Consider the following 72089-nt stretch of genomic DNA (forward strand, 5'->3'; position numbering starts at 1 on the left):
TAGAACATGTCACAACTGGGACCTCCAATCTTAAGATCTATCTTTTATGTTCTATATCCTCACTTCTCTCCCTTCTAATGCTCAATTACAATAATTTATACGATCCAAGGGGATCCGATCGACCCAAAAAGGGATCAAATGTCGAAGAACAAGACCTAACATGTAAAACAACAAGGTCGACCTCCACCAAAGAAATTCCTCCAAAAAATCCAAAGGATGAAGTGTAGATCAAAGGAAAGGTTGTCCATATGTCAAGGAACATCGAAAACAATTCTCAGGGCTCTGCAAGCTACAAAAGGGATCTGGTAGGTTCCGGTAGATTACAAATGCAAATAGATCCAGGCAACCGATACCAAAAAACTAACTCAGAAACTGGTAGCAATAACTTGCCGAAAAATGATCCAAATGCTCCGCGGTTTGGGAATAAGGTAGATGATCAAGTCCTCAAGAAAAATCCAACTCCTTGAGATCCGATGAGCCAATTCCAGAAAATGCATAATGAAATATTGAAACTACAAAACAGAAAGGAAATATTTTTGGTTGATGCAAGATTGCCAAGAACTGGGGATGCTCTTGCATCAATTAGGCTCTCTCCAAACTCTAGATCTACATGCTTAGGTAGTGCATTGACACTTTGTAAATAATCCTCTTGTATTAGTTGGTCTTTCCTCTCTCCTCTATGAGAACTAGAGGCTTGCTTCTCTGGGCATTTGAAGGTCTGATGTCCCACTTGGTTGCAGTTTTAGCATCTGCCTCTAAAGGTGCTTGAACCTCTTCCCGATCCACCAAACCTTCCTCTTCCATTTGGTCTCCTTCCTCTAAAACTTCCTCTACTACTTAAGTCTCCACTTTGTTCATTATGACTAGATTCCTCTTGTTGTCTTTGGGACTGATTTATTCCCCCAAAGGATCCTCTTCCTCTAAATTTTTTGCCTCTTCCTCTACTTTGTTGATTACTCTTCCTCTTCAACTTCTCTTATGCCCTCAATGCTACTTGGAAATACTCATCCATGGTCTTGGGGACTAGGAGGCTGATTTCATATTGCATATTGAACCTTAATCCATTAAGGTATATAGTCACCTTCTCCCTTTCATTCTCAACATGTCCAAACCTCAAGTTGAGTTTGTGAAACTCCTCAGTGTAGGCAGCCACATCCATATCTTTTTGTTTTAGGTTTTGCATTCTTTTGAATACTTGAACCTCATAATCAACAGGTAGGAATTTTCCTTTCAGTTTGTTCACCATCCTATCCCATGTTTTTTCTTCGCCCTTTCTCCTTGGGTGTAATTCCACCAAACTAAGGCAGAGCCCTTCAACTTTGTTTTGGCAAACTTCACCTTCTTGTCTTCAGGTACCTCCTTATACTCAAAGTAATTGTTTAAAGCATCAATCCACTCTATAAATTCCTCAACATCTATCTTGCCTCCATACATAGGAAGCTCCATTTTCAAATCAGTAGCATCCCATTTTACTGATTTCAAAGCATTGATGAGCCTTCTTTCTTCAGGAGGGATCTCCTCTTCCTGAGGTCTTGCAAGAGGGGTCTCACCTTCACCTTATCCTTCTTCTTCTTCTTTAGTGTCACTATCACTCTCTTCGCCCCTATCTATCCTTCTTTCCCTAGCTTTCAATGCTTCAATTTCATCTTCTAGGGCCTTCATACTCCTGGCCATCACTGACCCAACTTTAGGAGGAATCTCTACCACATATCAACTCCTTCACAAGATTCTCCTTCACACTTATTAGACCTTTTGGCTCTGACACCACTTTTATGCAAAGGGGAAAGCAACACATAAAACTTTTTAACATTCAATAGAGGCCAAATAGACCCAAGAGACTCCATGGGCATTCACAAAAATTCACTTACAAAAGGATGGACTTGACACCTTTCACTTGGACCAAACAAAGATATAATAAAGCATTGTACTAAAGGGGGTGTAGACACATTCAAGGCACTGTATGCAACATGAAGATCTCCAGGCAACACAAAAACACCATTAATGCATTAGTTATGGTTACACCAACTAGGCCTAGTAGCCTATTCTGGACTCACAAGGAAATGAATCCTCCACCACGGACCCTAGGCATTGATCAAGGTAATTTTGAGGCTTCTCCACATAGCCAAACAACATGTCATAGGGTTAGTTACCTCTCCTCTAGACCAAAACATCCAACTGACTGGCTGACTTGCCCCTTTAGGCTTTCATTAGGTTTCTTTTACTAGGAAAGTGCCCTTGAGATGGACCATACAAACAAACTGCCACTTGGAGCAAATACCAACCTACTTAAAACTAAAGATTCCAACCTTAATCAGTGCCTAAACCTCTTAAATTTTCCACTATGACAATATTTTGCACTTCAAACCCTCATTCTTGGTATGTCACATGAGTATGCTAGATCCCAAATCACCCATATCTTCTTGTCATCAATTTGGCCTGCTCTGCCACCACCAAAATCTGAAAGTAGACCCTAAAACCTAGCATTCCCCAAAGTTGCATATTTTTCCAATGTTGGAATACTAAGTTATAGGCATTTTTGTCTGCAAACCCTTGACAGTGAGGTTTTTAGACCTATTTGCAAACAAACTCCTCTAACTTTGTCTAGAGTTAATGGATTGAGCCCAGACCAGTTGGAAATGAAATCTAACTCTCTTCCATTTCTAATGATGCCACATTTAGCTCATGGGAGCACTATATGCGTTCACACAAATAGACTGTTACAGGAAAAATCGTGAAAATTTGCAAGAAACAGAGCAAGCTCATTGATTTCTTCATCAAGGAAACATCAACAACCCCCCTTTGATTAGACGAAGGCATATTTTTATCCCTTACATTCATCCCAATCAGTTCTAACCATATTTTGAATTAGTTAGCCGTTGGGAATATTAGTTGACACAATTAACACTTAAAAGTGCAAAAGTTGCATTAGCAACTTTTGACAAGTTGAGAACTTTTGTTCCATTACACAAAACAACTCTAAATCCCTCTAATGAAATTTTTGCATGCCACAAATGGCTTCAAAATATGAATTACATCAACTCCACTCCATTTTGACATGCTAGGAGGATTGGACCATCCTTGACCAATATAGGGCCTAATGGCTTACAAGACACAAGCATGGCACCAAGGCCTTACAAGTTGATTTGGAACAAATAGAAATGGTCTTCAAGACCTTATTACCCCTACAAGAAACACTAAAGCATAAATTCATCTTGAAACAATGGAACACCATCATTAGGCCTATTAGACCCATAGGTGCTCCTGCACCACCCACACTCTGAAAGCGATAACTTGTTGGAAAAAGATCCAAATGACCAATAGACCTAGGATAAGGTAGATGAACATGTCCATGAACAAAATCTAGCTCCGCAAGATCCGGTGAGAAAAAACGGCAAAAAACAGAAAGAAATGTTGAAACTGCAAAACCAAACTGAACAGGAAACAAATTGAAATGAAAATGTTTTTGGTTGATGCAAGATTTCCAAGAACTAGGGATGCTCCTACATCAATCATAGCTCATGCATTGTTTTGTATATCTCGTGCATGCGCTACTCATGCATAATAAGATAGTCCTATCCCTCAATCTTAGCGATGTGCTAGATATCTAGGATCTCACAATTGGAGGAACTATCTTCTTTGTCTATCTTTCGTTCACAAATCGCAATAAAGTTTCACTTGCACCATTAATCTGCATCACTTCACCTTTGCTTCGTAATAAAGAGATTGAATTCATAGATGTATTACATTTTAGACAAGCATGCAGATTTGGACTTTAACAAAATCGTGACATGATGAGACTAGGATTGAGAAGACATAACAACACATTATCGACATATCTAAAATCGACACGATAACTAGACAAGGATCATTTTGGCATAACACATAACATTTGTTTGTTTGATTATGTCTTTTGATTGTTTCTGATTTTATCTTTGGTGACATGTCTTTTAGCTTTTTCGATATGTATCTGACTAGAGATTTGGTCTCCAGGATGTCTTTGACTAGAAAGGCGAGGATGGGGCATGTTCACCTTATTTTTGCTTGTGGATTGTTCCTTAGTAATATGATGACTCGTCTTAGGACATGATTGTATAAGATCATCGAGGGTGTATGGATATCATGTGAACTATGGCATTCCTTGACTTTTTGATGTGTTTTCCTACACGCAATTGGTATGTTAATACATTTGGGTTTGATTCCATATCTAGATGAGTTTTATGTTTTTTCCATAATAAGCTCGATGATGATACAAGCACTTATAAAGCACAAGAATTCTCATCATCCATCCTCTTGCATCTTCTTTTTGCTTCCATCTCCTTTCATTGCATGTGGCATTAATCATTTCTCTCTATCATTTTCTTTCATCATCTTCTTCATTTTTCTCTCCATCTTCCTTGTTTGAAAAGGATTAGTTAATCGCTTTACCCAATTGATACATGTCTCTTAATCTATTTATCAATTGCTTTATCAAATCAATCGACTTGCTTTTTTAAATATCATCACCCCTGGATCAATCAATGAATCAATCATTGGATCACCTTATCTTGTGCTAGAATCAATCCCTATCAACTTAATTAGCTTATCAACCCGGCTATACTGATCATTTCCATCAATTGTTTAGTTACACCTTATCAGTTATGCATTTTGATCAAATGTGCATCTCAACTTAATCACATGTGCAATATCAATCATCCAATCATTTTCTCGTAATTTATCGAGAGATCAATCTTCCAATCCATTCGATCAATATCTCAAGGGGGCATATCATATCAATCATCATCCTTTCCAGGATATCTTTGGGGCATATATCAATTGATCAATTTTTCTTTGAAACAACGCGACATGCTGCATTGTCTCCAAGAGGGGCAAAATGTAGACACATGAAATTTTCCATTAAATTGTCCTCTTAATGAATCTTAATTATTCCTATAGTCACATAAATCTGTCCAGTTTAATTAAATGAATATTTGCTATTTATTTGATTAAAAATCCACTAGCCATCAGTTAATTAAATTAATATTTAATTAATTCATCTTCAAAATATTCTCCTATTAATTAAATAAATTATTCAATTTATTTTAATTAATTTATTAAACCAAATTCACAAATCAATTAAATGAATAAATCATATTTATTCAATTTAATCCTTTTTCCTCTTTTAAATAAATTAAATTAAACATTTATTTAAATCATTTATCCCCCCCACTTGCATTTTCCTACAAATGCAACTTGCACACATTTATTGAAATAAATTAATTTATTTTAAATAAAAATCCTATTTTCCCTCACCCACCAAATCCACTTGCATTCCTAAACCCCCTTCTAGATTCTTCTAACCCCCTCCTAATTAACCTAATCCATTCCCTAATTATTGTCACATTCCTAAGCAACTTGGAGTCACTTCTCAAAGACTTCAAAGTCTTTGAAAAGCATTTAATGCTTTGTGTGTTCAACAATTTAACCTCCAAAGTCTTCCAAAACCACTAATGGCTCTTACATGACCATTTATGGCTCTTACATAACCATTTATGGTTATTTCAACTTGTACTCATGTGTCTCCTCAAGCATTTATTGCTTTGACCATGGTTATCCTTTTTGCCTTTGCACAAGAGTTTATCCTTTGGATAAAAACTTTATTCTTGAAATAAAGATTTTATTCATTCAACCTAACCTTGACCTTAACTCCTAAGTTAACTCTCAGCTCATGTCAAGCATTTAATGCTTATTCCCTCTCCTCTCAACCTATCTCACATTGACACTTGTCATCCTGGGATTGGGTTGAAAGCCTTCACATGGATTGATTATCATTCAATCTTGACCCTTGTTGAGATTAATCAATCTCAACCATCCATTGCTCCATTTTTCCTATAAATAGAGCCCATTTCTTCATAATCCAAATCCTGAAAAACCTGTATGCATCTAAGTTATAGAGAATTTTAGAGAGCATTTAGCATAAATCACTAATATCTTGTCACTTTGGTTTAAAATAAATCGTTTTAGCATCATAGCATCTAGTATTAGCTTTTTATTCACATTTAGAGCAAATACTTCAATATCAAACCTCCATAAGCATCCATAGTTGTTGAGAGCTACACTAGTTTGGAACTTGGAGAGGAGAGGAACAAAGGAGAAGGAGATAAGAGCATGTTAGGAGGCATTTGGAGATGCCTCATCATATTTACTTTCCTAGTTAAATATTCTCTCATGCTTTTAGTATCTCTTTTGATATGCCTGTTTAGAATAATCTTTTGTTGCTAACACTAACCTTTTTGCTCTTGTGTGTGTGTTGTCATCAACAAATCTTCTAACTCTTTTTGCAGAGCATCAATTCCTACATCATCAGGTGGATCTTTATCATATAATATTCTTATTATCCATAATACCGTATCATTATTCCATTGTGTCCATTATCCATTATTCATTTTATTCACTATATTATAATATATTCATTTTCAATTCTCCATTATATTATTAATATTCATATATTTCATTATTATCATTTATCTACTTCTCTTCATTCCATTTATTTAAAATAAACAAGTTTAATAAACACTCTTTACCACTTACCATTTCCTATTACCACCTATCTTCTCTCTTTACCACTCATTCCTCCTATACCACTAATCTCCCATTATCTCATATTGATCTTGATGCATGATTTCTCCTTGAGGACAATTATAAATACCTAGCCTTCTTTCATATTTGAACATACATTATCTGTCATTTGCATCCATTGCTTTCTCTTCCTTTCACTTTGTTGTTTTCATATCTTCTTATGCATTCATCTTTCAAATCTTCATTCATCATGGCTCTTTGTGCAAGTTCTTTATGAGAGCATTCAAATTCTTAAGCATGAAGTCTTGGTGATAGGAGCACAATAGAGTTAAATTTCTTGATGATTTGCACATTGGCTTAGTTTGTTTCGACTTTGTATATTTGTGTGTTTGCAGGTACTCTATTGAGAATGTTGGATTAAATCTGGATTATATTTTTTTGGTCGGTAATAGGTTATGATTTTATTAAGACTAACCAGGGAAAATCTTGGCCCTGCCCAAGGGTGGTAACAACTAGGGATACCACCATCCCAAAGAGAGAAGAAAACATAGAGATCCATTAACATATCACATATAACAAAAATAGACCCTAAACCTACAAGCATAACAGATATTAAATTTTGATATTAACACCCCCTTTGAATGGGAACAAAGGACCATATCAAAGGGGTTATTCTTCACCTTTCTCTATTTCTTCCTTTTCACAGTGTGTCATCCATCTTCAATCCTGGCAGCCTCAACCTGTCAATCCAAAGAATTATCCTTGGAAAAAATAGCTTGAACCATTGTAGAGGAAATCTCATGCTGGAGCTTACCATATGTTGTCAACGAAGCCTCCTCCATATCCTGGGACCCTGGGGGGGGCCTACATTTTCCCCTTCCCTTTGGGGTAAAAGCTCCCTTTCCCAACAACATCTCCCCATCACACCCACCTAAACTAGTTTCAACACTATCTTTTATTGCTTGCTCATCTGCCGAGGATCTATAGATTTATGAATCAATTCCTCGGAAACAACCTAAGAAATTTTTTTTTGCAACCCATCCTTCTTTCCATCCTTCTTCTCCACGGTATAAAGTTGTTGAGTAACATCTTTCCACCAAGTGGCCGACTTAGGCATCCTATCTTTGGCACACTGTGCAACCATATGCCCTGTTTGGAAGCATCTGCTACACCTGAACGGGACCCCTTCATAGTCCAAAGGTTGTGTACCCAACAACCTTTTGAAGTTTTAGTTGAAATTTCTAGAGGAAGCCCATTAGAGACATCCATTTCCACCATAATACATGCAAATGTAGAGTGAAAGAGATTAGAAGATCCTTCATCTACCATGAAGAAAATTCCCAATGAGTTTCCTACCGCTTCAAAATAGGAATCAAACCATAAATGTAAGGGGAGATTAGGAAGCCTCACCCATATTAGGATCTTGTCAAAAACCTCATTATTTGGACAAAAAGTTGGATGCTAGGACTTCAATATCAGGGGGAACTTGTCCTCCCAACTCCAAAAATGCTCACACAAAACCTTGTTCCTGTCTTGAGTCTTTTCAAAAACCATAGTAAAAAAACCCTTTGTTGTAGGGTAAATCTGTACACACCCGTCTAAAATAGGCTCCATGTTATCAAAGATCCAAGCATGCAAGTCATGCAAGCTTAGCCACAAGCCCTTGAAGCGTCTGATCAACCCCAACTTAGAGAAAACTAAAACATTATGAGCAACTTCCTCCTCAGCCTCCACATCTAGAGATATTGAAATAGCCTTGGATGATAGCTTTAAAGAAGCCCCCGACACACCATTATGTTGTTGAGGGGTCTATTTAACCGTATGCGGGGGGAATTTTAAGCCACGTCTTTGAATAGCTGAAGCAGCCTTACATGCACGACCATCCCTGGGAGCGACATCCCTGGCACGACTGCTCCCACCATATTGCGATTCTTTTACATAGCGGGAAGACTCTCCATCGTCAAAACTAGAGAAATTCCTTTGTTGCATCCGCAACACCAGACAATCACCGCTCGAGGAGGTAAGGCCAACAACGTATTTTGAGGCACATTCGGAACCCTGGTTCCATGCCGGGCCAGAGCAGTTTTGGCGAGAGGGGAGGTTAATTTTTTTGGCCTTGCAACTCAGCAAGGAGAACGAAACCCTAGCCCTAGACCGTGGAGGTTTCAAACAGCTCCCAAGCGCCATAAAAAAATATTTTGATTAAATTTGGATTTTAATTCAATATGATCTCAGACATTTTCCTCGTTCATAGTATGGATCAGTGAAATTCATATATAAAAGCCAAATTGTTTTGGCATATCAAATAACCATAAAATATTTAAACTCATTGCAATAGTACTAGTCTAACCGCAATTACTAATAGTATAATATGATAATAATATTGTAAAAGAAAATCTAAACATACTAAATATTAGCTGACCTAAAAAATTGCTTATTAATTTGCATTTAAATAGTGTATCTATTAAGTGCTGCAATAAGATGTAAATTTTTTGAGCCAATTAGATTCTAGAAAAATAATTTCTATAATTTCTAAACCTTAAAATTTATGCACCTTAACTTTTAGAAAATGGAAAAAAATATCAAAAAGATAAAAATTCAGAATTTTTATTGGTGGAGAAACAATTGAATAATAACTAGTTAAGAAATTGCACTAGTACTACAGTGCAATAGAACCTAACTTAAATTTTCACGCACATGAATGCTTAGCTAATGAAACCTGGTTTAAATATATGCTTATTCAAATGATTAAATAGTTATGAATGCTGACATATTTCCATAAAAAGTGTTTGAAACTCCTGAGGTGTGCGTACAGGTATGCGTACTTTGCTCAATAACACATTCTGCGGTGTTGTAGGCCAAATTGGTGAGTAAAACCGAATTCCAATGGCCATCGCCCTACTTGCTGTTCTGAACACGCTTACAGTGCAACAATGGCAGTGGATCATTTTAGCAATGGCAATGGCAATTATTGCACTTTTCATTTCTCACTTTACCTTTGCATTCTCTTTGCATGGGAATAATGGCGAACCACCAGGAAGCAGGGGATGCCCTTTCTTAGGAGAGACATTTGCCTTCATTGCTGCCAACAAAAGCTCCAAAGGAGTTTATGAATTCGTCCATCAACGCCACCTCAGGTCTAATTTCAATTTCTTTCCACCTGAATTCTGTTCTCAGAGATGTTCTGGATCATATTCTTCTGAGGCAGAGGCTAAAAAATTATTTACAGACTTTTAAGTAACAAGAATTCATATTGCTGGCAGGTTTGGCAGAGCATTCAAGACGAGAATCTTTGGTAAAACCCATGTGTTTATGCCCGGACCAGAAGTGGCAAAGCTTGTTTTGAGTGGAGAATTCTCAGAGTTTACCAAGAGTTATATTAAATCTATGCATGATGCTGTAGGACAGCATAGTTTGCTGTGTGTCAAACAGCAAACTCATGTCAAGTTGAGAAGGCTGCTGGGTGAACTGTTTACTGTAGAGGCTTTGGCCAAATCCCTGCAGCACATTGATAACCTCATTACTCATTCTCTCACCCAGTGGAAAGATTTGTCCTCCATCCGAGTGATTGGTTATACTCTGGATGTCTGTACTCTTTCTTTTCTGAGTTTTATATCTGATGTTTTTTCATTTGTGGGCAATTGCTCAAGGCTGTGGGTGATGATGTGCAGATTACTTTCAAGATAATGTGTGGCATGCTCTTGAGCGTGGAAGGAGATGAAGAGATTAATAAAATTAGAAAAGATGTGGATGATGTATCAGATGCAATGCTGTCCCTTCCCATCAAACTTCCAGGCACTCGTTACTACAGAGGCATCAAGGTAGATCTTTTCGTGTATTGTTGGGTACAATACAGAGGTTATCTAAGCCCTTGCTTTTTTATCACAATGAAATCCAAAAAATGACCCCAATAGATATCTCATGTTAGTAAAGCTTAAACAGACAGTAAATTATTTGTTTTTGATCAAGGGTAAATAAGTTTTAAGGATCTTAAAATCCATTTACAACAAAGTATTTGTAGAACAGAAACTGACCTTCACTCACATATTCAAATAATACAAACTTACACTATATCAATTAAAACAGAGTACAGATCATCAATAAATTATAAATTTATAGGTGCAGAAGATTTAAGAGTCTTTCTACAAAATAGTTAATTCATTTGACAGCAAACTGTAATAATTGACAGCTAATTAAGAGTTAATTAAGAGTTATTGACAGCTAACTGATGATTATTAATCAGAACTGAAACTAATGCGTATTATGTTGGAGGTTATATTTCAACAATATCTGATCTTTTCGTTGCAATTCACATCTTTTAATCTGAAAATAGAATTATAAAATAGATTTAAGAAGACCTCTGTTCCTTCTTTAAACAATCGTCTAAAACACACCATTATCTAGTTCCTTTGAGTGTGATGAAAGGAGAGGATCCTTCACCAATGCCTCAACCAAAGACACCTCATATGATGGGGAGGAAGGTCCAACTAAAGAAGTTGCATGCATCGTAGAATTCACAAACTACTTAAGAGTGAGTCTCCCCACATAGCCCTCTGCAAGGGCCATGGGAAAGGCAAATTGTTTGTTATTCGGATCATCCAAAATCTTAAATAACAATTTTGCTTCAATGTTAATGTTATAGACTGATTCTTTCTGATTTATCATAGATCATTGAATTTGATTCAAAACAATAAATGCACAATAAATCTAAAATCAATTTTAACTAATGGAAAACTCGTCTCAATTATATGAATTGATTGTTCACAATAAATCCAAAAGCGAATCTTAACTATGAAAACTATGAACTGGTTGTGTTTTACAGGCAAGGAGGAGATTTATGAAGTTTCTGGATGTGTTAATAGAAAGGAGGAGAAATAGAGAGGAACACCATGATGACTTTTTGCAGTCTATGCTCTCAAGAGATGAAAGGCTTACTGATGTTGAGCTCAAGGATAATATTCTCACTCTCATTCTCGCTGGACAAACCACTACTGCCGCTGCCATGATGTGGGCAGTCAAATATATTGATCAAAACCCACAAGTTCAATTCAAACTTAGAGTAAGTTGTGCTTGAAAGTTTTCAAATTAGTTTCATGCAAGACACTGTAAAAGCTTGAATTGGCAGCTTGTGGCAACAGGCGGAACAGGAGATAGTGAGGCAGAGATACAGCGATCATCTGAAATTGGAAGATGTGAATGGAATGATATACACTTCAAAGGTATTGTTAATAAAGAGCTTAATCTAATCAAAAGTTCTGTACTCTCTGCATGCATTACCTGATTCTTTTCAAGCAGGTTGTTAAGGAAGTGTTAAGGATGGCATCAATTGTTTCATGGATGCCTCGACTTGCCCTCAACGATTGCAATGTTCTGGGTAATGTTTTCAGTTTTAAATAATATTTCAGCTGACCCATTGTTCGTTATTCCATGTTTCAGAGGCTTATAAGTAACAAACAAAATTTGTCCCCTGTTTAAGATTTGTCTTCAATTTTCTTAAATGAAAGGAAAAAATTAAAATGATCATCAAGAAAAAGAGTAAATTTGATCCAGTTTCAATCAGAAAATATGATCCGAAAATTTTGCAAGCTATTGATCTGTTGAATTAATTAGGCTTCCAGATAAAGAAGGGGTGGGTTTTGAACATCGATGCTCGCTATACGCATTTTGATCCCTCCATTTTTAAGGATCCCTTGGAATTCAATCCCTCCAGGTTCGATGTAAGTTCTACAGGAGAATAATGTAATGTAGATGAGTTTTTAGATTAAATTGAAGAGATTTTGAAAAGTGTCAATTTGTAGGAAACTCCAAAACCCTATACCTTCCTAGCATTTGGCGGAGGTGTGAGGACGTGTGTGGGAATCAATCTTGCTAAGCTTATAATAACAGTTTTCCTCCATCGCCTTGTCACTAGTTACAGGTAAATTCACAAAAATTGCAGTACACAGCATGAAATCTAATCATTTACGTTATCTAAGACAGGGCTTTACATATGTTTTCTGTATGCAGGTGGAAAGTAGAGGATGAGGATATGAGTTTAGAACCATGGGCACATTTTCCTAGGCTTCGAAATGGGTGTCCCATTACAGTTGAACCAGTTAAGTAAAAACACAATCTAAGGAAGTTGGATGGTCTTTAGTGAGTCTATCAGAGATCAAGTCTTGTTGAGTGCAAGGTTTTAACATTATAAGAAATGTCATTCCGATCATGTTCAGGTGAATTTGGGAGAATAGATACTCCTCAGTCCTTGACTTTTAGCTAAAAAGTTTTCAATCTACATACTTGAGCTCCCTATGGAATAGCTAAAACAACTTTATAGATTAAAAAAAACAAAAATTACAAAATGATGATCTATATTTTAAATGATGATACTCATACTGATTTGTTTTTCTCGTTCAGTCTTTCTAGGATTTTTAAATAAGTAAATTTAAAAGTTCGTTCAAATGATTTTTTGAGAAGGAATATGGAGAATAGTTGTACTTTATTAAGTAATTTATATTTAGGGAGTTCAAATAGGAGTTGCTTACATATAGATTCTTTATGGTTGCATGTCATTAAAGGGAATTATTTTTACTTTAGGCGGCTTACAAATGATAGGATGTTAATTTTCTTTTGGGGGAAGATGTCTTCTATTAAAGAGAAGCATAAATAGGAATTAGAGGTAAGGGAGGACCATGAGGAAAAAGGGAGGTAGTCTTTATGGCTTTGAAGACAAGTTAGAGGTTTGAAGAAATGGAGTTTGGTTCAGTTTGTTGAAGTGGGGAATGATGTATATAATGGTTTTTAGTAGTTCTTGGATCTATTTAAGTTTCTTTTTGCATTGGACTATATGTGATGTTTTATCTAGAGAAATTATATTTCTATCAAGCAATACATTTGTATTGTTGATAGTTCAAAAATTGTGTATTGTGTGATCAAATTTTTTGAGTTGTTTTGTTCCTAGGAAATGAGATATTGATGTTTTTCCTTTTGGCATATAAAATGAGTAGTTCTTTTTCACAACTAGATCCTATATTTCTTAATATAGGCTTATGACTTTATAAATGAAATGCACTAAATAGAGGATTCATAGAGCTATTTTATGTAGGATAGAGTTTTTGCACCTTTGGTAATTATTTTGCAAGTTCAAACAAGAGGAAATTAAGTTGTTAGAGGATTGGTTTCTAAAGTTTATCTTGCATGATCAAGGTAGGACTATGTTACTTTGGTATTGAAGCATGTTAAGATGTTGGGAATGCAAACTTTGTGAGAAGAGTTTTGATAGTTTACTGGTAGTTGTGGTTATGGTTGTGCATGCAAATATGGAATTATATCATGATATGAAAGAGGGTACTTAAGATTGAAGAAAAATATAGAAGCAAACAAAAGACTAACAAAAAAGGAGCTACAAAAACTAGAGTATGAGTTGGAGTTATGGTGAATGTTGGAGGAGTATTAGGGACGTAAAATAAGAAGACAAAGATTAAAAAATCTACAAAAAAGGCTTTTGATGCACGAGCATCCCCAGTTCTTGGCAATCTTGCATCAACCAAAAATATTTATTTTCTATTTGTTTTCTGTTTTGCAGTTTCAACATTTTTTTCTGCATTTTTTTCTTGCCTTGGCTCACCGGATCTTGCGGAGCTGGATTTTGCTTGAGGACTTGATCTTCTTCCTTGTTCTTAAACCGTGGAGCATTTGGATCTTTTCCGACAAGTTATCGATTCTGGATTCCAAGACAGTTTTCTGGCACCGAAACCGCTTGGACCTATTTGCATTGGTGAATCTACCAACTCCCTTCCGTAGCTTGTGGACCCCATTCATTGATCCCGATGTTCCTTTGCATGTGGCCAACCTTTCCTTTGATCTGCACTTCATCCTTTAGATTTTCCAAAGGAATCTCTTTAGCGGAGGCCGACCTGTTTGTTTTACACATTTGATCTTGTTCTTCGACATCTGATCCCTCTTGGGCCGACCAGATGACTCTAGATCATATAAATCATTGTAATTAAGCATTAGAATTCATTCCAGAGAAGTTAGAAGATAGATCTTAAGATTTAGAGGTCCAGAGTTGACCGATTCTGTAATTGAGCATGTATGTAGTAGGCCAGTGAGCTTAAACTTATAACCCGGATGTTACTGGTTATCTGTAATCAGTTTTCATGATCTAATTCATTCAATTCTGCATTGCCTCCATCATATCCTCTTGTTTCCATTGCGTTGCTCTTGTTGCCAGTCCAGATTGATCTCTTTGAGGTCCCTCCTATTTGGTGACTGCACCAAGCGGTATCAGAGCGAGATTTTGTTTCGAAGATTGCGTTGTCCTATGAATTTTGTTGTGGGGTGGTGGACTGTGGATCTAACCTACAACTGCAGAGGACTAACGTAAAGATGGCACAAAGAGGAAATAGGAATGGTGGAGCACGCGGTAATGCTGACCCTGTTGTGATGGAAATATTGAGAGGAATTGCAGCACGGTTGGAAGACATTGAGAAAGCCCAGAGAAGAGGCCGACCTATTGAAGATGTGAGCGAAGATGAAGAAGAAGCATCGACAGAACAAGTAGCAAATCCATTGGCGATCGATCTAGATGAAGAGAGGTTCTTGAGGGTTTTGAGTAGGGCGAACACTAAACCATATTTTACCCCACCAAAGTATGATGGTAAGTTGGATTTGGATGAATTGATGGATTGGATCTCGGAGATGGAGAAGTATTTTGATTTTGAGAACACCGCGGAGGAAAGAAAGGTGAAATATACCTGTACCCGGTTGAAAGGTCATGCATCTCTTTGCTGGGAGCATTTGCAGGTTGATAGACAAAGAAGAGGTAAAGAGAAGATCAAATCATGGGAGCGGATAGTTGCTAAGTTAAAATCGAAGTTTATGCTAGTTGATTATCAAGTAAATATGTTCCGGAAGTTGCAGAACTTGAAGCATAAGGAATCTAGTGTGAAGGAGTATACCAAAGCATTCTACAAGTTGAATATCAAATCCAGACATGTCGATGATGAGGTTGAACAAGTTGCGAGATATTTGAATGGATTGTGAATGTCTATACAAGATGAACTCAGTTTGATCAAGTTGTAGAGTGTCGAAGAAGCATACCAATATGCCTTGAAAGCAGAAGAGAAGTTGAACAAAAGACATGAGCAGAGACAAAGAGGTAGAGGTGAAAGGTTTTCCGAAGGAAAATTTCAAGGCGGAAGAGGATATTCCGAAGGAAGAGGAACCGGTACAGATCAGAACAAGGACAAGGAAGTAAGCAAAGATGGCAGTTCATACCAGAAGGATGACAAGAATTTCTACCGGAGGAGAGGACCCGATGGCTACTTGAATGAAGGTTTTGGAAAAGATGACAAAATACAAGACAAGAGAGTGTTTAAAGGAACTTGCTTTAAATGTGGGGGAGAAGGACATCATGCTTTTGAATGTAAGAAGGAAGAGAACACTGGGAGAACGACATTGGTGGAAGAAAGCCCCATCAAATCAGCTAACAAATCAGAAGATTGAGAACTATTGATGATGAGGAGAGCTTTGTGTCATACCGGAGAGGATGAAGAGTCTTTGCAGAGGCGAAATTTGTTCAAGACCAGATGTAAGGTATCTGGTAAGTGTTGTAAAGTAATTATTGATAGTGGTAGTTCAGATAATATTGTTTCAGAAGAAATGGTGAATAAACTGAAGTTGGAAAGATTGAAACACCCTAAGCCTTATTAGATAGCACGGATTCAAGATGATCATAATTTGTTAGTAAGTGAGCAATGTTTGGTGAAATTGAAAATTGGGAATTATCATGATGTGTGATATTATGCCTATAGATGTTTGTCACCTTTTGTTGGGTAGACCTTGTCAATTTGATAGACAGGCAATACATGATGGAAGAAAGAACATATACACTATTGTGGCAAATGGGATGAAATAGACCTTGTTACCTTTGGAGGAGCCTTTGAAGAGTGAAGTCTGTACGAATGCTAGAATCTGTTTGGTGGATGGAATGAGACATGAAAATGTGTGTTTTTCTTTAGTTCCTAAGAAGACTAGGAACCTAGAACATGAAGAAGAACAACCAGAGGAGATAAAAGAATTGTTGACAAAGTATGAAGACATTATTTCATATAATGTGCCTGATGGATTACCACCTGTGAGGAGTATCAGTCATTCCATGGATCTGATTCTTGGAGCTAGTTTGCCTAACAAAGATGCACGTCGAATGACACCGACAGAGAATGAAGAATTGAATAGACAAGTGCAGGAGTTGTTGAAGAAAGGTTTGATCAGAGAAATTTTGAGTCCCTCTGCAATACCAATAGTGTTAGCACCTAAGAAGAATGGAGAATGGAGGATGTGTACCGATTCCAGATCGATAAACAAGATCACAGTAAAGTACTAGTTTTCTTTACCTAGGATGGATGACATAATGGATTGTTTGAGTGGAGCCAAATACTACACAAAGATAGACCTAAAGAGTGGATGTCATCATATCATAATCAAAGAAGGAGATGAGTGGAAGACTAAATCCAAGACAAACAAAGGACTATATGAATGGTTGGTGATGCCTTTTGGGTTGAATAATGCACCAAGTACTTTCATGAGGCTGATGAATGAGGTATTAAAGAAATTATTGGGTAAGTTTGTTATTGTATATTTGGATGATATTCTGATTTTTAGTAAGACAAAAGAGGATCAATTTTTGCATTTAAGACAAGTTTTGCAGAGGTTGAGAGAAGAAAAGTTGTTGATAAACCTTAAGAAGTGTACTTTCATGAAGGAAGAGTTAGTCTATTTGGGATTTGTGATATCTACGGATGGATTGAAGATGGATCCTGAGAAGGTAAAAGCAATTGTTGAAAGGCCTACACCAGAAAGCATTGGAGAGGTTAGATCATTTCATGGATTAGCTAGTTTCTACCAGAAGTTTATCAGAAATTTCAGTTCAATTTGTAGTCCTATGACTGAGATAGTGAGAGGACATAGGAAAGAATTCAAGTGGACCACCGAATCAAATAAGAGTTTTGAATTGCTAAAGCAAAATCTCACTAAGCAGCGTGTGTTAGCTTTACTTGATTTCAACAAAGTATTTCAAGTGGACTGTGATGCAAGCGAGAATGCAATTGGAGCAATATTGAGTCAAGAAGGGAGAGCAGTAGCTTATTTTAGTGAGAAGTTGAATGATGCTAGGAGAAGATATTTAGTGTATGACCAGGAATTTTATGCCATTGTTCAAGATTTGAAGAAATAGAGACATTATCTGCTGCCTAAGGAATTTGTGTTGTATACTTACCATCAAGCCTTGCAGAATTTGAACAGTCAGAGTAAGTTGAATCAGAGACATATGAGGCAGGTGGAATTTTTGCAGAGCTACACCTTTGTGTTGAAGTATAGGAGTGGGAAGTCAAACAAAGTCGTTGATGCATTGAGTAGAAGGCGGAATCTGCTGACATAGATGATAGTGACAGTATTAGGATTTGAAGAGTTGAAAACCTTGTATGTTGATGACCCAGATTTTGCATAACCTTGGAAAGCATGTAGAGAACTAGTTATGGTGGATAGAAGTCAGTGTTGGGTTATTTCATTCAGGATGAGATTTTATTCAGAGGAGTTCAGTTGTGTATACCTAAGAGTTCTATGAGGGAGAATTTGATAAAGGAGAAGCATAATGGAGGGTTAGTTGGACACTTTGGTGTTGATAAAACAATAGCATTGGTGAGTGAGAATTACTTTTGGCCTCAGATTCACAAGAATGTCAGGAAATTCGTGCAGAGTTGTAGAGTTTGTCAAAATGCAAAAGGTAGTAGTCAGAATGTGGGATTGTATAAGCCTTTGATAGTACCAGAGAGACCTTGGGAAGACATAAGCATGGATTTCATACTTGGATTACCTAAGATACAGAGAGGAAAAGATTCTATATTTTTGGTGGTGGATATATTCTTGAAGATGGTTCATTTCATACCTTGTAAGAAGACATCAGACGTAGTGCATATAGTTGACCTATTTTTTAAGGAGGTAGTGAGATTACATGAATTACCTAAGAGCATAGTTTCAGAAAGAGACACTAAGTTTGTTGGTTATTTTTGGAGAACACTTTGGAAGAAGATGAAGATAGATTTGAAGTTCAGTTCTACTTTTCACCCATAGACTGATGGATAGACAAAGATAGTAAACCGGAGTTTGAGAAATTTTTTAAGATGCTTAGTTGGAGAAAAAACTGGAAGTTGGGATTTGATTCTTGTGCAAGGAGAGTTTGCGTACAATAATTAAGTGAACAAGAGTAACAGAAGAACACCTTTTGAGATTGTTACCAGAGAACACCCTAGATGTATATCAAAATTGAGAGATATCAATAATGAAGACATGAGGAGTGCAGAAGTAGAAGAGTTTGCAAATCACATGGCGGACTTACATATTCAGGTTAAGAAAAATTTGGAGGATATGAATAGTAAGTATAAGGAGAAGGTAGATGAGAAGAGGAGACACGAGGAATTCAAAGTTGGCAATGAAGTGATGGTATATCTGAGAAAAGAAAGATTTCCAATTCGAACCTATAACAAGTTGCAGATGAGCAGGGGATTGCCCAATATGAAGATTGCAGATCTACATCAGTATCATGAATCAGAATTTAGTGAAGACAGTATTGCAGACTTGGAGAAATAGTTTCCCCAAAAGGAACCAGATCAGATTGAAGATATTTTGGACACTAGGATTGGGCGTAGTACCTAGTGCAATTGGTACAAGGAGTATCTTGTGAAGTGGAAGGACAAACTGGTTGAAGATTCATCTTGGATTTCTTAGGAAGAGGTGGACCGCCTTGGGTTTTCCTCTGACCCCAACAAAGTGAGAGACTCTTTTTAAACAACCCCGAATGTCTAATGCAGGAGCATCCCCAGTTTTTGGCAATCTTGCATCAACCAAAAACATTTCTTTTCTATTTTGCAGTTTCAACATTTCTTTCTGCATTTTTTTCTTGTCTTGGCTCACTAGATCTTATGGAGCTGGATTTTACCTGAGGACATGATCATCTTCCTTATTCCTAAACCGTGGAGCATTTGGATCATTTTCTAGCAAGTTATCGATTGCGGATTCCAAGATAGTTTTATGGCACCAGAACCGCTTGGACCTATTTGCATTGGTAAATCTACACGATCCCTTTCATATCTTGTGGAGCCCCGTTCGTTGATCTTGATGTTCCTTTGCGTGTGGCCAACCTTTCCTTTGATCTGCGCTTCATCCTTTGGATTTTCCGGAGGGATCTCTTTGGTGGAGGTCGACCTGTTTGTTTTACACGTTTGATCTTGTTCTTCGACATTTGATCCCTCTTGGGCTGACCGGATCACTCTATATCATATAAATCATTGTAATTAAGCATTAGGATTCATTCCAGAGAAGTTAGAAGATAGATATTAAGATTTAGAGGTCCGGAGTTGACTGATTCTGTAACATGTATGTAGCAAGCTAGTGAGCCGAATCTTGTAACTCGGATGTTACCGATTATCTGTAATCAGTTTTCATGATCTAATATATTAAGTTCTACATTGCCTCCATCATATCCTCTTGTTTTCATTGTGTTACTCTTGTTGTCGGTCTGGATTGATCTCTTTGAGGTCCCTCCTAACTGGTGATTGCACCAAGTGGTATCAAAGCAAGATTTTGTTCCGGAGATTGTGTTGTCCTAAGAATTTTGTTGTGGGGTGGCAGACTTTGGATCTAACCTGCAGCTATAGAGGACTGGCGTAAAGATGGCGTGAAGAGGAAATAGGAATGGTGGAGCGCGTGGGAATGCAAACCCTATTGTGATGGAAATTTTGAGAGGAATCGCAACACGATTGGAAACCATTGAGAAAGCCCAGAGAAGAGGCCAACCTATTGAAGATGTGAGTGAAGATGAAGAAGAAGAAGCACCGACAAAACAATTAGCAAAAAAAATTTGCCTGTACTGTACCTCCATTTGTACGGCTAGCCAAGGAGGAATAATTTTTTCTCCAAAGCAAACGGTGGTCGATATGAGCGAATGAATAGGTGATATTGGGGTATTTGGATGTTTGGAGTCCAATGATGATGTTGGTTTGAGCCCAAAGTGCTTCGATTGTTGGAAATTGCCAATATCTCCTCAAAAGATGAACTTTCTCTTCAAATTTGGAGCTCTGATACCATGTTAGAATTCATGGTTGATGAATTCCCACAAGCCCACATAATCATCTACAAAAATACCTATTACATACAAAGGAGAAATTGCACAACAAACGAGAATATTGAAGACAATAATACAAATTGAATGCTTGATTGATTATTGCTTGATTTACAATGAAGGATATGTCATCCTTACAAACAAATCTAATTCTAAAGATAGAAACCCTAAAAAGAAATTAATAGTTAATGATGAATTAATTATTAATATACCTAAAGGATGCATGCATATTAAATGTCTACAAATAAAAGCTCCTAAATTTAGCTTAAGTGAAAAAAGAAAAAGGTGACTTAATTAATTAATCAATATGATTAAATTAATTAAGTAAATAAAACCTTTTACTCTAACAATGTCGCCACCTACTTAAGCAGAACATAATCATAAACACCCATTAGGGTATAATATCGTAAAGTGCAAAATTAAACATCCATATGTGCATATATAAAAAACATTGCAATTGAATATCCAATAATTTGATAGCATTTAGTCACTGCATAAATATTACTTATTTCTATGAATCAGAACACTACGATGCACCAAACACACAAGCATCACCCATGATTGACATGTCAAGGAATCCACCTCTCAAAACGTGTGGGTGGTCCAATCACACCAAGAATAGCAAGAACATAAGCCATAATGAAAGAGGTGAAGAAAAATTGCTAACAAGAACACAACAAAAAGCACAAGCACAAAGATGATAATGCATCCCTTGACACGTAGTTAGAGATGATATTGAGATCCAACACCTCAAGGTTGAAAATGGGAGCAACACTACATCCTATCCCACTAATATGTCTTACTCTTAAAATCTTGCACAAAGAAAGGATAGGGTATTAATAGTACACGATCTCTTCAAATGCAATAGACCTTACTAGATCCACCCTCTAGATTCTCACAAAGTTTAGGCTTCAAACACACCACACATACATCTCTAGAAGTGTACGATCTAGGTGAGAACCAACCTCTAGGTGTGCAACTACCTTAGATATCACCGCTCTACCATCGTCAGCTACTAGTACAAATGATGACATGAACCAACTGCAAGGTCCAACAACCAAGAAGTAAACAAATCCTTATTCCAAAACTACCACCATTGCTAGGAAATTTCATTTAGCTTCTCACATGACTAAGAAAAAGGCACACAAGCCTATAAAGTTTACCTCACCATGAGGCTACACTTCCTATGGTCTCTCCAAAGATCAATCCCTTGAAGTGTAAATCTGCAACCCAAGAGCTAGGTAAAAACCATCTCATATATCTAGGGGAAATACTAACTCATCCCCATTCTCACCAAGAGAATACCTCAATTAAAATTGTGGCACACTCTAAGAGGTTCGATCCATCAACAACTACTTTGGAAAAAAAATGATTTCCTTAACTCACCAACCTCAAAACTTGAGACTAGGTACAACTTAGGGGTTATTAGAGGAAAAAATATGTGAAAATACCCTAGAAAATCATAAGAACTCTCATTTAATGAGGCTTAACAACCTCAAAATTTCAAGGATATATCTAAGGAGGCAACCTAACCAACAAGGAAAGGAGGAAAAACTTGAATTTACATTGCAAAATGCTCAACTGTGACCAACCTAGGAGTTAAACAACCCGACAAGATCATGAAGTCGTGATAAAAAAGGAAATTAAAGAACCACAACAAGGATCAAATACTAAGGACTCCCAAAGATAAATACACAAGATATCCAATTCATCATTCTAGAATAGTATCCTCTTCCAACATTAATCTAGTAAGACCACCAAACTTGCAAGGAGAAACTCCTAAAACCATTGAGATAACCTTAATTGGAAACTTTGTTGGAAACATGGTTGTCGTTGCACCCAAAGATCAACCTGTTAATGCCTGATACAATTGTGTGACACATATAATCCACGAAAGGTGGTTAAGCCATGTCACAAACCCATCGCTTGTGCGGCACAACACAAGGATACCAAGGGCGCACACCTTGAAGCAACCCCCCTAGCACAGGCGGGGGGTTTGAACCCGTGACCAAGCTCTATTACCACTTGTTGGAAACACGATTGTCGTTGCACCAAAAGATCGACTTGTTAATTCTTGATACAACCGCATGACACATATAATCCATGGGAGGCAGTTAAGCCATGTTGCAAACCTGTCTCTTGTGTTTCCCAACACAAGGAGACCAAGGGTGCACACCTTGCAACAAACTTAACTTTAGGATATATATTAATATAAAATAATAATTACAATAAATATGTGTTGAAGCAAGGACTAACACACCACCACAACCCTACACTAAGTCCAATCATAAGTGCGATCATATGAATCACATTGTCAATGACATGATGTACGCCTTAATGCTATTAAGCAACATGGATTTTGACACATACAACACTTTAGAAAACACTTATCTAGTGTTGAAGGATTATGAAACATGGCTGAAATACCATGAAAAATAAGAGCAAGACAAGTGGGAACAAGCATGGTTGGTGGACTAAATCAATAACCAACCATCTACTAGTAAATAGAGCTAGGAATGGTGCAAACATGAATTTCCACACAACTCAATCTCAAGATTAGAAGATATAAAACCACAACCACTCACATAGAGTTAAATACACTTTACATAATGCTAATTAACATTTATCCCATCTTTAGTTTGGGTTTGGGCTTATTACCAACACCCTCCACCCCCTGCTTAAGTCACATTAGGTGTTTGGGGCTCCTATCTTCGTCTGGCTCTAATAGCGTGTTGAGATTTTCATGGAAGAGCTAGGAATCAAACCTAGGATCTTCCATTTATTGTTGGATTGATCTATCAATTGAGCTATTGGCTCCTATAGAACCAACCCATCTTTGGTTTAGGATTGACTTAAACCAACAAAAAGAAAAACATGTTGAACAAAGCATTAAATTTACATTAAAAAACTAGGGAAAAACTAAAATGGATAATTCAAAGGCAAGCTCCAACATGCACAATAAACATGAACTAACACACCCTTGAGTAATGAAAAGGTCTTGCTAAATTGAAAATTAGCAAATGGGCAAAAATTAGGTTGCTAGAGCTAAAAAAAATACAAATGTAAAAGCAAAGCGAAAAATAATAAATAAGAACATGAAACAAAAGCGAAAATAACATACACACAAGAATCACCATTAATGCAAAGCTAGAAGGTTGATCAAGGTGATTTCACATCCTAAGTGATGAGGTTTCATAGATGCTTTGATGGTCATGCCAGAATGACCAACTCTAAAAGTATGAAAAGGCTAACATAGAAACCCCAACAATTTTGGTATATAGAAAAGTTGGGTTTTTTTGAGTTTTCTTTATAGTCATGTTAAGATGACCAGCTTTGAAATTTTGACAAGGGAAAATCCTAAAAAGAACACAAGGAAACAAAACAAAACTAAAATTAAAATAAATGAAATGAACCAAAGAAAGAAAACAAGAAAAGTAAAAGAAACAAAAGAAAAAAAATGGTGTGTATGTGTGCACACTAGGTACAAATTAGAGTGTAGTTAATTCTATTTTTTTTACTTGGGATGGTGGTATCTTATAGAGGGGTTAGACTTATCTTGCCTAATAACAAAGGTGAATCTAGTGTCTAATTATACTATTAATGGTAGCTATATACTTCCCCTAAGATTTACGATGGATATTTAGAATCCTTTTCTTTTTTGAATCAATATATTTAATATTTTATTTACTTAAAATTATTATCTAATTATCATTTGAATGAGCATTCCTTATAATTTCATCACTAAAATTTTGAAGGTTGATAAATTAATAATATATTAAATTATGGATCATAACAAGTTAAAACATAATTCAACATTGACACCTCTTTTAATTATTCTTACTCTAAATACTTTAAGTTGAAATTTGGAAGTGTTAGCAATTCATCCCAAAGTAGAGTTTAATTTGTTGATTATCTTAGACAAAAAAAAATGTAGAATAGTTGTTAAAAAACATCTATATCTTATTCATAATTATTATTTTATCCTCACCAATACATTTTTTTTGTATGAATGACTTAAATATCCATATTCTAATAATTATGCTAAAGTTTATTGAAGAACCAAGATATTAAGTTTCCACAGTTCATGATGAATATTATGATAAGCTTCTGGATTCAATTGCGTGTATTTTGTTTGCATCAACGTTTCGGATCAAACTCCATGATCCATCATCAAGTGTATTTTATTGAAGAACTTTTGTTCCCAAATTGAGTTAGAATTTCTTCATGAAATGCAACTTAATTTATTAATTAATGTTCATGAAAATATATCAAATTTATCAAGAAATTCATTATCTTTGAAGTTAAAATTTTACCAAACGATTTTATTTTTTTATCATTTAATGTTAAAATATTTTCACTAGTCACATTACAATTTTAAAAAAATTGTTAGATGATTTGTCAAATAGAATATTTGTTTTCTAATACATAGATAATTCAACAAATACAAGAATTAATTATTTCTAATGCATATATAATTCACAAACTAGACTATTTATTTATTTCTAACACATCTATATTTTTCTAGCAAAAATCAACAATATTCATACATTTGAAGAAAATGTTACAGTTTTTTCTCAAAATAGATAAAAATTAACCATAACATTTAATAACTTGAACTAAGATTTGCCAATAATGATAGTGTAATGCTTAAGTTGTGACATAGTGGTTCTTGCCACAAAGGTTTAAACCCTTACTAAAGTGTTATCGTTGATTGTTCATGTTGGGGTGAAGTTGCCATCTATAGCCTCATTGGTTCATAACTCCAATAAAAAATGTATATCCCAATTTAGAAAAGAAGATGTGCATACACATACACATACACATACACATACACATACACATACACATACACATACACATACACATACACATCCACATGCACATGCACATGTACATACAAGAGGTTTATTAAAATTATCATTCAATATTAAGTGATATAAGAATCTTGTTAAACTCTAATTCATGCAAGTGATATTGAAATATTTGAATACTTTTTATGTTGAAATATAATCACCCTTTTGAACAAATAGTCTACAGTCAAATGCTAAATCTAGAAAAATTAAGTTCCAAAAAAATTATTTAAGCAATCAATTTTCTCTATTAAGATTCTATTGAAATACATTCACCCTTTTGAGCAAACCATCCATATTCAAATGTTAAATCTAAAAAAATTACTAACAAAAATTAAAGTTTGAAAATAATTATTTAAGCAATCGATTTTCTCTATTTAGATTCTAGAAGTTTGGTTTTTTTGGGAACCTTCCAAGTGATAATTACACACATTATGATAACAATTGTGATAAACTCTAATCCACGTAGATAATCTTGAACTATTTAAATATTTTTGTGTTGAAATCTAGTCATCCATTTGAATAATTGATCTATAATGAAGCGACAAATCTATAAAAAAAAAAATTCCAAAAAATTATTTAATATTTACATTGTAGAAATTTGAATTTGCTAGTAAACCCACATGATATCAATGCGTGATAATTAGCCTAACTCACCCTAGAGGATTATCCTTGATTTAGATCTCTAAGATACTTTATGATTTTCCTATATCTTGTAAATGGGCAATATATGGTATTGAATGACATCACTATATTTTGGCTATGATAAAGTATTGCTAGTACAATGAGCATTCATTTGAATGCATAATATTACTAAATGATTATTTGTTGTTGGGCCCGTTGAAGCTAGTGCAAAGATGATCTTATCTTAATATTAAGATGTATTCATGATAATGATATATGCCAAGCATGCACTAGGGGATAGAGGATAGAGGATAGAGGATAGAGGATGGTGTGCCACCAAGTAATAGCACCATGCCACATATAAATCTATATGCATTTTACTTTTGTTGATAGTATTAAATCTTGCAAAGATTAGATATCGACATTAGTGGAAATTACTTTAATTAAAGTTCATGCACACTATCATGATCTAGATAAGCATTTTGTCTTGTTTGATTATGAATACTCATATCTCTAACACTTGGAATGTTGTAGATATGTCAGTTTATGTTACTTATATAATTCCTATTTCAAATATTTCGTTGACTAATGGTATTTGAATTTCTAGATTAATGTTTACAAAAGTTTAGGGGGGGTATTAGAATACATGGAATCTAAAATCGTCAAGTACATTGACCCTAATGTAGTAAGCAAATGATTTTTGAACTATCACATTCGAGTCTATGCATTTTGATGAAATTAATAAATTAAAGTCGATTAGGTAACATTATATCATCTAACTATGAGACAGTTATGGTCATTATTTCCTAGTCATTTCAGGATTTTTTTTCTTTAAATTTAAATAATCACTGATCTATATTTTAAAGGGTTAGAAATTTATTTTTGTTGAATAAGATTTTTATAATTAATGAATGTTATTATTTATTTAATTTGATCATATTATTTTATGCTATTCAAAACGTTTCAAATTAGTTAAGATTATATTCTATTGATAATATTGGTAATTGGCCCCGATATTGTAATCTATTATTGAAATTCTATGATGCCATTCAATTGTTAGGACAATCAACTAGGATCTTTTAATTCTTCTATAAATATATAACAAAGCCATTTTATATGAACTTTCAAGACATTGGTCTAGTCCTTACGAATTTTCCCTTTATGTTTATAATAGGTGAGATAAATATAGGAAGCTTGTGCTTTTGTTCTAACTACATTTGTAATGACACCTTTTTCTATTGGAAAGTAGAATTTATGATCCTATTTTTCATTGTTTACTAACTTCTTATTAGTTTAGACTAAGAATAGTATTATGTTAACATCAAACAAGATGGTGCTATCACAATGCGAGGTATAAATTTAAAAGCATTTCACATTTATATGTTTATAGAAATTTTGATGTTGTGACTATAATTGCAAGAGACTTTGAACTTACTCAGTCATTTTTTGTCCATTAAAATTATGCTATGTTTTTTGTTAGATAAACATTTTACATTCTTTTTTCATGATTGAAACTATGAAGTGAAATTTGATGATTCCTTGATGCTAGGATTATTATTTCTATGCTAAGATTAAGACTCTTACATTATACCTTGTGAATCAAGTAACACATATGCATGTGGAAACACTATCTTGTTCTTGACAATTGATAACTTAGGTTTCTTATCAAGTTAAATTCTAGAAAAAGGATTGCTAAAATTCACTATGATGTAAATATCATTTGATCAAGGAGTTGAGATCATTAAATCAATTAAGGTTCATAAATGAGAAATAAACTATAAAATGGTAGTATTTGTTGAACACACCACAAGATTAAGAGGGGTTGGGGGTGAATCAGTTTGAACCCTAAAGCAACTTAATCATAATCCTTTAAACTTCAAACCACAATTAATCATATCTTTGCAAACATGAAACATGAAAGCACAAAGCACAACACACACAAGAACACTAGATATATGAGGAAAACTCGACAAGGGAAAAACCATGGTGAGAATCATAATCACAATATGAATAGTTGATTACAATGTTTTAGGCTCATGACCAAGGAGCTCATTACACTTGATTGGAATTGCAAAACTAAGGTGCACAACCTTAGGGAAAGATACAAAGGTCCTGCAATACTAAGACACACAATCTCAGGGCAAGATACAAAGAGCTACATAGGTTTCCAAAGGGCTCACTGTCTTCTAGCAAGTATAGGGAATAATGAATTGTAATGAACAAGATTTTTTTATCATGAAACTATCCTTGAACCATTGTTTCAAGTGAACAATATCATGCAAACATAATTGACTTCATTCACTGTCAACACATTGTCCCACTTAAGATATCATCATCAAAACTCATCACAAACTGAATCTACACTTCTACTACTTGCACATCATGCACATCCAATTCACAACAATATACACACCAAATCACACATCTTCACTTCCATTTATACAACGTTATACATTGAAACCCTTAATTAGGTTGGCCACATATAGGTTATACATGAATTACAAAAAAGTTGCCCACCTAGACCAAACATACGCATTTTGATCCACTCCGGGAGATAAACAGGACCCAAATACATCACAATACATTTTCTAAAGTTTATTTCAATGCACCACACATGCTAGAACATCCATCAAAGTTGCCATCAATTGTAATGTGTCGAACAACAATGAAACACGTTAACTAGTTAGCCCAAAAACATCACCCTATGCAAAATACTCAACGTAGATCTACATGAGCCATTATGAGACCCATATCAACATTCTAACCCTACCTCCAATGCATACCCAAACCAAAAGGTATGATCCAAATAAGATACACCACCTAAGTCAGCTAGAGACCAATATAATAGACAACACAAAACACAAAATAACATAACTTCACTTGTTGATCAAACCAATGTTGGAAATATGAACTGGAACACTACACAAACCATATAAACATGTAATCCAAGATGGAACACTTGAATCACCATAGTGGAGCAATATAGAGAATTCTCTAGACCTATCTTGATAGACAACCTCAGCGACAGTTACCGCCACAACTAACTACATCATTTGAGCAATTAAAAATCTAAAAATATGATAGGGCAACATCCACATGACATAAGCATTTTATCTTGAACTATAGGCCATGAACATTGAGAACCAAAGGAATGAAAAACATTCTTCCATGAAGGAATTCAAATGATGTTTCCTACATATTGTTACTTCCACTAGTGTAGCCTTCCAAAAACACCTCATACTAGCTCAACATCACCACCAAACAACATAACAATAAATGAATACTCATTTTTGGAGTATCTACAACATCCGCACCACACATAGTGGCATTAATGACAACACCAAATAGGTTGACATCAATGACAACATAAGCAACACAACTCAAGTTTCCAACAATCTCCCCCTTTATTATTGATGGCAACACTTGTGCCACTAATAAACAATAGACTCATGACAACTATATCTCTCTCCCACACTTATTGTACCTCTTTCTTTCCCTTTGAGATCAAGGACAAAGAGCACCTACAAATGCTAACTTCCTCTCCAACTGTAAAGAATTTCTCCCCCCTTTTCGAGTAAAAGTCTGATACCTACAACACTCCCTCTGACAGGGATAACCACAACCTTCACCGCTTTCCCTGAGAGTAGCCACCACATCAATCCAAGAGACAAAAGGTAATCTATATGTCTCTCCCTGGGAAGATGCACCACTTCTATGCATCTAGTTTGAAGAAGGAGGGAAAATGACTCCGAACTTTTTCTAGAGATACTAAGGGTATCCTTTGCCAGTGTCATGGTAAAGATGTTTGCAATATGATCCTTTAATGTAGGAACATACTCTAATATGACTTCCTTCTTTGGAACCTTCTCTTTTTAGAAATGGTACTAGATAGAAATGTGTTTAGTTCTTGAATACATTATCAGATTCCTTGAAATGTTAATTGCAATTGTATTGTCACACATAATAGGAATTGCCTCATCATACATTACCTTGATATCTTTGAGACTTTTCTTCACCCACATGAATTGAGTGTAGCAAGATGTTTCTAGAATATATTCTACCTCTACAATAGATAATGATACCAAATCTTGCTTTTTACTCAACCAAGAGACCAATCTATCTCCCAAAAAAATTATACCACCACTTGTACTTCTTCTATCATCAACACATTTGGCTCAATTAGCATCTGTGTATGCCTTCAAAGTAAAGACATCATTATTCTTGTACCATAAACCAAAATCCAGAGTCTCTTTCAAATATTTGAATATCCTTTTCACTTCTTGATCATGAGATCGCTTTGGATTAGCTTGATATTTGGCAACCAAATAGACAACATGCATATTATCTAATCTTGAATAAATTAAATACAATAATCCTAGACAATCATAAACCTATATTGTTCTTATCAAATTCCGAAGATCCATCATCCTTAATTAGATTACAACCAGTAATCATAGGAGTTTCGACTGGTTTACAATCGTCCACACCAAACTTCTTCAACATCTCCTTGATATACTTGGTCTGAGAAATTAAAATACCTTCTTTTGACTATGTCACTTGAAGACCAAGGAAAAATGATAACTCACCAACCACTGAGATCTCAAATTCTTTTTACATTTCTTTAGCAAAACTATTACAAATACTATCATCACCTCCAAAAATGATATCATCGACATACACACCAACTATTAATAGTTTATCACCTTCAATTTTGAAATAAACATGACTATTTGTTGTACCTATCTTGAAGTTCTAATATTGCAACATATATCTATCCAACCTTTCATACCAAGCTCTGGGAGCTTGATTGAGTCCATAAAGTTCCTTCTCAAGTTTGCAGACCATATTTGGATCTTCTAACAACTTAAACCCATCTGATTATTTAGTATACACCTCTTCTTCAAGTTCTCCATTCAAGAATGTTGACTTGACATTCATTTGATATACCTTAAATTTCTTATATGCAACAAACTCAAGAAACACCCTTATAGCTTCCATCCTAGCTACTGGAGCAAAAGTCTTTTCAAAGTCTATACATTCAACTTGTGAATAACCTTTACTAACCAATCTTTCCTTGTTCCTTGTGACCTTTCCATCTTCATTCAACTTATTTTGGAACACCCACTTTGTTCCTATCACATTCTTGCCCATCGATCTAGGTACCAATACCCATGTTTGATTCTTTTCAATTTGATTTAGCTCCTCTTCCATAGATTTCATCCGACCTTCATTTTTCTAGCTTCCAAGTTTTTTTTTGGCTCCACCTAAGACAAAAAAATAGAAATTTGCTTATTCACTAGTCTCAACAGGTCTTCTTCTTGTCTAAACTACTTTGTCTTTGTATTTACTGATATGATTTTTTGAATGGTTTTGAACTACACATACTTTGCAGGTGTCTTAGCTGGTGCTTGTTTAGGTTCCTTCTCTTTTGTATTTGTCTTCTAGAACTTCATTCTCTTCCACAACAACAATACCATTCTCTATCTCAACCTCAGGTTCATTTGCAGTAGCAAGTTCATCTCTTAGGGAAATAATTTGTCTCTCAAGTTCTTGACCATTATTCCTTGATTGTGTCAACTCAAGATTCAACTTATCATTCTCATAGGTAAGCCTAAAGCATTCATCTGATATGTCCTTCAATGATTAAGCCAAACTTTCTTCATTCTTCTTCCAATCTTCAATCTTCTTAGTCAGCTTCATCACAATGGATTGCATCTCATTCTTCAATACAATATTCTCTCTAGCAAGCTTATCACATTCATTAGCTTCATACTGATTTTACATGCTTTGATCTTCTTTCTCATTCAGCTTGTCCATCAGCTCTTTTCTCTTGTCCCTTGAAGTGTTTACTTGATCTTTTAAATCTTTAATGAAGTCTTCTGTTGCATCCAATTTTCTCTTTAAGGAACTTATTTCAATTCTTGTTGCATCAATATCCTTAAGTGCCACACAAAGTTGTCTCTACAAACCGAAATCCATTGATTCAATATCTTGGACCTTCCTCAAGCTGTTAGGCTCCTTAGAGGAACTAGGCTCTAATACCAATTGTTGGAATCAAGGAACACTAAGAGAGGGGGGTGAATCAGTGTTCTAGAACTTCATTCTCTTCCACAACAACAATACCATCCTCTATCTCAACCTCGGGTTCAGGTGCAATATGATTCCATTCTTCACTCACTTTGACATTCATACTTTCCAATATTATTTTAGCCTCTTATTGTAATGCTAGTGAGCCTTTCTCTTTTTAGAGTATCCCAAGAATATTCCTTCATTTGATCTCACATTAAAATTTCCCAAGTCTTCGTCATCTCTTCTCATGTAGCACTTGCTTCCAAATATTCTGAAATACTCGATAGTATGTGATCTTCCATGCCATAGCTCATTAGGTGTCTTTGTATGATTCATTCTTACTTGTACTATGTTAAGAATATACACAATAGTATGCATAGCTTCTTTCCAATACACATTAGCTAGGTTAGCATCTTTCAACATAGTTTTAGACATATCAACAACGGTCATATTCTTCCTCTCAACAATTCCATTTTATTGAGGAGTCCTAGGTGTAGATAATTGTATTCTAATATCATTTTCTTGTTGGAATCAAGGAACACTGAGAGGGGGGTGAACCAGTGTTTTGCACTTTAACAATATTAATCTGATTCTTCAACCACTTAATGCAAATGAACAAAAGAAATATGCAAACACATAAAGAAAATATCTACAATACCATAACACTAGGATTTCTACGTGGAAACCCGATTAACCACAGTGGGATTGAGACCCACAATATTAATATACTTTGTTAGAAGTATAAAAATATTACATAAGGGGAATGCACATGCATTCAAGGACACTGCCTAGAGCTTGTTGCTCAAATTAAAATAAGGGCTAAAACCCTAGAAGGCTCACTACCTTACAAAATGATTGCAAAATATTACAAGAAGGTTTGAACTATTGAATAGCATCAAACAATGCCAAAGTATAGTTGCGGTTAAGCACAAAACACATAATCTTACTCTGCTCTGCTATACTACTCTGTTCTGCTATATTCCAGAGTAGAAATCCTTTACTTGCACATGTGAAACTACGCACAATCACTCACAAATACTTTCCACACAACCACCAATACCCAAAATGATCACATCATTAAATATTTTATATCCACAACATCAAATTATGTCTTCTACATGTTGACCCAAAAACGCATAACACACAAATGAAACGTGTATGCCAAGTCGGCTCAATTCGAACTCAAATGCATATGCAGAACAAAAATAATTGTCCACATGCCTCCCATATGTCAGCTAATCATTCTCAAACACAATTACAACCATCAAAACCGATCCACATAATCCGCATAATGATTATCCACACGAGACTGCCAATGAACATTGTTCTACCCAAAAACCTGCATACCAAACCTTCCAAATCACTAAAGAATTATCACCGGAGGCCACAAACTTGTAATATAGTAGATAACACATCCATGATGCTTCCGGAGATCCGTAACACAAAATATTCAACACTAATGAAACGCCAACCAAGATACTACATACTACCACATGTCTTGTTCTATCTCATCGAACCTCACCAAATCTCAATCACACTTCCGGTATGAACAAATCATGAACTACGGATGGGATTTCTGATATCAGTTACCATGAATGATAACGTCTGATCATATATGCAGTGTCTCTTGCCAACAATTCTTCACAAAATTTATCAAATTCATTTTATGTAAATTCTCCTCCTCTATCATACCTTAAACATTTGATCTTAGCATCTACTTGATTTTCAACTATAGATTTGGATATCTTAAATTTATTAAATGCCTCAAACTTCTCCCTTAAAAAACTAACCCATGTCATTCTATAATAATAATCAATAAGCTACATAAAATACCTTTCACTGGATTTAATCATCTTTTCCTTGTAGGTCTGCATAGGTCTATATACATCAACTCCAAGGGCCTTATAGTAGAATATTCCTTATTTTTGAATTTATTATTTGTCTGCTTTCCAAACTGGCATCTCTTGCATACTATAGTAGCAGGTTTGATAATCCCTGGTACATATCTCATAGCATGAGTTGAACTAATCTTCACCATGTCGTCAAATTTAACATGTCCCAACCTTTTGTGCCATAACCAACATTCATTGCTTTGCACCAACAAACATCCACTTCAGGTCTATTTTCCTTCACATATAATAAACATTCCTATTTGTTCTTATCCCTTCTGCAACCAATCTTCTAGAACCTCCTTTTTTGGTCTCACATTCAGACTCATGAAATATAAGCTTGTAGCATATATTGCACATCTGACTCACACTCAAAAGATTATACATCTCAAACCTTTAACATAATAAACATCATCTATCTTATGCTTACCATCAATAGTTATGGTTCCTTTAACACAAATTAGTGTAGCCTCCTCACTAGAAAACTTTACTGATCCACTATCATACTTTTCAATGTCTATGAACTTCTTTCTGTCACCTGTCATATGATTTGAGAATTCAGAATCAATTATCCAAGATTTAGGTTCCACCTTTGCATGTAGTGTAGTATTCTTAGTCATTGAACTTTCATTGTTATTCTCATTATGTGGAATATCTAACCTTTCACTATCATTTTCTTCTATGGCTAAAAATAATGATTCTTTATTTAAGTCATTACCATCTACATCTTCGGAAGAGTAGGTCTCCATTGAACAATAACTCCTTTTACACTTGTCTCTATCATCTACTATTTTATTTCTATCATCTCTCTTATAATTATCTTTTCTCTTGTTATCATCATCTTGTTGGCAATTGACACTCATCCGATGGATTCTAATGCATGGATAATGGATTAGGGTTGTCATTGATGGCAACTCTCCTTGGAAATCCTATCCAGTAGTCATGGTTTTTGGTAACCAGTAGAGGAAGTGATCTTGTAATCTGTCTCTGGTATTTTAGGATAGGCATAGCACTTTTGGTCTAGAATCTTTGTGGTGATTGTGGTGGTTAGATTCATGCATGGGATGATAGGGCCAATATATAGAAATCATTTGGACATTATTTGGGTGATCCACATATGTTTTTGTGATCCGGTCTAAGCCGACACCCGGTTACACGCTACATTGCATATTGCACTTGACCGACTTGATGAATGTCTTATTTTATGATTGTGGATATATATGATTGATGTAGAAGATCTTTTTGGATGATTGTATGAGTGAGTTGTGATCAAGAAACATTTTTGGCGCAGTTTCACATGCACATTCTTGATCCAGTAGCTGACTAAGAACTAGAATAGAGCAGTGTAGAAAAGGTGTTACAGCCAGACTTTCTCCACTTAATTGGAACTCATCCAAACATTGTTTGATGCTATTTTGGAGTTCAACAATTGTAGTTATCATTGTAATTGATCTATAAGTCAGTGAGACTTCCATATTGTAATTAAACCATTAGTTCTAAGAAATATGCCTGAATGCAAGTGCACTCCCCTTATGTAATATTCATGCACTCCTGATCACAGTATATGAATATTGTGGGTTCCAATCCCATCATGGTTTTTCCCTTTCTGGGTTTCCACGTAAAAAATCCTAGTGTTATGATTATTTTGTGTTTTTGTATTTTACTTTCTTGCATATGCTTTTGGTGGTCTAAGAATAAGTTTGATAATTTATTTTCTGGTAGAACACTGATTCACACCCCCCCCCCCCCTCTCTTAGTGTTCTTTGATTCCAACAAATGGTATCAGAGCCTAGTTCCTCTGAGGAAGCCTAACAACTTGAGGAAGGTCCGGGAGATTGAATCAATGGATTTCGATTTGTAGAGATAACTTTGTGTGGCACTTAAGGATCTTGATGCAACAAGAAATGAAATAAGTTCCTTAAAGAGAAACTTGGATGCAACAGAAGACTCCATTAAAGATTTAAAAACTCAAGTAAACACTTCAAGGGACAAGAGGAAAGAGCTGATGGACAAGCTAAAGGAGAAAGAAGAAAGCATGGAAAATTAGGATAAAGTTGATGAATGTGATAAGCTTGCTTGAGAGAATATTGGATTGAAGAATGAGATGGAATCCATTGTGATGAAGTTGACTAAGAAGATTGAAGACCAGAAGAAGAATGAATAAAGTTTGTCTCAATAATTGAAGGACAGATCAGATGAATGCTTCAGGCTTACCTATGATAATGATTAGTTGAATCTTGAGTTGACATAATCAAGGAATAATGGTCAAGAACTTGAGAGATAGATTGTTGCCCTAAGAGATGAACTTGCTACTGCAAATGAATACAAAAACAAATTCAATGCTAGCTCAGCAAGGCTTGATGAGATGCTAGAAAGTCAAAGACATTGTAAAGACATGAGAGGACTTGGATTTGAGAAAGGAGAATCCTTTGGTCTTGGACAGAGAAATACAAAGCCTAATCATAAGAAGAGCAAGAATCCTTCGTTAAGACAGCCTAATGCACATAAACGAGCAATGGTAGATGTTTCACTTGCAATAAATTTGGTTATATGACAAATCAATGTAGAAGTAGGATGAATAATGGAATGAGCAATATTAACAATGGTCCTACTTTTACTAGTCAGTGTTTCATATGCAATAATTTTAGTCACAAGTTAAACATGTGCAGAGCAGTGTTGAACAATTTTTTGAACAAGAGCTATTATGCTTGTGGGATGTTTGGACATATCTCTAACCAATGCAGGGTGAGACCAAATCAGATGAATTTTAGACCTATGTAGAGAAATATTGTCTTTCGTGCATGCAACAAAACCGGTCACATTGTTAAATTCTACAGAATCAAGAACAATGCTCCAGTAAACAAAGGGAAATCAGGTGAGAAAGGCAAGGCAAAGTTAGAAGATATCCGAAACAAGCATGAGAAGATGTGGGTTAGAAAACATGAATCCAAGACAGACAATGGATCTGCACCTGAATTCGGTGCAGGATCTTCATCCGGTAACTAAGGCATTTATCCTTAAGGGGGGGTGGCATCTTCATGCACAATCTTGTAGAACCCCCTAGAGAAATTATCCAGAATTCACCACATATCGATTTTGGAATCTGGTGAAATAGATTGTGCTGAAGTGGACATCCAATTGAACTTTACAGTTGCATTTATTTTAACTTAAAGTTAGGGTTTACAAAGTTAAAAAGGGTGAAATGTGAATCATTTCTCACATTGTGAACGAAAAGTTGAGACTACAGAGCAAGGCGAACCACTTTCCAAGGCGATCAGAAGGCTTGAATTCATCCAACAAGGAGTTCTTGTGCATCTGACAGAAGAAAAAGGTATTTACTGAAGTGTTTAAACCCTAAACTTCTCAAAATGGTGTCTTCTTCTGTTGATACACCTTTGGTAGTAGAAGTTTCTGAGCGAGCAAGGCCACAAATCAAAAGACACCCATTTAATTCTATTGAGGATGATCCCAATGGTGTTTTTTTGCCTATTCCCTATGAAGTTTTGCATGCTGATGATGTTAGGGCATGCATTCACTTTTCAATTGAGGAAACTAGAAATAAAGACATCTTAACCCTCTACACTGGACACATAATGGATGAAGTTGGAAATCCCAAACCGGAATATGCACAATTGTTGAGGAAGGGTTTCATGCAGTTTGTTCACTTCCTGACATTCGATGATGATGAATGGGTAAGATACATTTTGAGTTGTGTCCACGATAAATTCATATGGTTGGACAGACTGTACGAGATAACCAAGCAGACAATCCATGCAGTTACATGCCTAAATCAAACCGGTGGAAAACCTAATTAGAGGAAGGTGACAAACCCAACTGTCACAAAGCTAACTGGTGCTCAATTTGACAACAAATCAATGACAATTGATGATATCTTGGAGCGTGATGTAAGATTTGCATCGATGATTATTGGATACAAATTTTATCAGTCTAGAAAATTGAATTTTGTCTCTGGTACAACAATATATGTAGCTTATCATATGGTAAAAGAGGACATGCAGTATGATTTGTGCACAGTTCTTCTTGAAGAGCTCCTGGGCAACTTAAAGAAAATAAAAATAGACAAGAATAATGTCTTGAAATTTGGTTCTTTGATTGTTCATCTTGCACTGTACTTCATGAATGAGATCCCCAACATAGGAAGAGTCCAATGGCAATATGACTTATCGATAGCAATTTTGATCAAACAAGGTTTGCGGATATTGGGAAATAGAGAGAATCGGATAGCTTCCCTGTTGAGTTTCTTCAAAACCTTCCAAGGCATAATGAAGAATAGAGTAAGAATTTATAAGGAAGTGGTAAAAAAATATGCAGACACTATCTCCTTCATAGTCAACAAGGACTAGTGTCATATGGAGGCAGTAGAACCAAGAACAGTTTGGATAATACCGATGGGTTATGAGGTTGATGCTCAAACCTTGAAGGCTATGCTCAACATCTTTTGAGAAAACTGGTTGAGCCTTCTGAAGAGAAATTTGGCACATTCAAATAAAAATATATGGAGTTACACAAGAAGTTCACTCAGCCAAAAAGGAAGAGAAAAGTAACAAAAATGGCTAAGGTTGTGGCAGAATAGATGGGGTTTACCAAAGAAGCTATTAGGAAGGCTAAGGAGAAAGCATAGATGGAAGCAAAGAAGCCTAAGACTGAACCAGTTACCTCCCAGTCAAAGCCTAAGGAGACTAAGTCTTCTCCCACTCTGGTGAAGTCATCAACAAATCAAAGCTCATCTAGAAAAGGAGTGTTGAAGCAAAAGGAGAAACCAAAAAGAACCTATGTAGTTGTATCTCCTGTTGCATCCAAGACTGAGTCAGATGAGGAAGTAGAGAAAGCAAAGAAGAAAGGAGAATTTTTTAGAGTAATTAGGAAACCACAGTCCAGTGGTACTCAATTGAGTAAGAAAACACAATCAGAACCCTCTCTAACTGGCAGGTCTAAAAGAGGAAGAAGGCTAAGGATAGAGTTTGATAAGGATCTTGAATCGGGCAAGGTGGAAGGTAAATATACCTTTATTCCTCCATTAACTGCAAAAGAATTGACTGATGAAATAGTTAAGGATGGTAATATGAATAATATCAATGCATACTATGATAATTTTGATGAAAATGATCAAAGGGAATTTGTTGTATTGCATTTGCATAACTTCAACAAGTCATTAATTGAGTTAAAACGCAGTATTCTGAAAGATTTATATAATATTCTTGATGCTAGAAGGCTAACTGCAAGAAGATTAGATAAAGAAATGAAAGAACATGAATTGATCAATATCAATGCATTCATTTCTCAAGAAGAAGTTGACAGACTCTTGGAGTTGGCCAATGAGAAAGAATTCAGAAGCAAAAATAGAGTAAACAGGCTCATAGTTGATAGGGTAGAGGAAGTAAGAAAATAAACTAAAGAAATATGGAAAAGGTTCCTAAAGAACAATTAGGTGTCAATCAATGATGATGAATCACAAAAAGAAGATACTTCTCATTTGGTAGACCAAGCCAATACAACCTTTGATGCAACAGGGGGTCAAAATCCTTTGGTTGTCCACCTAGAGATGGTGAAGAAGGTTGAAGAGGCCAAAGAGACACCTAAATATGTTACTGCACCAAGTGGTGACACTAGTGCACAAGAAAAGGATAAAGAAGAAGTTCTTACTGAGTAGGAACAAGATGCAAGAAAAAGAGAAGAAGAGAAGGACAAAGCACATGAGAAGGAAGAGGAGGTCGATAAGGGAAAGTAGAAAACTGACAATGTCTTGGTAATCATGGCAATTGACAATCCAAAGGACAAAGGGAAAAGAGTTCTCTCGCAGATCTCCATTAATTTTGATAAACCGCTTGACATTGGACAGATGTCTCGGACTAGAAGGCTGATGGTTGCTCCACCAGTCTAGGCTCAAGCTAGTCAGGACTTGGTCAAATCCGAGACTCAGGACAAGAAGCTGATTGAGATGTAGATGTGAGTGTTTTGCAAAAGGTGGTACCCGAATTGCAACTAGATCCAAACCCCAACCCCTCTGACAAGCTCTTATAGTTAATCTTGATAACATCAATACCAATTTTGAATCATTAGAAAAGGAAACCACCAAGAAAGTATTGGACAAATTTAAGGAGGTGTGTATGCAGACATTCTGGAAGATGATTGAAGATGTCAGAGTTAGGTTGAACAAAGGACTGCAGACTATCTCTGAGGCATTGAGTGAAGGAGGGAAGATATACAAGTCATGCCTTATATTTCCCAAATTCACCTTGGATATAGATAAGTAGATCAGTGTTTGCCAAGGCAAGCTTGTTAGTATATGTCAGTCATTTGATTCCATTGTTACCCTTGTCAGTAGTATAGAAGGTCAGGTGATGGCTCTAACTAATCAAATCTCGAGCCTAAACTCAGAAAAGGGCATGATTCTAAGGCGGGTTAGTGAGCTTTGGAACCTTATTGCTCCCTGGATGGACACCATGTTGACCAATAAAGTTGATTGCTTGAAGAGAATGGCTCAATCGGTTCCATCAGAATTGAAAGATGTAGAGATCTATGCCTATGTTTTTAGTGCCTTCATTACAGTTTTGGACATCTTGAAGAATGGGTGGGATATCCACTTAGGATTTTTGAAGACCATTTTTGCAGATATCTTCAAGTATGTATAGAGTATCCGATATATACCCCTGTATATAAGTTTTTGTGCAACACCCCATCTTTGGCATTGCTATCAAAGGGGGAGAGTAGAGTGAAAAATGTACATAACGATACAAGTTTTTGAGTTTTTGATCTAAGGGGGAGCCTTAGAAATTTTGATCCGGCATACAGGTTTCAACACTTAGTCATTTTTCATGAGTGCTTCCATCAATACCAAAGGGGGAGATTGTTGGCAATTGACACTCATCCGATGGATTGTAATACATGGATAATGGATTATGGTTGTCATTGATGGAAACTCTCCTTGGAAATCCTATCCAGTAGTCATGGTTCCTGGTAACCGGTAGAGGAAGTGATCTGGTAATCCGTCTCTGGTATTTCAAGATAAGCAGAGCACTTTTGGTCCAGAATCTTTGCGATGATTGTGGTGGTTAGATTCATGCATGAAATGATAGGGCCAACATATAGAAATCATTTGGATATTAAATTTGGTTGATCCACATATGTTTTTGTGATCTGGTCTAAGCCGACACTCGATTACACGCTACATTTCATATTGTGTTTGGCCGACTTGATGGATGTCTTATTTTGTGATTACAGATATATATGACCAATGTAGAAGATCTTTTTGGATGATTGTATGAGCGAGTTGTGATTGAGAAACCTTTTTGGTACAGTTTCACGTGTGCATTCTTGATCCGGTAGCTGACTAAGAAGCAGAATAGAGCAGAGTCACAAAGGTGTTAAAGTCAGACTTTCTGCACTTAACTAGAACTCATCCAGGTATTGTTTGATGCTATTTTAGAGTTCAACAATTGTAGTTGATTTGTAAGTCAGTGAGATTTCCATATTATAATTGAATCTTTGGTTCTAGGCAATGTGCCTGAATGCAAGTGCATTCCCCTTATGTAATATTTATGTACTCCTGACCACAATATATGAATATTGTGGATTCCAATCCCACCGTGGTTTTTTCCTTTTCGGGTTTCCATGTAAAAATCCTGGTGTTATGATTTTGTGGTTGATTATCTTGTGTTTCTACATTTTACTTTCTTGCATATGCTTTCGGTGGTCTGAGAATAAGTTTGATAATTTATTTTTTGGTAGAACATTGATTCACACCCCCCCCTTCCTCTTAGTGTTCCTTGATTCCAACACATCTAACTTCTTATAGTTATCCTCCTTGAAAGTACATCTAGAAGCATAATGATCAATTCTTCCACAATTAAAACATTTAAAGGGCAACTTACCCTTGCATTTTCTAGATCCTTTCTTTAGTCTTCTCACAAAATTTGCTTCCACACCATTCATACCATTGACATTGCTTGATTTGAGTTCATCTTCAATCTTCTTGGTAACTTTGAATGCTATTTCCTTCTTCTCATTGCGCTACTCACCAAGTTTTGTAATCTCAAAGGAAGAAAGCAATCTATAGAGCTGATCCAAGGTATATTTATCTAAATCATGAATTTCTTGAATGACAAACTTCTTAGGCTTATAGATTTTAGACAATGTTGTCATTACTTTTGTTAATGCATGATAGCCTCGGTAAGATAAATGATTGAATGAGAGATAAATGAAGTCTCCCATTCAAAAATTTATTATCGTGAGGTGGCACGATCAAGTGATGTCTTGATTGGCCATGTCTAAAAGACATGGCCGGTCAAGGCATCGCTTGACCGTACCCAACCCACTACATATAACAAATGAAATGTGTGAGAATGGACATTGAAATAAAAATGCTCCTCCTCTCCTGCAACATAAAAGAAGACAATTAGATTTATACAACAATTCAGTGATAGATAATACATAGAAGAAGATAAATTTTAATTCTGATCCACAAAATTAACAACTTTTCCTACATCTTTTTCTTCCATTTTTGCATGGATACCTCTAATTGAATTGACAATCTAAAGACAAAATAATGTCATTATGAAATGGGACAATGGATAGAATGAAAAGGTGATATGAAAAGAATTAGTTGTGCCATCAACTTTCAATTGTTTCATAGTCAACATAAATATAGTTAAAAAATTTCCATAAAAAATACAATTGATCATGAGTTCAATAAGAGAAGAGCACCGATTACTGCCCATGTTCCAATTACCGTTCACTCCTTACTCAGCCAACCCCCCAATTACTAACTTTAAAGAAACCAAAAAGGTGATAACTAAAAGCCCATTAATAAATTTCATACATACCAATTCCCACCCACTTTACCCCTAGTAGTTAGAACTTTTGGACTTTAATTGGAGTTGTGCAACTTTTTTGGTACTCATAGCACATAACTATTGCCACATTTGTGCATAAATATCGGCAACTTTATTGGGTCATCTTTAAGTAGGCATCAATTGACACTTTGAAATGACCATTTTTTTTACCCTTGCACGCATGATGGATCCCACAATGTGTGTCATTTACTACCAAGAAGACATAACAATAACTATAAGCAATTAAGTCACATATGGAGACAAAAAAAAAAAAAAGAAAAAAGTCAAAATCTGATGTATCATTTGAATCTGTAGGTGTGTGAAGCTAGCTATAACAACTATTGGTACACTTCCTCTAACTTATATCATACTATTCAAACTATTGGTGACTGTTAATGTGATTTTGATATCTTGAAACAAATTTGAATATATTAAAGAATCCAATCAAATTATTTTAAATCTCCTTTCTTGTTAACTCACTCATTTGCTACCAATTAATAAAACCTAAAGATATATTCATATTATTCCCTAGGTGGACTATTATACCCGAATTGAACTACCTTCCACAACATAGATATATAAGACACAAGTTAGACTTACAACTAAGAAATTGAGAAAAAAAAGAATAACTATTTTTCTTTTTAAGATGGAGCCAAAACAAATTGAATTTTTATACCCCTACCTATCAATTATAATGTTTTGAGCATGCTTTGCTTTCCCCAACTACTTACCATTCAATTATCCCTCTAGATCTTGTCTTCTAATACCATAATTCTTAATAACATTAATTTCAAATCATTTATATTAGCAATCTTAATGTCTGCATCATACTCTACTCCTAATGTTCCATATAATTATTGGCAATCTTAATGTCTACATCATACTCTACTCTAATGTTCCATATAATCAATTCAATTCCCACACCGAGCCCTAAAATCAAAGTTACGTACCACGTACAATCCTCCTTTTTGACTTTGAGTGTTGTAGAAATTTATTATTTGTATGGCATGAGCTCTTGATTGTTCTCCACTATTGTCCTCTCGCTTACTTTTCATGTCTCAATCTCTTAGACATGCATTATCACCGCAAAATACTAGAATAATAATTAATGCTTGCTCCATTGAATAATTATGCCTTCCAATCTCATGTTCCAGCAAGAAAAGCAAAAGGATTCGAATAATACTGTTTGGGCCACAAAGATCACCCCATTTAAAAAAAATCAGAGTATGGGAAAAGCCAAATGGTGTATAGTATAGACAAGACAGTGAGTGGGTCATGTTGAGGATGAAGACAATTAGCAGGAATATGACAGTGAGTGGGGCATGCTGACAATCAAGAGAATGAGCACAAATAAGGGAAGCACTAACATATTTATATGATTTCAGTTGCAATCAACTAAGCTGGTAATAGACAGCCACCAAGTGTTTTTAATCTATAATAAAGTTATATAACTATTTCCTTTGCAAGTGCACATAATTATCTTTGGGATATAATGCAGGAAAAGTGAATACTGTATTGTGTTAGTGGTGTGCACAAGACTAGAAGAAAAGTGAGGACCCAATTTGCTGGGTATTGCTTTTAAAATCCAGATGAAAAGATGTACAAAAAGAGAAGATGAAAATGAGAGTGATGCTGACGCCATTGAAGATGAGTAATGAATACGCCTTATCAAATGGAGATGTTAATGGCTACAGTAGATAGAATATTGAGCCAGCTTTTATAAGCACTAATACCATCATGGCATAGCACAATTTTCCACTCAGGAATCAGCTCTTTTTTCATGCTGCTGTTTGCAATCAAGAAATAGTTGATACTGATTGTTGTATATCATCATTCTCCTAGCTAAATCCCAGGCATAAACTCATCATTCGTATCAGCTATAAATCTTCTCTACTCATTTTTTTTTTGGAATATGGGTTCTTCTTTCTTTGAGAGTCATACCCAAGAATGAATGCAAACTCCTCAGGAATGAAAAGAGAGGCTTGACCATATATCTCAACTGGTGGCTAAAAATGAAAAGAAGGTGAGTAAATTTTTTTATGAACATTTCAACGTTTCAGATCACACTATGTAATCCATCATCAAGCTAATAAACAAGAGAAGAGAACAGATAGTCATGTAACAGACCAGCTGACTAATAGATGAACAAAAGGGTGGCTCAAGATCAAAAGTGAAAGGGTTTGTTGTCCAAGGCAATGAAGTTTGGAGTTGGGGTTGCAATAATTGGGTTCACCATTTTCAGTTCTTTCTGGTAGCTGAGTCCTCAAGTTGTGCAGGTAAATGATCTGACATTCCTTTGTATTACACTGACACAAAATGTCAATCTTATAGATCTATACTCTGATATTTATCTTAAGTGGTGGTTGAAAAAGTGTAAGCTTGCAGATTTCAGGAGTAAACTGTATGAATAATTTTTTTTTGACAATGTACGTTTCAGATTATACTATGTGATCTATCATCAAACTGAAAGCAAGAGAAGAGAATAGATAATTGTGTACTAATAGATGAACAGAAGGGTGGCTCAAGATCAAAAGTGAAAGGGTTTATTGTCCAAGGAAATGAAGTTTGGAGTTGGGGTTGCACTAATTGGACTCATCATTTTCAGCTCTTTGCTGCTTGCTGAATCATCAAGTTGTGCAGGTAAATGATCTCACATTTTCTTGTATTATACTAACACAAAATGTCAATCTCATAGATCTATACTGTGACATAAGTTCCATCCATAGATATATATGGTTCTAGTTCTAAATTGTATCAAGAATTTTGACATGTTGATGTACTGGTGTGAAAAACAGGTAGACAGTGTTTGAAGTCTGATCTGCACTCTGATGCAAAATCTAAGGTATATATACTGACCCAGTAAAATTCTCAATCCATCCAGTTAATATGATACTTAATGCTTAATGAATTTAAGATGATACTTGTATTGTTGCAGGAGAGTACTCATAACCATTCATCTGCAGTCGCAAGCATGTCCCATCATGGGAATGATAACACAGACAATGCTGAAAACTCCATGGATATGGAAAATCAAGGTATGAGTAGAAAAGCAACAAAGGAGCAGGAGTCTAAAGAATTTGAGAGTCAGGATTATCGTTCATATGATCCTTCTCCTTCTTTCAGACAACCCCCACACAAGTTAATTCCAAATCGGTGAAGGATGAGCACTTAGACAGGAAGACCAGGATGATAAATATGTAAGAAAATAGTATGTAAAATCAGTTAGTTATACACAGAGCTTATAATATCTATGTTTTATTGTAGATATTTTGTAGAGATGAGGGAAGTGAGTCTCATCCCCTTTAGAGTTTAGCAGAAACAGTTCCCATATTATAGGGGATTGTGAGCAGAGATCAGCATATGTAGTAGGAACTATACACCTGAAACCCTAGAGTTTATCTTATATAGGATATAATGAGTAAATTTGTTTTCTTTTTATATAGTAATATGAAGATTACTCATAATTAATGATGTGATTTTGATGAATTGGATTTTGTATTTTGAGAGAGAACTTTTAATTTGTTATATAAAAATAAAAATGATAATATTTAAATAAGATAATTATTTTTATGTATATATTAATAAAATTGTGCAAAATTATTATTAAATTTTTTTTAGGTGTATGAGCCTTATAGAATGCACTGGATGGTTTTTGGATTGAATCTGCGCTTAAGTTATAAATTTAAATTATTTTTATTTCGAATATGACTGGAACATTCAAATTCAGAACCATTTTTTATCAGCATAATATAAATACAAATTAAGATTATCTGAGTTCCCTTGTGCAATGACAAATTACATGTTTCTTGAACTTCTTCTACAAATAGTTCTTATTCATTCCAATTTCAAATTAGTAACATGAGTGTACCACAAACTCACTCTTTTCAAATTTTCTTTGCCTTCTAAAGCTCTCTCTAGGTGTATCTATGTGTCTTGAATACTTTGTTTGTAGATCAAGTTGTGTGAAAGTAGGGTTTTGATATATTTGTAAGATTGTGAATGATATAAAAATTTATTGAATATTTATCATAAGTTTCAATCATATTGTGATTCTAGTTATATTATTTGTAATTAATGATTTAAATTTTTATACAAATTCAAAATTCTACATGTAGTTTTAATCATTTGATTTATAAATTTCATATTAATAATGTTTGTCAGCTTTAAGATTTATTATGTGATTTATTATGTGTTTATGCTTTTTTTTTTGTTCCAAGATTCATCTCATATAACTTTTGAGCTGTGATTTCACATTCACCATCTTTTTTGTAGGTATGTGTAATCTATTTATTAATTAAAAAAAATGAATAAAATAATTTAATTTAACTTAATGGGTGTGATTTTAATTTATTAACAAATAATATTTTTTATTTAATTTGATAATTATTAATTCAATACAATGAATTATGATTATATGTTGACGCTAACCTTAAATTGAATGCTTTTCTTATAAAATAGATTTAATGTTATCTATGTTTATTCAATTAAAGAAAATATTAAATGACAATAGAAATCTTGTTCTGAATTTAATTTATTTACTTTTCAAATTTTAAAAAGACACAAATATTATGTTCTAAAAAAAATGATGTAAAGTTAGATATTCTGGATTCTATAATGTGAAATGGTGAGATTTGATCATGCTAATTCACAAGATTGATTTATAAATGCATGAGTTTTAGGCAAACATGTATTTTTGAGGTTTGAACTATTGATAGGTAAATAGTATACTCTACTTAAATTTGGCTATATATAATATATCAATAGCATGTATGCATTGTCATATAAGGGAATCTTGAGGACATCATCCAGAATTTGTATTATATTTTCTAAAAGATAAGAATCTAAGAGAAATCATGTATTTCACCATATTATTAAGACATTTAGTGTTGTAGTTTTAGTGGTAGTGCTATGTGTAAATGATCAGTCTTCTAGTAAAGTTTGGGATGATTTGGAAGAGTCCATCTCTATAATAAAAGAATGAGTGCATAGAGGTTAACACATATGTTTAAAAGAAAAAAAATTGGGTTTGTGTTAAAGGAAAGATATTTTGGGAAGTTGTGTAGAGTAGTTGGAAGACATCTAATGAACCACATGGAGATTGACCACTCTTAAACCATTGAAATTCATTAAAAATAATAATATTGTAGGTTGGCAACATGTTTCCTGTGGTTTTCAACTTTGCACAATCTTAAGACCAACATATATTATTTGAGAAGATGAAGAAATGTATAACTACGATATTTAAGACAATTGAAAGAATAAAGTAGAAGATTAAGGATAGTAGTGGAGTTATAATAGAAAAACCATAAGGGGGCAAGGAATAAAAATAGAAGATTAAGGAGAGTATTGGAGTTATAATAGGGAAACCATAAGGGGGCAAGGAATAAAAGGAGATTGAGGAAACATGGAGTATGATGTGGAGTACAAGTAGGAGAGTGGGTCATGTAAGGATCATCTAGTGTCATATGGGAGCCTATATAAGTGGTTATTTATTTTTGTATGTGAGGAGAGTCATTATGGTAAATCATTACTTGGTGAAATTGATAAAAATTTGAGATCTTTGGTGGCTAGGGTTCTCCTTGGTAAGAGTTTTCTCAAGGTAAATTTGTTGTTATTTGTGGTATTTATTTTTTCTTTTATGTATTTAATTATGTGAGTTGCATGATTGGACAATCCTTTTTAAGATACTCTTTCCATGAGAAAATCAGATGGTATCAAAGAAATGTTTATCTAATATTTGCATTGATACGATGTGAGAAAATCTAATTGATATAGCTTTTCAAAGTGAATTTATCAATTAAGGTGAAGAGGTTCGCTAAAAATTAAGGATTAAGTATAATATGAGAAAATATACCAAGCTAAATTATACTTTGTAGGAAATGAATGTGGCTCATGAGATGAGATAGTCTATAGAGGTTTGTAAATAGAGTGTCAACCATATGTGAGGAAATTTGCAAGAGGTAACTATGGATATAATGTTGATCATGACATATTGTCAAATTATCATCAAAGAGAGGGAAATGATTCTTTATTGTTGTAGGAAGAATGAAAGAGATCTGTGATATGTAAAAGGAAATTAAGAAGTGAATGAATGTAATTTAGAGAAAGATTACCAAAGGAACCCTAACCCATGTGCTAAAGAGAGTGATTATGAGGAAATGGAAGTAGATTCTATAGAATTAGTTGGAAGCAAAGAGGATAAGGAGGAGAGAAAGTTGAAAACCATTTGTAGCATTGATAAAAGGATGAGGGTGGACATACCAAACTAATTTTAAAATTTAAGTCCTAAGGAGTTGATAGTTTGGATCACATTTTGGGGAGAACATTTTCAGTATGACATTGTGAACCTTGCAAAGACCAAATTAAAAGGCCATGCAACAATGTGGTGGAAGGAAGTTTAGTTGGAAATAAAGAGAATGGGGAAGTGTAGCATTGCAAAATGGGACTAGATGGTGGACAAGTTGATATCTAAGTTCATTTTATCCAATTATCAATTGGAGTTGTTGATGGAGCTACACAATTTGTGACAAGGAGATATATTTGTGAAAGAGTATGTGAAAAAATATTATAGGATGACAATTCGGTTAGAACATTGTGATGAAGGGCATAAGAAAGTGCCCAAGTACAATAATGGACTGAGGGAATCCATCTAGGAGGAGTTACTAAACATCCAAACACTTGGGGAGGCTGGCAATTGGCTCTCATCATAGAGAAGAAGATGATATGGAAGTAGGAGGATAAGCAAAACCCCTAGAGAGGAAGAGAGGAAGGACTAGAGCAATCAAATGGTGTTTAGTGAAAAGGGAGTAATCCCAAGAAGTCAAGGAAGGGATAATATAGTATTATAAAGAGAAAGAAGATGATGTGGGATATCACAACAATAAAGGAGGCAATTGCAATAGCAACCATGGGAGTAGAGATAGTGGTGTAAGTAAAAAATGAAAGAGTATGAGATACCTACCATAGAGTTAGGGGGATCATGGAGGACATCCTCAGTAGGATAGAAGTGGGTGTGCAAGGATAAGGAAGAACTTGTTTTGAGGAACCTATTTGAGGTGTGTCAAGAAAGGACACAAAGTGTTTGAATGTTGAGGAAAATGAGAAAAAGGTAGTGCAAAAGTTGCATTCGATGATGAAAAGTCACCCACTATGAATATGGACTTAGAAGATGAGATTTGTTAGTTTTGTGGAGGGTACTAATATGTGATAAGAGTGGCAAACTGGCATATAGGAAAAAGTGTTTTAAATCATTCTATTCAATCATGAGGCTATGTTCTATACACTAATATATGTAGGCTATTATTATTAAACATTAAAAAAATCAAATATTGTTAAGAAGAAAACAAAATAGACATTAAAGGTTTAGTTGCTCAAATTTTTTAATACAATTAACGATAGTGATTGTATGTTCTTTGATTACACCATCCACCAAGGTTCGAATCTTTGAAGTATGATATAAAAAATAAGGTGTGAATTATGTCTTAGATGACTTTGGCCAAGTAGATACTCCTCAATTCTTAAGTAGCAGCTAAAAAGATATCAAGATAGGCCTATGCTACTATATCTGATAGCAAAAACAAACTCGGGGCTGAAGTAAAATTCTCTAGCCAAAATTGACCAGCCTTAAACCACACACACTAAGCAATATATTAAGCCTAGAGAATGTCAGTCAACTTTGAGTATTTAATAATTTTAAGCCTAGAAATCAAAGCTTAGTGTGTGCGATTTAAGCTGTTTGACCAGAACTAGAAAACTGTGAGTGGAAAAATTTATACAATGACCAGGGAGTGGTAAGTTGGTTTAAAACCAAGAGGTAGTCAAAGGATGTCTAAGGCGGCATTAAAAGAAGTTTTATAACACTCCTAAATCTCCAAATACAGTCATAAAGATATTTGAACAGGGAAATGATTTAAAGTAAATGGTAGTCAAATGCATCCAAAGTAGATATCTTAAGTGCCATTGAGAATATTAAATGAGCAGTCAAATTTACCCTTATATTGGTTGTATTTTTCTGGAAAAGGTAACAGATGAACTTCAACGCTAAAAAATAAATCCAACATTTTGCATATATTAGTGTATAACACGCAACCTCGTGACTAAGTAGGCTATTATTATTATTGCAAAATTTAGAGCATCCTTGCCACATACACATCTACGAGAGGTTTGAATTTACTCAAATAGGTAAAATACCTAGAAAGCCTTAGTTCAAATTGTAGTTTTCTTTTCCAGATTCTAATTCTTGGTAAGATAAAAATACTAAAATGAATGAGTTAGGGTAACAAGAAATCCCAAAATTCGAAGAAACCCTAGTCAAGTTTACAACTCAAAGTTTGTGAAGGTCTAGTTGAAACTAATAATTAAAATGGTAATGATGAAATTACTCAAATAAACTAAAATAAATTTGTGAATGGATATAAGTTTTATTTTCAATTGAAAGATAAAATAATAAGGAATGAAATAAGTTGGAAATCATAAATATCGAAAACTATGATGTAAAAATCTTATGTGTTTTGTAGGTCTAAATGAAATTTGAGCCAAAAGTATAAAGACTTAATTCAAGGGTGTCCTCCTTACATATTAGATATTTGAAGGCTACGGTATTTTATTTGGCATAGATTTGGGTTATGTGAGTCTTAAGGAATTTCACCAAAGAATTACAAGCTAGGATGCCACAATGAGGGCCAAAAAATAGTCCTTAATGGTTTAGACAAAGATGTTTCATTTCCCACCTCATTATAGTGTCTTGAGTTGTGATAGAATGTGTCAAACACTATGATACCTAGAAATACAAGTGATATTAGGTGGGAGGGTCTTTGTAGACCTAAGTAAATAATCTATCAAGAATATATTCAATTGATATCCCATTTCACACTTGAATTGGGAACAATAAGAAAGAGGAGGATGAGAAACAATTAAATGAGGACATTGATAAATGCAGAAGGCTCGTTAATATAAAATGGATGGATCACGTAAATAAATCAATCTCCTAGATGCCCAAACTATTTTATAGAAGTGACTTCCAACAAGAAATTATGAATATAGTTACCTTGCTAAGGTGGGTCACGGGACTTACCAACCATCACCATCCTTGAGTTGCATATATATACTTTGATGCAAAGACTATCCTAGAAGGGCAAACTATGATACACTAGGTGTAAATTATAGGTGATAATTCACATGAATCATTGACAACATTTGAAAATAATAAGAAGTTATATATGACTTCTTATCTAGTATACCTCTTAGTGTCTAAATCTACTTTTATTGGTTTGGAGAGAAGAGGAACCTTAAGATTAAAACTAGGAAAAAATTTGGTTTATGATTATTACCATCAACTTGAGTAAAAGGAGTCTTTCAAGAACTATAGGAGAGTGAATGAAGCTTTATCAATGTGGCTAGTTAGAACAATGGAAGGGGATAAGTCTAAAAGGTTATCTTTTGAAGCTTAATTTGTAGTAGACAAGCATAGAAGCTGGTCAATCTAGTTCCAATAATTCACTTGCACCAAAATTGAGGCTTTTCCAAAGTAACCCTAAAAATTACCAAGATACCCTATTAACAAATAATCTTATTAGAGATTTCAGGGCAGTTAACAAAATCACATAAGCTACTAGAATCTGAGAACAAAGCTAGGGTAAAATTCTCAATTTATTTTGAAGATATGTGCGTGCTAGTATGAGATATGAAAAAGCTTCAAATATAGAGCTGAAATTGCATAATCTACAATTTAATATAACGAGATAAGACTAAATAATGATCCTCGTGAAAGGATGAGAAAATAAATTTCTTCTTCTCTAAATCATGTGCCAAGTATATGATTATTTTTGGGATGATTGTGTAGATTTCCATGAGGTTAGAAGATAAATATTCTAAATTAATAGTCAATCAGATGAAGACCTTAGGTACTTACAAATTACCTAATTAGGTGAAAGATGATGAAGTGGTTTTGCATAGAAGTTATGATAAATAGAGTCTTTAATGAACACATCTTAGAATCTAATTGATAGCACTAGAAGTTACCCCTATAAATGCAATATCACAATACATTTTGGATAGTAATGTAGATTGACCTAGTGCATATGTTAAAGAATTGAAATCATGAGGTGTAACCCTAATCTTTAAATAGAGTGTAGGGAAGAAGAGAAATGAAGTATCAGAGAAACAAGAGGAAGATTTGGATGTCTTCCTAGTGAAAAAGAGGAGAATCCAATCAGCAACAACTATGTAGCCAAGTGAGGGTTCAAGTGCTATATATAGAGATAAATACTTGGATTCTATTTGGAACTTAGGGTAACTATTGTAAAAACCCCTCAAGAACCCATTCTCATTATTCATTCCACAAGCACAATCAACTACATCTATCATGGCTTAGGATGTCCATAAGTCACTAACACAAATTCCTCCTAAGATATTGAAACAAAAACTACTAGTGGTAATTCGCACTCTCTCTCTAATAAAGAAAAAATAATTTATGTCTTCTCCATCTATGTCAAACATAGTTAGAATTGCAAGGAGTTGGAGGTTATCAAATTGGAAAGAGGGAAAGTAAGTAGTGATAGAAGAGAGGATTCCCTAAAACATGAAAAGATTGTAAAGAGAGCCCTCGCTAGCCAAGAGCAACAAGTGGTTGTAGAATTATAACAAATCATGCATTCATCTCAACACATTATTGAGGGGTCTTATAAAGATCATTAAATGGATTTTTTTTGGGACCAACAGTTGATTGAAGAACATCAACAAGATATTCATTTTCTCCAATGCATTGTTAAATATATTAGTTAATGAATTGATGCTAGTGAAGATGCTCAAGTGAATGTGTGGGAAACTAGTGTTCAAGAAGAACTAGCTCCAATAAATATGCCAAAAGCTAGCAAGATTGAGGAACTTGAAAATATTGAGAAGTCCAATAAAGAACACCATATGCTTTATGAAATTAATCCACAAGTAGAAGTTGGAAAATTAGGTCAAGAAGATGAAGTCATTGCTCTTAAAAAGAAGGTAACAAAGGAGAAAATTCAAAAGGAATCTAATGTAGAAAAGAGCCAAGTAGGTATGTCTAAACCTCTAAAAGTTTTAGAGAAACTAAAATATCTTGAGAGAGCTTTGATGCAATAATCAAGCTCAACCTCTACCACTCCTTTATGGTTAGAGGAAAAACAAAGAATACATAGGTAGAGGTGGTGTCAATCAATTTAAATATCTTAATTCAGTATATTCAAACACCTAGGCCAAAAAACAAAAGTCAAGGTTTTTATCCTTTGTTAAAGTCAAGGTTTTTATCCTTTGTTACCAAATATGCCTCTAAGTCTAGGATACAACAAATAACTACTCCTATTGTATAAAAATATGAAATAGATACATGACACCAAGATAGTTACACCAAGACAGTTACACCAATTCTCAATTATGGAATTGTGATACTTGGCATGGGAGTAGGAGATCAATGAGTTGAAAGCCTACATAGATGCTACTACCTTGAGATTGTAAAAAAACAAGAAAATAAGATAAAATTAAAGAGGGAAATAGAAAAGCTTCAAGATTATATTAAACAACTAACTAGATCCCTAGAACCTAGGAAATCACTACAATTTTTATGTTAATTTCTCAAGAAGAAGAATCATCCTTAGATAGAATGAAAAATATCTAAAAAATATAGAGAGGTGGATTTGAGAGCTTATTTTAAGAGGTGAATATATAATCAAATAAATTGCATAGGCTACTTGTCATGGAAGCTTTGGATGATCAAGTTTTGTTAAAAGAAAACATTTTGATGCATAAAAATTTTGAAATATAAGACAATGGATATAAAGTATAAAGTGAGAGAAGCAATTGGTAAAGTAAATAATTGCTAAAATGATAGAAGTAAGAGAGATGGATGTAGATTCGAAACTCAAAGAATTGACAACTTTTAAAAACTAGATGAAGATATGTTAATATTGGAATTCAATTTGTTTTATAACATTCTAGATAATAAGGTTGAGAAATCTACTGAGGACATTATGACTAGGAGCGTGAAAGATATGTCACTTATGAATAAGTATGAGAGGAAGGCAAGGTTGATGAATTTTGCACACTCAAAGATCTTGGCCACATATAGAAAATATTACTATAGATAGAAGTATAAGAAAATTTAAGACAACTAATATGATAAATGCCTTGATAGCATATATTAAATATACAAAAAGAGAACCGATAAAAGATGGTAAAATAACTATTGAAACATAGTTAAGAGGAGAAGTAAGCGTCAAAAAAGCATTTTAGATTTCTTACATCTTCTTCATGTAGAACTTTAGTCTTCAACTAGTTTTGTGGATTTTTGCAAGTAATTCTCGGAGTTTTTTCTTTCATTGAGTATTTGAAGAACATTGTCACCAAAGAGGATTGTTTACCAAATAACAATTGAATATTTTGATGCCTTTGGAATATTCTTGTTCCATTTGAATTACTTCCTTTGATCTTTGAGATATAATCTCAACCATTGATTTATAGTGAATTTCGACACATTATTTCTATAAAAGGGCCATTGATCCTTCCATATTCAATTTTCCATTTATTTAGGCTATTCAATATTGTTCAAATATATTTGTATGTCTATAATTACAATATCAATTAAGTAATTCACTTTTTGTAATTTCAAGTGACTTGCAAATATTTTTTATTTTATGAAATATTATGACATTGTGCCATTGTTTGGGTATGTATATTCTCTTTCATAAATATGAATTCACCTTTCAAGTTTGTATTTATGTACATTTTATTATGAGTAATTACATTGAATTATAAATTAGTTATAATATTCAATGACAATTGTTTATGTGTTTGAGTAATGTTTTTAAAAATTAGGTTCTTATCTCTTTTCTATCTTTTCTTTTTTATTTTCTTTATTCTTTCAAAAGTTCAATAACAATATTATTAGTCTTCAGAAATAATTTGAAATAGTATTTGGATCAAATACTTAGGTTTGCAAACTTTTGTACATCTTTTATAGATAATTCTATTTGAGACTTTTGAACCATAATTGCCCTTTGTTAAATAGTAATAACATATCTCTAAGTTATCTTTTACATCTAGATTTTATAATCAAAGCTTTGGGATAAAAAAATATATTCGATAATGTAATTATCTTTCAAGAGAGGTAAATATTTTTTTGAATTTTATTAGAGTTGATTGTGATTGAAAGACATATCAACTCATCTACATGATAACCCTACACCGTATTTTGAAGGCATGTTTTAAGAAATATTTCTTAGTAATAGGATCACCAATATAGTTATGTGACATAATAATCAAATAAATTTAAATATTGTTGCAAGAATAATTAATACCATAACTAGTGATACTTTTAATGTACATTTATTATTTTCTAATGATTATGTAGAATCTTATGGAAATCTAGATATAATACATGTAAACACCTAAAATTGTCCTCTCTAATTAAATAAATATTTGTATTTATTTAATTATTTAATCTTAAGTATTCTATTAATTAAATAAATTCTTATTTATTTAATTAATTCATTTATCCTCTTCTAGATTTTTTCTCATTTAAATAAATATTTTTATTTACTTAATTGGCCCCACTTCCTCTATTAATTAAATAAATCTTTATTTATTTAATTAATTCATTTATTCTCTTCTAAATTTTTTCTCATTTAAATAAATATTTTAATTTATTTCAATTATCTTTCTCCCTAAATTAAATAAATATTTTTATTTATTTAATTAGCCCCACTTCCTCTATTAATTAAATAGATCTTTATTTATTTAATTAATTCATTAGATTTTTACTCTATGACACATGCCATTTATCTCTTAGTTTTCCTCAACCTATCCCCTTCATTATTCTATTATTTCTTCTACCTACCCTTTAATCCTAGCCGACCATTTATTTATTTCATCATTATCAACCCTAATGTGTCAAATCAACACTCATGTAATCAAGCGACTTCACAACCACAATCCGTTCTTTGTTGAGCTCTTGTGCACATACAAAATCTGAGAGCAAATATATCAAACAAGATCAATGGAGATAGGAGACAATGGAGATTGAAACCCTACTTGACATGTGAATGGTAATATTATTCAATTGTTGATTTGCATGTTCTTAGATATCTTCACTGGTGTAAGGTGAGTGTTTGGTTGTAGAACCAGGGTTTGTTTTAGTTGGATCTTTATGGTTGTACAATAGTTTATCATCATCATTTTTCACCATATACATTTTGGTACGCCCGGTGGGAATTTTGTCTCTTTTGTTTCTAACATTTTGTTTGCATATTTAGCTTTTTTGTGAAGTTACAGGTTGGATTTACAATGATTCTAATTTATTGCGCGTCTGCAATTATTCTTTTTGCATATACGTTCTGATTTGATATTTGTGATCTTTGTTTTGGCATCTATGTTTTTCTGTCAGTTTCACATGTTTCTAGATCTTAAAATCGCATGTGTGTCTCATATTTGTGTGTCTATGTTTAGAAACCATGTCTAGGTTGGCTATTTCCATATTTTTGTCTTTTCTATCTGTTGCAGGTGCAGGTTTCTTGAAATCGTGTTTGTGACATCACATTGAGTCTTCGCCCAGAAAGTGCATCTATGTTGCCTATAATCATGTCTGTGTTCAGATCTTGTTTTGCAGGTTTCAGATCTTAAAATCACGTTTGTGTCTTATATTTGCGCATCTGTGTTTGGAAATTGCATCTGCGTTCGGTATAACTACATTTTGTTTTTAGTTTTTATTATCTGCTTTATTTTTTTAGGGTTTTTTTATTTGGTTTTTGCCTAACCCCCTTGTTTTAGACTAACGAAGTGGTGCAACTATCTTGAAAAGGAGAAAACATCATATTGTCAAAGGCCCCCTTTCACATTTGGACTTGGATTTGTAAAATTAACCTAATTAGTGTGCTTGGAGGTGGGGGTAATTTATCAAAACTACTAATCATTTGGTGCAGGGGTAATTTAGGTGTGTCTTTGATTTTTTTCTTAATTAGGGTCACATATTTTTCATTTTGGGTTAAAGAAATTGTTTGAAGTGTTTGGTGCACTTTGCACATTTTATGTTTATAACCCTAGAGGTGATAACAAAAGTATCCTCTCCCCTCACCTTCCATTAGACCTTGGGTGTAAAAGAAATTGTTATCATCTTCTATTTAGGTAGGAGGGTCTATCTCTTGAGTAGCCCATAAGGCCAAGTGAGAGAGCACGACCCAAGCGGTACTTCTTATGCCCACTATATAAATTAATACATTAAGTGAAAGCCGTGATGACTTGGTCACGTGTATCTACACTGTCGGTTCTCCCTAGTATCCACACTTGTGTTGGATGCATTAAAAATCCTCTTTAGGGATTGGGATTGGGTTCTTAAATGAGTTGTCATTGCATGGGTAGACACCGAGGACCACATAAGTTCCCCACCTAAACACCTTTTGTTGTAGAGGCCAAAAATCCTTACATTTGATGGTTTAGGGAGTGCAGATCATACCTCGTAGATACCCCTCATGTACCCTTTCATGTTGAGACAAGAATTCCTCATTTGATTTTTGGTATTTTGAGGTAAGAGAATCCTGTTAGGTCCTAGAGACAACTGAGAGGGGGGGATGAATCAGTTGTCAAATAAATTCAAACCAAAAATAAGTTAACCAGCCTTAAAATGCTTAATACCGATAAACCAAACTTTATGCCGATAGACAATTTGTCAGTTAATTGCAGTACCGGTAAAGATTAATGCATGAAATAGAAAGACAATAACATCCACAACACATAACACCAATATTTGTATGGGGAAACCCTGTAAGGGGAAAAACAATGGTGGGAAACCTTACCCACAATCAGATGATACTACTGCAGATAGTATGTGTATACAAATGGGGTCTGCACATGCAAAAAGGCCAAGTGCCTAGAGCTCACTGCTCAAACACAAATAAGAGTCACACTGACTACAATTGGATAGTTAAGTCCAATACTGATGTACTGCTCAAAATAGCATCTTCATATGTTGGATTCAGTACTGGTTCAGTTCTGATTTGCCTTCACAAAACCTTCTTTCACCTTCAAATGATGTTTGCGTGTATAGATCTACTTATTCTCACATATAGCTTCTTACAATTTCTTTTCCCAATCGCATATCGATCTTACAAATAAGATCTTACATATATACCATAACCTAAGACCAATTTTAGTAGGTTAGCTCTAGAAGATATTACGATAAAATAATTATCAGTAAATCAATAACCGATGCAATATCCGATTCAACATGTCAGCTTAATGCATTGACAATAACAACAAAATCATCTCCAAAGCGTGTCGTGCTAATCTCGAATAGATAAGTCTGTCAGTGCTTATTCTGGACCTATTTGCCGGTAACAGCAAATATGCAAACACGAATATACCAATGAACAAATCTCCAAGAAAAAGTGTCCAAACGATGTCTTCAACATAACTAAGTGTTTTCCATGCCATTCCAAGTGTCGGTGAACACTATATCCTGTCAGTGTACCAGATACCGGTGACTATGCATAAAGTCGCTTGCCGGTGAACATTGCCAATCCTCCAAAGTGCCAGAGTTGATAAGAGTTAATAGGTGTTGACATCAATGACAAAACCATATCAAAATATCTAAAATACCAACAATCTCCCCCTTTGGCATTGATGGCAAGACAAGATGAAAAAACCATCAAAGTGCCAAAACAGAAATGCCAAATACCAAAAACCAACAATCTCCCAAAAGAGATCATAACCAGAAATCAAAATTCAGATACAAAGAGTAATCAATCTCACCCCAAAGTAACAATCTCTCCCCCTGAGAGTAACATGCATTTTTCCATATCAATCTCTCTCCCTTTGACATCAAATGCCAAAGCCAATACAAAAACCAGGTTCAAATACAAAATACCAACTTATTTAGTATACCAACTACTCCCCCTGAGACTACCGATTGATGACAAACATCAATTGTCTAAGTCTCTACCGGTGGGGGTATGACCCCAAGTTGATCTCTGAGATATTCAAAAGTCTCCTTAGGCAAAGGTTTAGTGAAAATATCTGCAATCTGCTCTTTAGTATTCACATAAACCAGTTTTACTTCTTTTCCTTCAACATTCTCTTTCAGAAAATTCAATTTGATAGAAACATGTTTAGTTTTAGAATGTAGTACCAGATTCTTAGATATATCAATTGTTGTTGTGTTATCACAATAGATAGTTATAGGTTCCTTGCATTTTACCTTTATGTCCTTCAACATTTTCTTAAGCCATATTACATGTGTACAGTTAGTTGCTGCTGCAACATATTTTGATTCAGTTGTTGATAAAGATGTGAAACTTTGTTTCTTACTCAACCAAGAAATTAATCTGCTTCCAAGAAAAAATGCTCTGCTGATGGTGCTTTTTCTGTCATCCACATCTCCTGCCCAATTTGTATCTGTGTATGCACATAATTCAAAGTTTTCATCTCTAGGATATCATAAACCAAGATTTGCAGTGCCTTGTACGTACTGGAAATTCCTTTTTACTGTTGATTCATGATTTTCTCTAAGATTACTCTAAAATATTGAAACAATACATACTGCATTCATAATATCAGGTCTTGTTTGTGTCAAATACAATAGGCCTCCTATCATGGATTTGTACCTAGTCGGATTAACAGGTGTAGATTCATCCCTTAGTGATAATTTGTCATTTGTAGTCATAGGTGTGCTTACCGGTTTAGAGTTCTCCATCCCAAATTTATTTAGTAACTCCTTCAAGTACTTGGATTGACTCAAGAATATACCTTTATCAGTCTGTGAAATCTGCAATCCTAAAAAGAATTTTATCTCTCCAATCATAGACATTTCAAATTCTTGTTGCATTTCAATAGAAAAGTCTTTACATAGTCCATCTTCTCCTCCAAAGATTATATCATCAACAAAAACTTCTATAACCAAGATGTCATCATTAGTCACTTTATAGTATAAGTTGCTGTCAGCATTACCTTTAGAAAACCCAATCTTCAAAAGATATTTATCCAATCTAGCATACCAAGCTCTTGGAGCTTGCTTGAACCCATACAAAGCTTTCCTTAACCTGCAAACCATATCTTTGTTATCTATCAAAGAAAATCCATTAGGTTGCTCAATATAAACTTCTTCTTCAAGATCTCCATTCAAAAATGCACATTTAATATCCATTTGATATACTTTATAGTTCTTGTGTGCTGCAAAAGCCAAGAATAATCTGACTGCCTCAATTCTAGCTACTGGTGCAAAGGTTTCATTATAATCAATTCCTTCTTTCTGAGAATATCCCTTACACACCAGTCTTGCTTTATTTCTGATTACCTTACCATCTTCATTAAGTTTGTTTCTGAATACCCATTTTGTTCCAATTACATTTTTGTCTTTAGGCCGGGGAACTAATGTCCATGTGTTATTCTTTTCAATTTCTTCTAGTTCTTCTTCCATTGCTTTAATCCAGTGCTTATCTTCACATGCCTCATTAATTGATGATGGTTCAATTTGAGAAATAAGACATACCTCTTCATTTTCCAGTCTTCCTCTTGTCATAAATCCTTGATACTTGTTCCCAATTATCTGATTTTTTAGAGTGGTTCAATCTTACATATCGGGGTGTCTTTGTTTGCTGTTGTTCCTCAGTTACAGTGGAATTTTCAGATGATACCGGTGTAACTGGATCTTCATTCTGTACTGATGGATTCAATGTAGGTTCATTTGTTAGTATCTCTGTTGTTGATTTAGAGTCTATATACCTTGAAGTTCCTCTAAACTATTCATCAATCTTCACACTTGTACTCTCAACAATTTTCCGCAATCTCTTTTTAAAACATCTATATGCTTTGCTCTTAGATGAATAACCAATAAATATTCCTTCATCACTTCTAGGATCAAATTTGCCAATATACTCATCTCTCCTAATATAGCATTTACTTCCAAATATTCTGAAATATTTAAGAGTAGGAGTAATGCCAAACCATAGTTCATGAGGGGTCTTACCGGTTTCACCTTTTATGTGAACTTTGTTGAATGTATAGACCGTTGTGCTTACTGCCTCTCTCCTATATACATGTGGTATATTTTCTTCTGATAACATACTTCTAGTTGCATCCAAGATAGTTTTGTTTTTCCTTTCTACAACTCCATTCTGCTGTGGTGTCTAGGGTGCTGATAACTATCTTCTGATTCCATTCACTTCACAGAATGTATTAAATTCCTTAGATGTGAATTCACCTCCTTGATCTAATCTCAGACATTTGATTTTCTTGCCGGTTTCATTTTCTACCATCACCTTGAATAGTTTGAAATTCCCAGGTGCTTCTGATTTTTCTTTGAGAAAAGTAACCCAACACATTCTAGAATAGTCATCAATGATTAGCATGAAATATCTATAGCCTTATAAGCTTTTAGTTCTAGCTGGACCACATAAATCAGTGTGCATTAAGTCAAGAGCATCATTGGATTTTTCTAGAATACTTTTAAAAGATGCTCTAACTTGTTTTCCAAATTGACATTCCTTACATACCGAATTGTGAGGTTTAACAATCTTATGTAAATCTCTAACTACCTTAGTAGTACTGATTTTCACAATGCAATCAAAATTTACATGACAGAGTGTCTTATGCCATAGCCAACTTTCATCAATATGTGCAATCAAGCATGCCTTTTCATTGTTATTCAAATGAAAGATATTACCTCTAGTTTGATTACCGATTGCAATTTCCAAACCAGTTCTGTTCATAATTTTGCATTTTCCATTCTTGAATTGTAATTGAAATCCTTTTTCAACTAATTGACCAACACTCAAAAGATTATGCTTTAAACCTTCAACATAGTAAACATTGTCAGTATTATTCTTACCATCAAGAGATATATAACCTTTTCCTTTGATCAAACAAGCTTTATCATCTCCAAATCTTACCAAACCTCCATTATATTCTTGAAAGTTCAAGAATTTACTTTTGTCACCAGTCATATGATGTGAACATCCTGAATCAATGATCCATTCATCCTTAACTTCAACTTTAGCTGTCAGGGCTTTCTCTACCAGTTGAATAGTAGGTGTCGGTTGATCTTCTATTATAGCAACAAAGACCCATCCTTTGTCTGTCGGATCCTCATCAGAATCATCAGTGACTCCTTCATCAGCAAGATAACAAGATTTATCTTTATTCTTCTTAAATCTGTATCTCTGATATTCAGGGTTAGGCTTGTATGTTCTTCTAGCTTCTTCTCTTAATCTAGCATGTCTATTAGGGCATCTTGAATCCATATGACCAATCTTATTATAGTTAAAACATTTAAAGGGTGCTTTACCTTCATACTTACTTCCAACTGGACCTTTAGGCATTTTCCTTGCAAATAGTGCTTCAAGTTCTTCATTTTCTCTCCCGATTTCTTCAAGTTCTCTTGCATAAAAGGCTTTCCAATCAAATTTGTCAAATGATGGTGCAGATGATGTTGATGCCTTAAAAGCTAATTCTATCTTTATAGTATCAACAAGACCAAATTCCTCAATTTCAAAAGCTGAAAGTTTTCCAATCAATGTGTCCCTAGTTACTGATGTATTAGGCATTGTTCTTAACTCATTTATAGTAGTAACTTTCATTTTATATACCAGTGGCAATCCTCTTAAAACTTTTGAAATAATTTCATCTTCACTTAAGGTTCCTCCACAACATTTAATACCCAAAACAATTTCATTTACTCTTTCCATAAAAGCAGAAATCCTTTCATCTTCTTCCATTTTCAGATTTTCATACTTGACCCGGAAGCTTTGAAGTTTTGCAATTTTGACTATGGAATCTCCTTCATTCAATGTTTCCAAATGATCCCAAATAGCTTTAGCAGTAGATCTATCTGATAATCCCATGATTTGTTGATTTGATAATGCGCTCAAAAGTGCTTCTCTTGCTTTGCAATCATTCTCCTCATCTTTTCCTAAGGTAGGTGGATTAGGTTGACTTTGAGTAGGTGCAATATAGCCATTCTTTGTAACATCCCAGATGTCCTTTCCAATCCAATTTAGATGTGTCTCCATCTCGATCTTCCATATGCCATAGTTGGTTCCATCAAGTTTAGGACTGTCCTTCCTGAAATAGTTAGTAGACATTGGATCTCCTCAAGTTATTAAACTTCTGCAAAAAGAGGACTAGGCTTTGATACCAATTGTTAGGTCCTGGAGACAACTGAGAGGGGGGGTGAATTAGTTGTCAAATAAATTCAAACCAAAAACAACTTAACTAGCCTTAATGCTTAATACCAATAAACCAAACTTTATGCCGGTAGACAGTTTGTCAATTAATTGTAGTACCGGTAAAGATTAATGCATGAAACAGAAAGACAATAACATCCACAACACATAACACCAATATTTGTATGTGGAAACCCTGTAAGGGGAAAACCATGGTGGGAAACCTTACCTATAATCAAATGATACTACTGTAGATAGTATTTGTATACAAATGGGGTCTGCACATGCAGAAAGGCAAAGTGCCTAGAGCTCACTGCTCAAACACAAATAGGAGTTACACTGACTACAATTGGATGGTTAAATCCAATAATGATGTATTGCTTAAAATAGCATCTTCATATGCTAGATTCAGTACTGGTTCAGTTCTGATATGCCTTCACAAAACCTTCTTTCACCTTCAAATGATGTCTATGTGTATAGCTCTGCTTATTCTCGCATATCACTTCTTACAATTTCTTTTCCCAATCACATATCGATCTTACAAATAAGATCTTACATATATACCATAACGTAAGACCAATTTTAGTAGGTCGGCTCTAGAAGATATTACAATAAAACAATTATAAGTAAATCAATAACTGATGCAATAACCGATTCAACATGTTGGCTTAATGCATTTACAATAACAACAAAATCATCTCCAAAGCGTGTCGTGCTGATCTAGAATAGATAAGCCTGTCAGTGCTTATTCTGGACCTATTTGCCGGTAACAACAAATATGCAAACACGAATATACCAATGAACAAATCTCCAAGACAAAGTGTCCAAATGATGTCTTCAACATAACTAAGTGTTTTCCATGTCATTCCAAGTGCCGGTGAACACTATATCCTGTCGGTGTACCAAATACCGGTGACCGTGCATAAAGTCACTTGCTTACTGGTGAACATTGTCAATCCTCCAAAGTGCCATAGTTGATAAGAGTTAATAGGTGTTGACATCAATGACAAAACCATATCAACATATCCAAAATACCAACAAATCTAATATGCCCGGGAAGTGAGTATCGTGGTGGGGGAGCCATTGCTACCAGAATCTCTAGTTGTCCGCTTGTTTGAGGTATTTATTGTTGTGGGTCCCCCATTGAATGGTTTCTCTTTCCAGCCTAGGTTATGCATGTTTTCAAGTGTCTTCAATTTGTACTATACCAATGGAAATATTTTGAACATACACAAACATTTTGGACAAACACGCCTTTAGACATTGTGGCTTTATTGTTTGTTGTTTTTTCTTGCCACAAAACATTAAACATGAAGATTTGGTTACATTCAACAACTTCATATTTGGACAGACTCGGAAAAATTCTCAGAAACTATGTATGTATCAGTTTAAACCTTATCTATGTTGGGAAACTGCATCTGCACAAGGCATAATCGCATTTTTGTGTCAAAGAGTGAAACATTGTAAAAAACAATAAGAAATCATGTCTGTGAATTATATAATCACCTCTTTAAAATTAAATTGCATCTGTGTTACCTAAAACTGCATCTGTGCAGAACAACTCCACGTCTATTTTTCAAAACAAAAATTTGCAAAAGTTGAGAAGAGAAAACATGCTTAAGTTTTGAGATTTGAAGAGATTCTAAGGGATTTCCTATAGGGATTCATCGTTTCCAGTCAACCAGTCTTGGTCACATATTTCTCCATCATTTTTCGTCATTTGCAATCCCTCATAAATACTTTTTAAACTAGAGTCAAAAGGTTTCTTTGTTGTCCTCATCATATATTGCAAACTTACTACAACATATCACTAGGTGGTTCTTGTATCAGATCTATCATCTTAGGGTCTCACTTGGTCCTCTTAGTTAAGGTCAACTTACCGCATCAAGAGATCTATCATCTCTTTGGAATCCATAACTTACTTTAGATCATACTTATCTTGAACGTACATTTTTGGACATTGCAAGACAACCCTACATTATTTTCATCTCATATACTTTCTTGGTCTTCCATAGTCTTCACATTTTCTTCCATTCTCCATTTTGGACAAGGTTTAGTTCATGGTTGAAACTTTCTCCCGAAGATCTAGAAGAGAAGTCAAAGAAGCTCTAAGATCTCTCAACATGAGTACCTATGAGTTTGATGGAGATGAATTTTACAACCCATTTGACAGTCGTAGTAATATGTGAGATAATGATAATGAGATCAATAATAAAAATAACAATGATAATGGCATTGCATCTATCACCTCCATAGACATTGAAGAGACTATCATGGAGCCAAGATTCAATAGATTGGTTGAAGAAATCATGAGAAGAGATAGACAATACTTCTTTCAAGTCATGGCACAAAATGGGATGAAGCTACCTCATGACTTTGATGTGTCACAAATTTTAGAAGAAGATCCTACTCAAATGGACATAATGGTGGTAAAACAAGAGAACGTTTCATTCTCGAGTCACTCTCATCCTTATTTCAAAACCCAAAAGTTCCCAATACCCATACTAACACCAATTTTTCTAGGAAATCTCATGAAAAACCCCACAATCGTCCTTTCCCATGGAGAAGAAATGCTAATACACATGCTCATGATAATACTTAATATCATACCAGTGCATACAATTTTACTCAAGGGAACATTCAAAATCATGACACAAGGAGACCTCATGTCAGATTTGGGGGCAATATCCAAGATCATTCTTATGATACCTCCTATCCTCATGGTCATGACATGTATCAACATAGACCTAGTGCTCCTTATTACAATACCCTGTCAAGTGGTCCATATTCTAGCTACAATTATGTCCCTCCTCCATATGAACACATCTATGATCAATACCATCCATACATGCATTATATCCCTCCTCCTCTGCCTTGTGGCTTAGGCATGGGATTAACTCAAAGAGAAAAGACACCACCCAATAATGATTTGCAAAATCAAATGGCAAACATGAATAAACCAAATAAATAGTATACAATGAAATACATATGTCCTTATCCATTTGATAGAAATGTTCCAATGCCTCCATTTCCTCCACATTTCGTGGCACCAAAATTTGACAAATATAGAGGCAAAGGAGATCCCAAGGCACACATAAGAGAATTCTTCACAACATGTATTGAGGTAGCCAATGAAAAAACATACTTGATGAGATTGTTCCCACAAAGTTTAGGTGGACAAGCTATGGAATGGTTGTCCCAACTTCCACTAGGGATCAAGTCATGGAGTGATCTAGCAGAAGATTTCATACAACATTGAAATAGATGTGTCAGTGACTACTTTGTGCAATACCAAACAAAAAATGGGGATTCCTTTGCTTTATTTTTATAGCGATGGAGAGGTCTAGCTAGTTTATGCTCTTGTGATATCCCACAAAAATAAATGGTAGAAATGCTCACTCAAAATGTCAACAAGGATATTGGATATGAACTAAGAAAATCTTGTTTGTCTACCTTTAAGGAAGTCATAGAAAAGGGATTGGCAACTGAGAAAGTCCTTATTGAACAAGGCACCATTAGGCTATTCAAAGAGAACAAAGAGGAATCAAATGGGAAAGACAAACCCCGCTTTTGGAACAAGAATAAGAACACAGTCAATGATGGGGTAGTAGATGCAAATGTTGTAAAACCAAAAGTGACTTTCCCCAGTTCAAGTTCATCCAATTCGAACAATCAACTGAACACTCAAAGGCCAACAAAGCCTCGAAGGAAATACACTCCATTGGGAGAGCCAATTGAGACAACATTCAAGAAATTGATTGCAAACAATCTTCTAACACAACTAGATAATCCACCTTACAAACCAAAAGTAAAACCTGCATGGTGGAATGATGATAAGTATTGTGAGTATGACAAGAGAAAAGGACATACAACTAACAATTGTCACAGATTGAAGGATGTTATACAAGATCTTATTGACAAGGGCGACATAGAAATTGATGCTCATACCTCCAATGAGGAACATGTGATGTTTAAGGAGTCGTTCCCTAAACATGATAAAGGAAAAGCCAAAGCAGATAATCAAGCTAATTATGCTAAAATGTCCTTTGATTATGATTCAACCATTAACCACATTTCAATGGACAATTATGTTTCTACCATTATCATAAAGGACAAAACTTCTGAAGGTTCTACCCAAAGGAGTAAAGTTGTTTTGAAAGGCATTGGACCATCCTCGCCACCATCTAATGACTAAATCTCTGAATTCAATGTCACAACTTGTTGAGGTTATTTCACTTTTCAAGGTGTTCCACCCAAGACAACAACCTCATCATCTACCAAAAATGAGTATGACCTTGTAGACCAGTTAGGGAAGACACCCACCCTTATTTCCATCCTTGAGCTTTTGCACATATCCCCTTCACATAAGGCTATTTTTGACAAAACCTTGAGAGAAACCTTTGTACCCATTGATCTAAATGTGGACCAGTTTCAAGCCATGGTGGGATGCCTTTCCACTCCCCATTGCCTTGCATTCATAGAAGATGATGATGTCTCTATATTCCAACCACACAATGCACCTCTCCACATTGAAGCCTTTCTCAATAAAAATCATATCAAACGAGTCTTGATAGATGCAGGAGTAGGTCTAAACATTTGTACATTGAATACTATTAAGCAATTGGGATATTTTGAACAAACTATGAATTCAAAGAATAAGAGCACCATTAGAGCATATGATGATGAAGAATGCTCATCCAAGGGAACAGTCACCTTACCTCTTAGAAATGGGCTAGTCACGAAGGATGTGGTTTGTCAAGTCCTTGATATAGATCTTACATATAACATACTCTTGGGACATCCATGGATACACAAAATGAAAGCAGTACCATCAACATATCATCAATGTATCAAATTTCCTTATAGTGGAATTGAAGTAACCATAAAAGGTGATCCAAATCCATTCATATATTGTAATAACCCGCAACCAAGATCAGAGATAATAATCCCAATTAATGAAGAAGCAACTCCATCATCAGCATATGTGGATCTAGAATCATTACAACTTTCTACATCAAAACAAGGTGAGCTTAAATTAAAATATAAGTACAATGGCATGGGAGAGTATACTTTGAATCAAGCCATGTATTTAAGACAAATAATGGATTCTCCTATAGATTATGGACAACCACATCCTTCTTAAAAAAGTATCTGCTATTACTATAAAATGGGATCCCACCATATTATACAAATCAGGTGAGACGGAAGAAGATCTTCACAAAATGCTTTATAAAGAACCTGAAGAAGAATCTACACAAGATCACATCAAAATACCAGGTGAAAAGTATGGCAAACACTTTAAGTTCTTACAAAAATTTGGATATGATGGAAAAGGCACTCTTGGGTTACAAAAGAAGGGAATTGTTGAACCATTACAACTAGAGCTAACATTCAAGAATAAGGACTCCAATGGACGTGGCTTCATATCCCTTAGATTAGGCAATCATAGTTCTAAAGAAGCATTGCAAATCATAGACTCTAATGACCAACAAGAAAAGAAACACTATTCCATAGACTCTAATGAATGGGAATGGGGTTCAAACAAGTCATCTAGTGATTATGATCTCACTAAGACATTTAGAGAACCAGGTGAACCAATAGAAGAAGAAGATGTTGGCCATTTGGTGGAACTGATTATGTATTGCATTGATGTTTTGTCATTGATGCCAAAACTAGCTATTTGGATGCTTTACCGACACTCTTCTGGTCCCGGTAGGTTAAGTGGTTTATGTCTAACTTGGATCCGACATGATCTGGTAGGCTCCGATATAGTCTGATGATGGAATTAGCTTGTTCTTGATACTTATACTCATATTTGGTTAGTGGGCTTTTCTCTGGAGATCGGATGCTATCTTGATTGCTTAGAAGATTGGTTTCTGGTTCCGAAAAGGGTTTCACCGATAGAGATTTTGATGGAGATCTTTGATGAATTGCATAAGTGGTGTTGGTGCAGCTTCTGATGGAGTTTCACGATGTTGTTGGTGATCATGTTCAAGACTTAGTGGTTGGAGATCATTGCTGAAGCGTGTGGACCTATACTTGGTCCCGGTTGATCTAGGTTATGGACCAGCTTTAATGTAACGTGTGGATAGGACCTATTAATTTATTTTCAAGATGTCTTATGTGTTATTTGGTCTAAGGCCAACATGGTTTGTAATTATGTAATTGGTTTATTGTCTGGTGGCTGACGTGATTGTTTATGATCAAGGGTTTGTATAAATAGATGTAAGATCTCATTGTAGATCATCATGGTTATTGTAAGAGGTCATGGTCAAGGAATATAATGTGCGAATAATGTAATATCATTTAGGTAGAGGAGTTGGTCAATTATTGGAGATCAAATTGGGTTTATGTAAGAGGATTTAGTCCTTCAGTATTGAGCTTAACCAGAACTGTACTCAGGCATAGGAGATGCTATCTTTTTTCATTCAACACTTCTCTAGATTATAGTCTGGATTTCTATGTAGTCAGTGAGGATCCTTTTGTGATGAGCAGTGCACTCTAGGCTGTTGGCCTTCCTGCAAGTGCAGACCCCTCAATTGTAATTCACATACTGCAGAAGTATTATCTGACTATGGGTAGGCTTCCCATCGTGGTTTTTCCCTTTACCGGGTTTTCCATGTACAAATCTTGGTGTTATGTGGATGGTTTTTATTATGAGATTATTTTTTATGCTTAATTAGTTTATCTGCTATTTCGATATTAATGTTTTGGGTTCTGATATTAAAATTTAAATTGCTAATGGTTCATGTAATCTGTGACAATTGATTCACCCCCTCCCCTCTCATTTGTCTTCCGGTTATTTGAATTGTCTAACAATTGGTATCAAAGCTTTGGTCCTCTCTGCAGAAAGCTTAACCGCTTGAGGAAGATCCTATGGTGACTAACAATTCAGGTTTCCAGTTTTTTTGGAGCTATCTTTCAAAGGGATATTTCGAGGCTTGATGGAACAAATTACACAGTATGGAAGATTCAAATGAAGACTCATTTGAGATTTCTCGGCAAGGAGATTTGGGAGATCACATAGAATGGTGTCACACCCTATAATCCGGGATTTGGCAATCCTCCTCCAACAAACTTGGACAAGGAGCTTGTGAATGATTGTAGAGCAAGAGAAGCCCAATTGTGTGCACTTTCCAATTAGCAAATAATGTGATTAACTGGCAAATCATCTGGAAAGGCTATATGGGATAAGTTGGAGACTCTTAATGAAGGTGACCTTATAGTGAAGATTGCTAAGCTTGATGGTTACCGGGTGAGATATGAAAACTTGAAGATGGAAGAAGATGAAAGGATTATCGCATTCATGGAAAGGGTAAATGAGATTGTTATGGGAATTCAATGTTGTGGTGGAACTCTGAGCAAAGATGAAATTGTTTCTAAAGTCCTGAGAGCCCTACCACCAGCTTACAAAATGAAGGCTATTGTTATCAATGAGTTGATAACAATGGCTAATACATCTGTCAACAGAGATACTTTGGTTGGGAAACTATATGCTTTTGAGCTTGAAGAATTTAGACCTTCTAGAGCTATGAAGACTGAACCTGCTTTTAATGCATCTACATCTACAACCGGTAAGCAAGACTGGAAAGCTTTATATGCAAAGGAATTGGAAGGTATGAAGAGAGAAGATGACAAGTTTGAGAAACTTGAAGCACTATTTGCTAGAAGAGTACCTAAAGGACCGGTAGGAAGTAAGTATGAAGGAAAAACACCTTTTAAATGTTTTGCATGTAATAAGATTGGTCATTTTGCATCTAGATGTCTTGAAAGAAATTCAAGATTTGAAGAAAGAGTTAGAAGATCATTTAAGCCTAACCCTGGATATCAGAACAAGTATAAATACAAGAAAAATAGAGACAAATCATGATACATAGCAGATGAAGAAGGCATTACTGATTCTGATGATGAACCGA

The 72089-nt window shown here is 34.7% G+C and overlaps 2 protein-coding genes across 5 annotated transcripts; both read left to right on the plus strand.

Moving 5' to 3' along the window:
* Positions 1–9348: 9348 nt before the first annotated feature.
* LOC131077464 (3beta,22alpha-dihydroxysteroid 3-dehydrogenase) lies at positions 9349–12896 on the plus strand. Of its 2 annotated transcripts, XM_058014952.2 has the most exons (9): positions 9349–9692; positions 9819–10140; positions 10227–10376; positions 11378–11614; positions 11694–11774; positions 11851–11929; positions 12166–12272; positions 12354–12472; positions 12562–12896. In XM_058014952.2, the coding sequence occupies exons 1-9, from the start codon at positions 9442–9444 to the stop codon at positions 12656–12658; spliced, it is 1443 nt and encodes a 480-aa protein (XP_057870935.1). In that variant the 5' UTR covers positions 9349–9441; the 3' UTR covers positions 12659–12896. The 2 variants fall into 2 exon arrangements, with proteins under 2 accessions (XP_057870935.1, XP_057870936.1); XM_058014953.1 differs by lacking the exon at positions 12562–12896 and having other exon boundaries at positions 12174–12272.
* Positions 12897–44612: 31716 nt separating this feature from the next.
* LOC131077478 (uncharacterized) lies at positions 44613–46483 on the plus strand. 3 transcript variants are annotated; one of them, XM_058014966.1, is made up of 5 exons: positions 44613–45020; positions 45108–45273; positions 45435–45637; positions 45793–45839; positions 45933–46483. In XM_058014966.1, exons 3-5 carry the CDS (start codon positions 45556–45558, stop codon positions 46152–46154), a joined length of 351 nt encoding a protein of 116 aa, XP_057870949.1. In that variant the 5' UTR covers positions 44613–45020; positions 45108–45273; positions 45435–45555; the 3' UTR covers positions 46155–46483. The 3 variants fall into 3 exon arrangements, with proteins under 3 accessions (XP_057870949.1, XP_057870950.1, XP_057870951.1); XM_058014967.1 differs by having other exon boundaries at positions 44613–45273; positions 45502–45637; XM_058014968.1 differs by having other exon boundaries at positions 44613–45273; positions 45510–45637.
* The last annotated feature ends 25606 nt before the right edge of the window (positions 46484–72089 follow it).

This window comes from Cryptomeria japonica, chromosome 10, assembly GCF_030272615.1.
Source record: "Cryptomeria japonica chromosome 10, Sugi_1.0, whole genome shotgun sequence".
Taxonomy (NCBI): domain Eukaryota; kingdom Viridiplantae; phylum Streptophyta; class Pinopsida; order Cupressales; family Cupressaceae; genus Cryptomeria; species Cryptomeria japonica.

What these genes read in the sequence shown, in the direction of transcription:
- LOC131077464 (XM_058014952.2), top strand. Translation starts at nt 9,442, where the DNA reads ATGGCCATCGCCCTACTTGCTGTTCTGAACACGCTTACAGTGCAACAA. An exon ending in GTCCATCAACGCCACCTCAG is followed by an intron (nt 9,693 to 9,818) that starts GTCTAATTTCAA and finishes TATTGCTGGCAG; the next exon opens with GTTTGGCAGAGCATTCAAGA. An exon ending in GTTACTACAGAGGCATCAAG is followed by an intron (nt 10,377 to 11,377) that starts GTAGATCTTTTC and finishes TGTGTTTTACAG; the next exon opens with GCAAGGAGGAGATTTATGAA.
- LOC131077478 (XM_058014967.1), top strand. Translation starts at nt 45,556, where the DNA reads ATGAAGTTTGGAGTTGGGGTTGCACTAATTGGACTCATCATTTTCAGC. An exon ending in TGAATCATCAAGTTGTGCAG is followed by an intron (nt 45,638 to 45,792) that starts GTAAATGATCTC and finishes TGTGAAAAACAG; the next exon opens with GTAGACAGTGTTTGAAGTCT. An exon ending in ACTCTGATGCAAAATCTAAG is followed by an intron (nt 45,840 to 45,932) that starts GTATATATACTG and finishes GTATTGTTGCAG; the next exon opens with GAGAGTACTCATAACCATTC.